Source organism: Miscanthus floridulus, chromosome 2 (genome assembly GCF_019320115.1).
Source record: "Miscanthus floridulus cultivar M001 chromosome 2, ASM1932011v1, whole genome shotgun sequence".
Taxonomy (NCBI): domain Eukaryota; kingdom Viridiplantae; phylum Streptophyta; class Magnoliopsida; order Poales; family Poaceae; genus Miscanthus; species Miscanthus floridulus.
Window position 1 is genome coordinate 175,651,262 of NC_089581.1, and position 70,818 is coordinate 175,722,079.

Genomic DNA, 70,818 nt, shown 5'->3' on the forward strand with positions numbered 1-70,818 from the left:
TGGCATTTATCCCTATGCCGGATGAGGTGACCAGTGCCACCACTAGAGAGAGCAGAATATTGCTTAGAGCAATGGATGCACTTAGCGGCATACCTGACCTTCTTACCATTGACTTTTTTTAAGATCTTCTTAAAATCTAGCCACACTACCGAGGTAGAGGGATGAGAGTGTTTGACGCTGTTCTCGTCCTCTTCACCTTCCTCGTCGTTTGCTGCCCCGCCTTCTTGACCATCATCGACATCAATGGGAGCCTGAGCGCTACGACCGAATAGCTCCTCGGCGTCCTCGCGCAGGTCATCCTCATCGTCATCTCCGGCCAGCCCGCACAACCGCATCTCTTCGTTGGCACCGACCTCAATCATTTCATCGTCAGAGCCGGGCATCGTCACTCGCCGACGCCCCGGTTCCTCAACAGCTACAGAAAAAGAAGCGTCAGTACAGATCTAGGGTTATGGTTAGCAAGGATTAGCAAGTTAGGGTTAGGGTTAGGGTTAGGGTTAGTATTAGGGTTACCTTCGTAGCCGGAGCACCAGAATCGCCGGCAACGTAGACGAAACACAAATCTGACCCCCTGGTTCCTCAACGGATTCAAATCCGAAGCACCAGAGCAGTCGACATCCGGTGAGGTCGACGGAGATGAAGAGGAGAACGACAAGAAGAGGATGAGGCTACATCGACGATGCGAGATCAAGAAGAGGGGGGGGTACTATGCCATGTCGTGTGTTAGTGCCGGCCACCGGTGCCTCAAGAGGCCACCGAAGGGGGAGAAGAAGAGAGGAGTGGAGAGTCGCCGTCGCAGTGGAGAGACGAGAGAGCAAGATAGGAGAGAAAGAGCGGGGATGAAAATGAATTAGGGTTAGGGTCCGGGGGTGAGGCGGTATATATATACCTCTCCCTCCAACGGGCAAATCCGATGGTCGGATGGATCGGGGGAGGAGAATCCGACGGCTCTAAGGGGAGGAGCCATGCCGCAGCCGTGCCGGCCACCGGTGGCTCAAGAGGCCACCGAAGGGGGAGAAGAAGAGAGGAGTGGAGAGTCATCGTCGCAGCGAAGAGACGAGAGAGCGAGACAGGAGAGAGAGAGAGAGAGCAGGGATGAAAATGAATTAGGGTTAGGGTCCGAGGGCGAGGCGGTATATATATACCTCTCCCTCCAACGGGCAAATCCGACGATCAGATGGAGCGGAGGAGGGGGATCCGACGGCTCTGAGGGGAGGAGCCGTGCCTGGGCCGGCACTGTGGGGCGATTTAGCGGCCTAGGCATGACACTATGGCCGGGCCGTGCCAGGCACGGGCACGATGCTAGCCGGACCGGGCCGTATCTGGGCCGTGCTTTTTCGTGCCGTGCCTGGGCCGGCCCATCATGTTAATGCCAAATGGCCAACTATACATGCCGCATTGAATCCGTACGTGTGTTGATCAAGCGTGCTGGTTTGCCTACTCGCGGCCTCGCGCGTATGTCTTTCTTGGGGTTAGACCACCAAACCATTTGCTAGTTTGCTACCATGAAGGATGATCGGCCCTATCTATGTCTTTTGTATTTTCCAACCAGACACACACACTACTGTTCCGTTCAGCAGTAGTCTAGTCCACCACTCTCCTGCGCGATCGATCTATCACCAACATTGCTCAGTCATCCAGTGTTTAATTAGGTGAACAACAGCGAGCTCGAGCCCTGTATATATATAATACGTGCACACATTGCATGCGACGGAATGATTATTCGCTCACCTGTAATAACCTGTCCACGCAACAACGCTAAAAAAAGAATTCGGCGTTGTGGTTGGGCTTATTGGAGCAATAAGCTCGTACCAAACCACAACATAAGGTTGCTGTCAGCGCTTTACTGTGCGTCGCTGCATGCGAATGCGATGCGTGTTTGTTCGTTCCCGTGCGTCGCATACCCTTGTAGTAGTACTCCTGTCACACCACCATTTATCACGTGCATCGCTCCGTGTGCGCATGCATGCATGCATGATTGGCCCGCCCCAACCACTCACGCACACACGGTTCTTCCTTCTCCGTTCCATTGCATTGCGTGCACGGCCCTGCGGCCCTGCCCTGTCCGCGCGCTGCGGGACACGTCTAGGTCCCACCGGATTCAGTCAGCTTGGTCGTATGTTGGTTTTAGTCAGAGTTTATCACCTAATCAGTAGTGTTTTTCTCTCATAATAAATCAGCATCGGCCGGACTTATCAGCCAAGAAATCAACTAACGAACAGGCCGAGTGTCATGGCCAATGCCAGGTAGGAGTAGCTCACCAGTGGAGCTACATGCAGGCCATAGAGGGCCATAACCCCTCTCGCTAATTGAAAACTCCACTAGTATAGTGCTCGTGCTAATGTCACGGCTTCATTTTAGGGATGTACATGAAAACAACCAAACAATGATATTTTTCCATAGTTTATCTTATACAATTGTATATGACTATGTATATGATCCAAAAAACATTCATGCATAACAAGACATAATAAAGTCATATCTCACATACTATAAATAATTTATGAATTGCTTAAGTAATGGCATGGCCATTATCAATCAAAGCACGTGAGTAGAAAGAAAACAAAGACCGAAAATATTGTCACTGCATACAGAATAGCTGGAAGAAGGGTGCTCACATACGTTTCTAAAACCCTTAATCAATTATTGCATCTCCAGTCATTTGAAATGTAAAGAAGTTCCATTTTCTTTCAGCAAGACGGGGAAAAGTTAAAAATAAAACAATCTTCATAAAAACAATCTTTCATATATGCAGCAGAGAAGCTTCATGTTGTACATAGCTTCATGCCATCATTTCACCTCCCTCTTCCGGACAACATTTTGATCTGTGCTACCAAACACTGTGATTGTCAATCAGATAAAAACACTTATGTATGCATAATTAATGATTCAGCTGATGCTATACAAAATCAATTCCATCAAAGAATTTTATCAACTTTACTGCGGTCGGGCTTACAGCATCATATAAAAAAATTAATACTGTTTCTGAGTGACATCCAAGATCAGAACTATTAAATACTCCAGTACAAAGTAACAAATATTCGAAAGGATGCATTTCTTGGAATGGAGAACACTGAAAATAAATAGGCCTCCTCAAATATTTTTTCATTAGTACAAGAGAGATGTCACAATATATTATGTCCTTCCTATTCATCTCAGAAAATATTAATTTGCTCACAGTAGTTTTCAGATTGGCTTGCAAAGAGATATATCTATCACCAAAATGATCAAAGATCTAAAAAAAAGTAACTAAATAAATATCACATATTCACGTTACAACTCAAAACAAAATTGTTTCTAGAAAAAGGAACCCACCTGCGTCAGCTGGCGCAAGGCGTTCCATCAAGCCGCGCCACCGTAGTAGATAGCAGGCTCGTCGTCGTAGTGGAGTGTACATTACGGATCGGAGCGTACGTATACGCTATACTCCTACCGGGCCGGGTGATATCCACCGGGCCGGATTCGGATGCGCTGCTTGCTGCATCAGTGATATCCACCGAGCCGGGTGCTAGCTGATACTGCACAGTAGAGTACTCCGGCGATGTGCACTGTGCCCTCGTAGCAATGGCGATGGCCGCGGCAGGCGGCAGCCATTGACCTCGCAGTGAAGAAGCGAACCTTCGGCGCGGTTTCCGATCCGGGGACGCACGCACGCACGCGTTCATCTCGTCGCCGCGTGAGCGTGAGATTCGAAAGTTTTCGAATGCAAGCGCCCAGGTGTCGGAATCGCCGTCAAAATGAACTACGGGTACGGATGCACACGTGTAGTACTCTCTGCATGGTGCGCCGAAGCCCGCGCTCCAGCTGTGCCATTAAGCGTTAAGATACCCCTTGCCTCCTGCCTGCCTGCATTGCTCGTCTCGATCGTCTTGTCAGCCGTCGTCGTCTCCTCCTGATGTGGTATGGAAAACCGCCTGGATCTCGTCAGGGATTAGTTTATCTTTCCACACTAAACTAACCTCAGTAGGAGTAAGCATGAATAGGACAGCTTGCCAGCTCGGGTTGACAACAAATTCCCAGGATTCTTCTGTCTTTATTAGTCCATCGTCGTCCATGGACTAATTCATTCAAAATTTCGATTTCTGGCGGATGTAATTTGATTTTGAGTTTTGAATGGGCATCACGTTTGCGGCAAAGTGGATTTGCATGCAACCAACAGGCAACAGCACGGCTGCAGGTCGCACCCGGGAGGACAGAGGAACCCCGTGACATCAACGCCGAGCCACAGCCAACTTGCAATCCAATAGGCCGGCCCAACCTGCTGGCGGCCTGTAGTGTACGCTCCCTCCTCGCCGGCGCCACAGGCGGGCTCGCTGCCGCCTGCCGGGCAGGAGGCGAGGCCGTACCTGCCACAGTAACCACGGCCTGTAGCAGCCAGCTGGCCGCGCCGTTACTCCGTCTGCATGCGGTTCAAAAAAAAAGTGCTATTCTAAAAAAAAACTTCTTGGATATCTCAAGTGTCTGATTTTTTTGCTGTTGTTCAAACAACATATAATTTTATCATTTTTTGACTATAGAGAATTTTTTGAATGATCTCTTATAAGTTACCCTTTTAATTATACTAGTTGATTTGTAAGATTGTTGCCTGAAAATTCCTACAAATTCAAGCATATGAAATATAAAAACTCCCTAAAAATTGGCCACATGCACAATTAGTACATGAACTTGACGGTAAGCCTGTTCGGTTGGCTGGTTCGTATCGTTGCTGGTTCGTGAAGAAGTACTGCTGGCTGGTTTATGTGAGAGAAAAATACTGTTCCGGCTGGAAATTTACGATCGTTTACGACAAGCCACAGCCAAACGAACAGGCTGAAGGTACATTTAGCTCTAGTTGCTCATCCCAGTATGGCAAAAGTGGGTGCATATATGGGTCATGAGGATGCTGACACATGGCCGAAAGAAAAAAAAAAACTCGCACTACCCACATTGTGTTTTCTTTGTGCTCTAGCCTCGTCGACGCAAGGGAGACTACGGTTTTGACATGCTACCACAATAGCCATCTTGTGCAGGATATATACGGGTCACTGGTCATCGCCTCTTACAAACTTGTTCCAGGTTAAGCAACTTCTCCTCCTATCGTTAGCATTTAGCCCTAGCTAGATTTACATTTGCTAGATCAAAAAGAATTTGTAAGTACCAATATAATCTGGTACTAACTGAAGACACTCTTAATTTGCTAATTTCTTTATTTGTTGGGCCACTAGTGAATTAGTAACATTCTTGCCAACTACTAAAGATTGTTAATCTTGACATAACCTCAAGACACACTAAGCTATAGTTTGTATTGTAATTGATTGTTTAAAAATTGAACTTGACAGAAACACGAGAGACTAAGCTATAATTTGCATCATAATTATTGTTTCCTCCATCAACTCATCGTCATCTTGGTGCTGCTGTGCGGTTGTCATCATCGCTCGTGTGCCGAAGCCAAAACCCTCTCATTTGTTTTGGGGATTAAATAAATAAACAAAAAATGAATACCCAAACTTCTAATTTCATATTCGCTAATCTGATGGGGGGGGGGGGGGGGGGGGGGCAAATTTCATGGGGCTCATCCCATGGACATTTTCTTTGACAGTAATAGTTGTGTCCTTGTTGCGAATGATGTGCTCCACGCCTGCTGGTCAAAGTACCAGGCCCTTGAGTGCAACAACTTGTAGCAGCTAACTACGTAGCCAAATCAAAGCATACAATCAACGGAGTTCCGCTTGACACCAGATGCCATAAGTTTCTTGCTCAATAGGGCACGACATGGACGGTTGGCTAATGGACAAAAAAATTGAATGATGGAGGAGATAGAAGATAAACCTTGGTACCTCCTTCCAGACCTACAAGGACTTCCTCGGCCATCAAGCTAATACCACATGTCATTGACTCGATCACCGTAGCACTAACTCGAGGGTCGCAGGATGGTCCCTAGAGTCGTCATCCATGATCTCCACTAGCGCAGCTAAAACACAAGATCAAGTTGTAGAAATACATGCCACGAACCATAACCATCCACCAAGAATCACATAACTCAAATATCATACATCACAATTAATTAAAATAGAAATTACTCCCTCTGTTTCAAAATAAATGCTCATATCATATTTCGAGAAGTCAAGTAGTCTGAAATCTAACCAAATATATAATTTTTTTAATGTTTATAATATCATGGTATCATCATTAGATTGCCATATATTTTTCATAGTAAACGTATCAACGGGTATAAATATTTTTTTTAAGTTTAGTCAAACTTAAAAGTAGTTGACTTCTTGAAATACAAGATGGACACTTGGTTTGGGGCTGAGGGAGTACTTTTAAACGTGCTCACGTGTACAACGAAACATATAATTTGTTGCATAGTCAACTCGACAATTTGTAGGGTAGATATTTATTCCACAGTCATGATATGTTCCAATGTTTTGGAATCCAATTCCATACCTTCGCTTGACACGTCTTGGGATCAGACTCTAACTGAGAGCGTTGTAGGAAGTATAAAAAAACACACGCACAACAATAGAGTATAGATAAGAATGTAAATTCAAATTTGAACTACTTGTTCTGCACTCGTATTTGAGAACGTTTGAATTCGTATTTATATCTAACTCAAGATATGGACATCCCACCAAAAAAATCTGGATTATTCCAATTTCGGTGTCGGTGTGGGTGTACCTGCCACAGTAAACTAGAGCCCGACGGGCCTCCTGCTACATGATCGCTCATGTCACATTCTGACTCTCCTCAAAAAAAAAAAAAAGGTCACATTCTGACGGTGGACCGAAGCGTACGCAGCGGCGGAGCTAGAAACTGGATCTGCTTTTGTCTAGCGACGCGGAAACGGCACAGCCGTCCAAAGTGCCTGAAGAAACCGGCTCCGTCGTCGCCCCGACACGTAGTTCTCGCTCGGCAGGCCGGCACACCGCCCGCGCCTTGGCATGACATCAGCGGAGAACCCAAATACGAGGGCGGGTGAGCGGTGGCGGCGCCACGCACGCTAGCACCGACGACGACTCCCGAATCGCGTGCCCAGCCAACAGCAGCGCCTCGATCGTGTCGAACAGGTACGTACGTGACGGTTGCTGTTTCCGCGTACTACTGCTAGAGCGCTAGCTAGTCAATCCATCGAGCCGAGCCGAGGGACCGGATGCCGTTTCGGGCATGGCAACATGGCATTCCGTTCACTACGCCTCGAGTACAGTGCCACGCCCTACGTACTCCAGCTTGAAATCTGCCTGCCGCTGCCACGGCCCACGGGCCACGGCTATTGGCCACCTGCTACACCACGTACACGAACGGAGTGTGCGCGGGGCGTGAGAGGCTTTCCACATGAAAACACAGCGAGGACGTTGCATGCTGGCCGATGATGATGGCGATGAACCTTTGGTACAGATTCGAGCACGTTACATGTTAGGCCGATGTGATGGGGGTCAGATCTTGCAATGCAACGTATCAGTACACTGGTATAGCAGTAGCGATAGGATTGAGGAGTTACTCCTATGTTAGCTGCACTGCTACTGCTAGAATTTATACATCTGGGACACGCCTCGTCCATGCTCTCTGCTCTGCTCTGCTCTCCAGCGATGTGTGCAGAGCCCGGGTACGGGACACGAGTGCGGACCGGTACTGGAGTTACTACAGATGCATGCGTTCAGCGATCTGGTGGCAGAGTATCAGGAGCATCAACTCCGCCGTAACTTGGCCACGGCTACCTAGCTGATCCTGATCCACAAGTACATCTGTTCTGTGCATGCAGTGCAGCAAACTGAGCAAAGGACAGCTTCGTTCCAGAAGCACGGCCTCGTCCATGTATAGTGTGTGTAGCCGTTGACGCTCACGTCCACGTCAGGATGCAATGCATGCACGGTTCAGTTCACGAGTGATCCCACAGGCTCACCACGCCGTCCTCGCTGCCGTCCTCCTCCGGCGACACGGCGCCGTCCGTCGCGGGGCTGACGAGCCTCGGCGGGCTCATCATCAGGCCCTCGGCCATGCCCGCCAGCAGCTCGGGCACGTGGAACACGTCGTCCTCATCCACGATGCGCCTGCTGTCGCCCGCTCGGTGCTCCGGCGCCGGGCCGCGGGCACCGGCACCGGACGACGACGTGCTCGCAGCAGCTTCACCACTCGCCCGCGGCGAGTGGGAGCGGGCGATCACCGCGGCGGCAGCAGCGGCGGCGGCGGCCGCGCGGATGTCGTCGGGGGAGCACGAGGCCGGCGCGGGCCGCGACAGGGCCGCGCCGGGGAAGTTGAGCGCGGCCTCGGCGCCCCGCAGCGCCAATGCGGCGGCGTCGTACGCGGCAGCCGCCATCTCCGCCACCGGGTACGTGCCCAGCCAGATCCTGTTGGACTTGCGCGGCTCCCGGATCTCCGACACCCACTTGCCCCCGCGGTGCCGGATGCCGCGGTACACCGGGTGCCGCGTGTCCGCGCGCACGCGCCTCCCGAGCAGTTGCTGTGCTGTGCCCGCCTCCTGCTCCTGCTCCATCTGGGCCGGACACGCTGTTCTGTTCTTCGCCGGCGAAACCAGGGCTTTCCGGCAGCAAAAACGTGAGCAATGGCAGTTCCGGATGCCACGGCTACGACCACGGCCATTGCGATGCTAGGAGCGCGAGGGCTTAAAAACGACGGAGTAGGTGGTGTGAAAACTTGGGACGACGCGTCTGATTTGCTTGCATCGCTAAGGATTAGCTGGGAAGCACAGGCAGCGACAAAAGACTATGCTTTTGAAGCCTTTCCGGCAGGGGTCGAATGGGAGGCCGCCACGTTAGGTGCTCACCGGTGGTTAAGAATGTCTTAGTGCGCGGATGCCTTTTCACTAACGTTGTTAAGAATATCCAGGTCGCAAGCATATATCCGCCGCCTGGGGTAGAGTAGTTTAGGAGGATGGGTCAGAGGATCATTATTACGTTGACTCGTTCTTCCTGGGACCGAATCGTGATTCTCCACCACACGGGCGGATTACTGAGACCAAGAAATACATTATTATCCTTCTGAGGCACAAAACGTGTCCAAATGGATCCGCAGTGAGATATTTATTTGCACATACGAAGATTTTTTTCAGTGACTGATATAGTGGTGTAGCATGAGGTTATGCACGCAAAGAGCTAACAGGTTTTACAGGGAGCGAATCCACAGCATACCGAGAGGGATAGCTATGGAACACGTTATGCACAGGTACATCATTGCTTCTATTTTCATGTGAGAATAAACAGAAGAAACTAAGCCGCCAGCACATATAAGTAGTCTTCGATTATGGACATAGCTGATGAACGGTACCCGGAGCCAAAAAGATTGTAGTGATTCAGGTAGTGGTAGAGGAGGTAGAGGTCCCTCCTCTTCTCAAACCCTGGTTGTTTCGGCATCACCTGTATTAGAGTAAGAGTAAAAGTACTGTTAATGTCTCCATCAAAATAGTGAAGAATTGAGTAATCCACCGACCACAAGGCTTGGAATTTTAGTAGGACTAGAGAAAGACAAGCACTCAGGAAGCAAAGCTGGAGGTGGTAACTCTATTTTGTGGCAGTGCTCGAAAGATATTGCCTACAAAACAAGTAAGCAATTTCCACGCCAACACTTGGACCGCCTTATTCGATGGTGTAAGGCAATAACTATGTCGTTGACACCATTCTTTACCAAAGGAACCTTCCTGCTAGAGTTTTCAGGTCTGGGACTTTATAGGCCAACAGAAGGTAACTCCACAAAACAAATCTGACCCGTAACCATTAACCTCGGATGGTGGTTTGTTAAGTATGCCTATTATCCGTTTGCACATGAGCCCTTGGCGGTGCTCCAACCAAATCTTCAGCAAAAATCAATGGGTACCTGAAAATAGGCATTATAGAAGTCCCCACCAAATCCAGCACACCAGGACATCCCAAACTCTGCCTCGTTGTGTCCATCTGAAGTTGAAGAACCGGTAATCATGTCTTTGTAAATTGTTTGCTGGTAACTTATGCAATACATTGTGGGAACTTCAGCAACAAAATATTTAAAATAGAATACCTTTGATGAAAATTACTTGAAAGAATCAAGTAAATTCATCCTTTTGCAACCACTACTCATGATCCTGAATTTGAATGCTAAAATCAGTCAATTTTACTTACAGTAGCAAGCAGGATCCAATATTACAGGATCCCCATTGCTATCAGAGCTTATGTTTCCGCTCCAGAGATCACCATGAAGCAAGCAGGGCTCAATAACAGCTCCATCAAAAAGTGGGCGGATATTCTTGATCAATCGCTGACCTGTGTATAGGAATTTATGCAAAAAGGAATAGAAAAAAATCAGTTACTACACTATTAGCAAAACTTAGCTAAGAACAATGGCAGACCATGAGAGAAATGATAAATACCAACTTAATCGTCTTTTTCCAACTGTACCTTTTTCGAGTATGGCGGAATCTCCGTATCGTCTCGATGCCAACTCCAACTGGTAACCCAATCTATGCTTGGAGTAAAACTCAATCCAGTCATCAGTCCAAGTGTTAATTTGTGGAGTGCTGCAATAACAAAACAGGTGGATTAGGGAGACTGACAGAGGAGTTCTCAACTTCCGATACACCTGAATTAAGACCATGTTTCATCAAACGATACTACCTTCCAATAGTATTCTCAACATGGAAACCATATCCCTTATCAGATTTAGCAGCCTTATGCATTTCGGCAAGCTTCCTTCCCAAAACTGACTGACAAAAAGAGTTATGTTAATTATAAAGGAAAGAGAGGTGAATCAAAGTTCAAAAGTATTTGGTATATAGTTACCTGGTCTCCCCTTGAAGGACCAAATTCAATAAACTCCATGATGATGAAAGAACCACCGGTAGGTAATGACCCAACCTATACTAGTGGCAGGCATAAAAAAGGATTAAAGTTGAAGACAACAAGTGATGCAGAGAACTACTGAAACAAGTGAACTAACATCACTACCATCAGCAGACATTGGTACTACTAGATGATTAACAGTCTCTACATCAGTGGGACGAAAGGAAATATGTACGCTAATTAACTCGCAGCATAAATGGCCAGCACTGAACATTTCAGTCACTATACGAGTACTCCCATCATGTATGGGCATCACAGTACCGGTCATGTAACAGTATCACAACAGCAATGTCATTGCATTCCACGTTTGCAGTTGTACATATTCCAGCATCTGCTGCCACTTCTCTCACCTTGTATGGCAAAGGAACACGGATTGACTTTGTGTCATACATTGCCTTCAAACCAAGAGCTTCCCCTTCAAACATTTCTGGACCAATGCGGCTGGAACATAAAATAAGTAGTTAATTCCATCATTGTCAAAACAAAACCGAAAGCATCATTACCTATTGGTATTCACAATCTCATGGCAACAATTATAAGTTCAGAAGATAGATTTTCTTTGAGCGCACCTATTAGTCTTCACAAAGAAGGGCCCCACGTCAGTATCATAGCGCTGAGCAGAGTTAATGCAGCCACCACCAATGGACCTGATCCCTTTTATCTGCGTGGCCTTCCCTTCTGTAAGAATCCATTCCTTGATTGGGTCATCGCCCAACGCCGCCACTGCGAGACGCACGACAAACCAATTACAGGCAAACAATTAAGGTAATCGAAAACTGCAAACTCCATAGTACGACACATGCATTCTGAATATAAGGTGACACGAATTGGGGCTGGAATCTGTTGTGCATAAAAGCTACGCAGCCAACGGTACTAAACGGCCAAACCCAATGTCTCTCAGCACGACCGCCAGCAGCAAATTCACCATTCTAGTTCAACCACAATTCTCGTTGATTCTAATAGAAGTCTAGAATCAATCGAGACAGCACAGCACAGAAACTGAATCGGCGCAGCACATCACAGCGGAGAAATTGGCCTTGTTGGCTTGTTGGTGTTTTCCTCTCCCAACAACCAGCACCGTCAGTCTTATCAGTCTATAAACCGACCAGCGAACGGGTTGATTAAATCGGCGCGAATACCAGGGAGGTTAATCAGTGGTGGCCGAGTGGGGAGGCAAGCTTACTGATGGTGGCTCGGGAGCTTGCTCTTCGGCGGGAGGCCAGGCAGCGGCGACGAGGGAGGAGCGAGGAGGCGGCGGCGGAAGTGGAGGGCGAGCAGGAGGAGAGCAGCGCCAGCGCCACGTTTGCGTCCATCGCGCTCGCCGTAGTCGAGCCGAGACAGGTGTGGCTGTGGCTTGTGTTGTCGGGATGCTGATGGGGCCTACTGGCCTAGCCGCATCTGTCAGGCAGCAGGCCTACTCGGGCCGAACGGGTTTTAGGTTGGGCTCTTTTCAAATTGGGCCGCAACTTTATTACAAGCTCAACTTACGAAGCTGAACGGAATTAGTCTCAGATATTTCTTTTACATCACCGTGCTTGTTCACGGGTTCCGGTTGCCATAATCTGAAGTTGTGAACAATGCTGCATTCTGATTAGGACCTGTTTGGTTTAGGACTTCTAAACTTTAGCTACTAAACTTTAGTTACTTTAGTAACTAAAATATCAAATAAACTGATTAAAGTTGTTTAGTCACATTAGTACCTTAAGAAAGTGCTAAAAGGAACTAAACTGCACAATAGACATGGGCTGCCCCTAATTAATTCCCGTATCCGCCGTACTTGTTCATCCTCGTGGCCGACCTGCTACAACAGCTACTCTCCACTGACACACTTTTGCGCCACCCACTTGCATCTGATTGGCCATGCACTATTCTCCAATATGCTGATGACACGCTCATTGTGGCCTGGGCAGATGTACAAGCTATGGAGCGTCTCAAAGAACTCCGAACGAGCTTCTCCAAAGCTACAGGTCTCAACATCAACTACAACAAAAGCATGTTAGTGCCGATGCATGTCCCTCAAGATGTTGCTACCCAATTTGTGGGCGTCCTTAGCTGTGCACAGGGTGATTTTCCCCAGACGTACCTTGGTCTCCCACTCTCCAATGAGAAGCTGAATCTCCCTGCCTTTGCGCCAATTATTGCGAGGGTTGACAGGTACTTATCTGGATGGTGGTCTAGCCTCCTCAACCACACTGGCCGCCTTTGTCCTAGTCAATTATGTTCTGGACAGTCTTCCGGTGTATGCAATGGGAGCATTGCAACTTCCTCAAGGTGTTGTGGATGCTCTTGATGCTCGTCGACGAGCCTTTCTTTGGGCAGGTGAAGAATCTGTTTCTGGTGCTCAGCGCTTGGTCAGCTGGACTAAAGCTTGCTTGCCAAAGGAGAATGGTGGCTTGGGTGTTCGAGATCTTTCTCTCTAGAATACCCGCTTGCTCATGAAACTGCTCCACAGAGCGCACACTGCGACAGACTCGGCATGGTCTCGCTGGCTTGAAACTGAATTTGGACGTCCTCTTGAAGCACCGGAGTCCACTAGTGCCGGAACACATTGGGCTTCACAATGTCAGCTTCTACCTGACTATCGGCTGCTCACCACGGTAGAGGTGGGTGATGGGCGTTCTACAACATTCTGGCACGATTGCTGGCTGGCAGCTAGACCGCTCATAGATGCCATGCCTGCTCTCTACACCCACGCCCGTCGCCCTGAAGCCTCGGTTCATCATGTGCTTGTCTCTGATCTAAGATTGGCTTTTGTGCCCCGGCTTTCTTCTGTTGCCACTAAGGAGCTCGCCCAACTGACCGTTGTGCTTGCAGAAATTAATCTCACCAATGCTCAGGATGTTCGCCGCTGCCCATGGGAGGACAAAGCACATCATCTCAGCTCGTCCATGATATACAAGTCTATCATTGCAGTAGGTGGCAGCTGTGACTATTATAAGTTCATTTGAGAGAACCGTGCCCCTCCCAAAGTTAAGTTTTTTGGCTGGCTACTCGTCCAAGATAGAATCCAAATATGGGAGAATTTACTCAAGAAGAACTGCATTGACTCAGACCTATGTGAGTTGTACGGTGCTCAGGTTGAAAGCACAGCTCATCTTATTGCCGGTTGCGCCTTTGCAGTTGGCTGTTGGCGCTGGATTGGTGTGCAAATTGATGAAGAAGATGTTGCTACTCTTTGGCGCGTTCAACCACCGTCCACCATCCCTGCTGCCCACTTTAATGCCTTTCTTCTACTTTGTTGTTGGCGTCTCTGGAAGCACAGGCACGATGTTGTGTTCCGTTCCCTGTCTCCTTGCTACACTCGCCTCTTCGCGGGGTGTCGTGAAGATGCTGAGCTTTGGGCATGTAGGTTGCCCCCATCAAATAGACATGTTGCCCATGCTTGGGCTTTGTTGTTCTTCTCCCCACTCCATGCTAATTTCTCCATAAATGACATGTAACAAACTGCTCATGTATGCTTCTTTTATGAAATGAAAAGGTGGGGATGCTCCCTCCCTCCCCCCCCCCCCACCACCACCCCGAACTTCTAAAAAAATCCCGTATCCGCCTACGTGCTCCCTATTCTCCTCTGGGTCGCGCTCTCTCTCTCTCTCGCTCGCTCGCATTTGCCCGCCCCACTGCCGCCACCGCTGCTCGCTACGCCGTGGCCGCCAGCGCCCACGCTCCTCCCATCGTTGGCATCGAGGCCCTCTCTCCTCCCCACCGAGGATCCACCATGGACGGGCACCGGAGCGGCTACAGGGACTACTTTTCCTAGGCTTCTTCTTCTTTGCCGGCTCCCCTCTTCCATTCTTCTGCCGCCGATCCCGAAGACGAGGACTTCGCCATTTTTTCTCAGACGATGTCTTATCCTCCGATGCCCCATCCTCTCTACTCCTAGGGTTGGCATGGAGAACCTCAATCTGAACTCCCGGGGTGGTGGCTACCCCTTCATCGACACCTACTCGAGGCTATTGCAGTCGGAGGGAGGTCACGGCGAGCCACGGCTACCTCCTCTTGCTCCTATGGCCGGTGGCAGCAAATCTGGCCATGGAGATTTTTAGCCTCCTTGTCCGAGCGGTGGGGGAGGCAAATCCGGCCGTGGTGGATCTCTGGCTGCGTGCGGAGGAGGTCACCGCTCCAAGTCCCTCAACACCGGCGCGGGAACCAGCCGTCTGCCATAGGGATCCGCTCCCCACTTCACTCCTACAGGGATGGGAGGCGGAGACCGTGGTTTGATGCCTCTCCGCCCTAGCCATGTATCCAGTTCTGTCGGGAACTTGTTTCCTCCACAGGATCTTGGCACCAACAATCAGTGGGAGCAAGAAGATGACAATGGCGATCGATTGGTAAGTTGCAGTACATTTAGATGTATGTTATGCTCCAAGATGTATGTTTGCTGTGGACATAAGTTCCAGTACATTCTTTGCTCTGATGAGGCATCTATGGTTCCTATAAGCAATAACGTATAGTGACCGATTCAGATGAGGTAGCTTTTCTCTGCATAAGTTAGCAACTACTACATCATATACATGTGTCTTTATAGAAGCTTGTCCTTAATTGGTAGTGTTTCATGGTTTAAACTGCATGGAGTTCTGACTATGTTGTTGCCAGGATACTTCAATTTGTTACATGACATTTGATTGCCCTTGAGCTAAGTCAACTCTATAATATTGTGCTCTATTTATTTGGAGCTTTTTAATTTGTTTGCTCTGTCCATGATTTACTACAGCAGGTAGTTCAATTTTGTGCTCAATTTGTTAGTTAGTTTTAGCTAATTATTTTTCCTACATTAGAACCGATTTGACAAGGCAAATTGGAGTGAAGCAAACACACATGTATTCTGTGAACTATGTGTTGAACAAATTAGGGAAGGTCAATGCCCAAATGGGCAAATAAAAAATACAGCTTACAAGGTGATAGCTCAAAAATATTATGAAAGGACTCACTTGAGGCATGAAATCAAACAATTCAAGAACAGATGGACTCAATGCATGACTATGTGGCAGTGGCATGATTGGACCCTAGGTGAGTCAGGATTAGGCCGAAATGAGAATGGAACAGTTATAGCTGATGATGACTGGTGGACTAAATACACAGCTGTCATCTGATTTTTTTCATTTATTTGTTTCAATTGAAGTGTCAAGGGTGCATTACCTAATATGTGTCTGCATTTCTACATTTTAGAAAAAGTATCAAGAGTGCAAGAAGTTTAGATGGGCTATTCCAACTTACATTGAACTTCTTGCTGAGTTGTTCAAAGGAAATACAGTTGATGGGTGGTCCTCATGCATCCCTGGAGGATCAACTCAAGCTGATACATATGGTGATGAAGAAGATCATAATGGGGATCAAGAAGGCACCCTTAACAGCCCAATGAGTATCACCAGTCGAAAGTGTCAAGGGCGTCGTGCCCTAGGGTAGCTGGCCCTTGACTACGGAGTTCATAGTCTCCTGCCATTGTCGTCTAGGGCTGAGGTTTTTCCCCTCGGGCGGCTAGGCTTGGTTGGAGGAGAGCGAGAGAGAGATTAGATGAATAATAACTTGCTTATCCTCCAATGATGGATTACAAGGACTCTTATAGGCTATAGCCTTGATAGACTCTAACAAATCATTCCTAAATTATAGGATCTCTTTCCTTTATTCTAGCTATTACCTAAACCGACCCCTGGCTGGCACTTGCCAAGGTGACCGCATCGGCGCTGCTGCCCTGGCGCACTGTTGCATGCCTGGCATCCCGGGCCCTTCTATTCCTGGCATATGTGCGTCCCCACATGACAGAAAGAGAGGGAGTAGCACCATAGATATAGCCTCAAGCCTAGCCAAGAAAACCAAAAGTCCAATGATCAAGGCAATGAAGGGGCTGACAGAGGCCATTCAAACTAGGAACAACAATGAGATCAATACCTTGAAGGAAATGCAAGAACAGAAGAAAGAATAGAAGAAGAGGGAGGAGCAAGAAGTTGAGTAGGACATCGACCATTGCATGAATTTAGTATTGGAATGTGGACTAAATGAGGAGATAGAGGAGTTCTATGTGGCCACGAGGATGTTTGCCCAAAAGTACAATGGAACAATATTTAAGAAATTGTCCACAAATGAAGGAAGGTTGGCGTGGTTGAAGAGGTGTTGCCAGGACTGGAGTGCCTGATCTGTTACCTTGCTGTGAGAGCAGATGGACTAGAGTGCCTGGTCTATTATCCGTTAGATAGTTATGTGTTAGAGTGTTATGTCTGGACCATTAGTGATGATGTGAACCATTTTAAATTTGTTATCTCGTGAACCTATCTAAATTTGTGATGATGTGAACCATTTTAAATCTATGATCATGTCTTCCTATTTACCTTGCTGTGATCATATCTACCTGTTTATCATGCTACGATCATGTGTACCTATTTATCTTGTTGTGATCATGTCAAGCATTTATCTATCTGCTAGTTAAAATCCATTTGTTTATTTAGGAGGAGGAGGAGGAGGAGGCATGGATTCAATAGTACATTCTACGGTGTCAAAAGAGGAGGAGACAGGCAGCTACTCTGGATGCCATAATTGGTATGTTCCACTTTGAAACATACATTAACAAGGAAGAGTACAGAGTACCCACTGAATCTAGTTACCAATGGGTCATGAGGTGCCTAGGTAATAGGAAATCATGCTACAACATGTTTAGGATGCATATGAATGTGCTTGATAGGCTACATAATGACCTTGTGGAGTCATATGGATTGAAATCTACAAAAAAATATGTCATCTGAAAGGGTCTAAACAATGCCTAGAGAGGGGTGAATAGGCGTATCTAAAATTTCTACGTAATCTCAAAGTCAAATGCCAGTGACAGTCAGAAGTCCTGACAGTTTGGGCCAGAACTTCCGACACCTAGAAGTTCCGATGCAAACAGCTAGGAGTTTCGACACCTACGAGAATTGCACTACAAGTGCTAAAACAAACTTTGAGTGAAAGATATCTTACAACCCCACTCCCTAGTGGTAAAGCGAAGTGTTGGGGTTGAGTGAAAGATATCTTACAACCTCACTCCCTAGTGGTAAGGTGAAGTGTTGGGGTTGCTTCTTTGACACCGGAAGGTCACCACTTCGTAGATTGAGTCCAAACCCTAAGAGGAGAGTTGGGGAGGAGGACAAACCAACAAGAACAAATATGATAGCACAAATCACAACAACAAGCACGCGAAACACAAGAAATTATCCTGAGGTTCGGCAACCCCATAAAGGAGCTCATACGTCCTCATTGTTGAGGTAACCACAAAAGTCGGAGTCTCTTCTATAACACCCCTGGTGTTAGGCTTGCATGATTGCACTTGCATTCCATGAACATGAGCATCATTCATCCATTTATGAGCTTATTTTACATGAAACATGTTATCGAAACATTACAACATATTATATATTTCATGAGTGTTGTTTTTGTTTATGAAATGATTAGTGTGCAACACTCAAGTGCAACATGTGCAACTTACTTTAGTGGAACCTAGCTAGTTAGTACGATACAACAAGATCATGAAACATGTGAAACAGGGCTATGAAACATAAGTAACATTTCAATTGTTTTCATCATTTCAGTACAGTCAGTGTTTGATTCTTGTGTGACCAATGTGTGGTATGGCTAGATATATTGTTAAACACCTTAGCTAGGCTTATAAAGTCATTAGGAACAATGTACATGTTGACCATTTTGCCTAATTCAGTTTCCAAATCATGGTTTGACTTGTTTTGACCCTAGGACTTTTTGGTTTAACTGTTCAAAAAGTACCACTTAGAATGTTTGCATGTCTGAGCAACCTAAAACAAAGTTGTAGCAAATTATATAAGGAACAAAAATTATTTTGTGACCAAGTCATGAAAATGTGCACAACATGCTCTAAAGGGTTCCACAAGTTAGAAATTAGGTTGGGTTCAACACTTAGAAATTTTCTAAGTACAAAACTCCACTTTTCAGTTTCTTGAACACGACTTTGGCATGATTTTACTCTCTGTCCTTTGCGAATTAGACCTTGATCTTTAAATGAGTTTTGTAGCTGGTATGTAGGAGTATAACTTTTGTTTTAAATTCTTTCGCTAGCAATCAACGGATTATAAGTTTTGGAGTGTTAAAAACGCGCTGTCAGTCGGTCTCGACGTTCTTTGATGGACGGTTCAGGCCGGCCAGCTGGCCGACATCGTCAGGCCGCGACGGCCAAGTGGTGGCCGTATACCGTCGCTGCCCCCACCGGTCAGGCCAATGCCACCACGAAGACGCCACGCGCTCGAGGGATCGCTTATTTGTTTCGCCCGCGTTCCCTCGCTTCACCAGTTCGCTCAGAGACGAGCTCGCGCCTCCGCCATTGCTGTCAGGTGAGTCACCGCTACTTAGCTCGCTCGCCTCCACATCGTTGCTGCCTCTAGGGAGCCACAAGCTCCGCTTTGCTTAGCCGCACCTGCTGCGCCAGCTTCTGCGTCAATTGAGCCCAGGTGAGGACCCCTTTTGTTGATTCTGCGACCTCCGCCATGGCCGGTGCCTCACCGGAGTGCATGCTCACTGTGGCCAAGCACCACCGGAGCCTGCTCACTCCCTTCTCTCCCTTCCATCAGTTTCCCTGTGTACCCTAGATGCTCACGCCAATCTCAGTTCGCACCGCCTTGGCCGGAGATGGCCGACGCGCCGCCGGGCTCCTCCACCGTGCCGCCATGGGCGTCGGCGAGCTACCTCCGATGGCACCACCCTCCCATCACCTACCCCAATCGGTGTGCATTGTTGAGTAGGGCACGCCGGTGACCTCGGCCTCGCCAGAATACTCGTCGCCGGCGAGATAACGCCGAGCCGCGTAGCGCAGAGCCGCCTCCCCTGTTCTGTGTCGCTGTCACGCGGGCCCGTCTGGCATGTGGGGCCCAGCTGCAGCGACCGAGGGAAACCCTGGGTGCACAGCACCAGGTGCACCCAACGTTTGCATTCGCTGGTTTTTCGTTTTAAGGAAAAGGGTTTTTAGAAATAGTTTCAAGAATTGATTCAAATGCTTAGTAAATGGATATCTCAAGTTGTGTTGCTCCAAAATGTATGAAACAAATTTTGTTATGCTTCTTGTGACTATATCTATCTGTTAAAAATACTGCATGTCAAGTTTGGGATACTTTTCTGTGTAGCTCTATTTAAAGTAAATAAGTGCTGATTTCTGAGAAAATGCCTAGTAAATAAAATATACCTCAGAAAAATATGGTTCTAGTTTTGTTAGTTTCCTTGAGTGATTTACTTTCTGTGAAAAATATATTCCATGCATGTATTGTAGAAAAATTAGGAGGTGTAGTTCAAGTGCCTTTAATGGTTGACTTTGTTATTTTTGCTAAAGAGCCAAAGTTGCATAAAACAGGCATGTGATAATTTTTGTACAGTGATTGTATGCTATGAAGAACATAGAAAAAATACCTGATCTGTTGTTTGACACTTTTCATAGTGCAAAGTATTTTCATGCTCATATTTGTGCCATAGCTTGTCATTTTTGTGTAAGCTATTTTACTTATCCAAATGCCATGAAAATTTTATGATAGTCTACTTAGAGTAGTGCTATGCTACTGTAATTTTCTCAGATTTTTATAAGCACTAGAAATACATGTTACTATGTAGCCCTAGTAAAATGAAATAAGATAATCTTCTTTAATGCGAGTTTAGTTGATAATGTTCGCTTTGGTGTATCTTTGAAGCATCTTAATTTGCTGTGGTGATTTGGCATGTTAGTACAGTGGTTGTCATAGTAGATAATCGTACATGTTCTTGGATGATGTTGACTACCTTGTAGAAGAGCTTTGCTACGACCTATACATGCTCCTCTACATTTCATGCATCATAATCATTACATGTCATCTCTCCGATGCACCTCTACATTAGCACTTATGCATCTGCATCATACAGGATCGCAAGAGGAATTACCAGTAGCAGTTCAGGAAGAGCAGACCAGGACCGATCCACAAGAAGTCCAGGCACCGGAGGTGCCAGAGGAAGAGGAGCAAGAAGAGGACTTGCCGGAGTGCGTGGATCACCAACCTAGTTTGTTTGAACGAGGCAAGCCCCAGAGTATTCTAAGTCTCCTACTTTATGAAAGTAATTCTTTCTATATATATGAGTTTATAGATTGTTGCATTAAGTTGTAGGAGTTGATTGAAACCGTTGATGCATTCCTTACTATCCTTGCCCACCTTATTACCCTTTCCCTATTATGTCAGGATCGAATAACTGCTTAGCCTTGCTTAGACCGGTAGCGATCGGTGATACCCGATCACCTACATTATAGGTGGTTACTGGAGGAAATTGGCTATGGAAAGAATGATATCCTGGAATTAACCATATGTGATGGGAAACTAGAGACTGGATGGAAAAAGTTGGAGGCAACCAGACAGGGTTCTGGGGTGCTGTTAGTTTCCGTCTGTGTCGATTAAGGACCGATCGTTGCTCGTCCCTCTTGTCATGTTGAACGCATGCCTCATATTTAGCTGGCCGAATAAAGTACCTTTCAACCGCGAAGCTAGTGGCACATTTCAGGCCAGGATCTACATGAGTGCGCGTATTGGTGCTGATGGGGGTATGACAGGGGCACGAAGAGTGAGCCCAAGGGCAGGTGCGACCTGATTCCTGGCAGTCGGGCGGTCCCTGGGTACTGCGGCTCTAGATTGTCCCGCGGCTACCTAGAAAGTGTCATTGGTGATCTGTAGCTCACTTGATCGGTGGGTGTGGTTTGTGTGAGGAATAAATCACCAGCTGGTTAGGAATCGATTCGAATCGCCATCGCTCCTGGATAGTGAGCACTTGACTCGAGCTACGACATCGTAGTAATTATTATGGAACAATGATGGTTATCTAGATGGTATGGACATGCTAAAGTTAAATTGGTAACTGGATGTTAATGGTTAATCATATGATTGCTATAGTATAGGTGCTTACCTAGATGAATAGGTTATAATAAAGAGGATGCAAAGTATTTAAAATGATGTTTCAGGATAGCTTATGCTTTTCGCAAATAAGTCAGCTAGTCCACTAAAGAAAGCCTTGCATAATCCTTGGTGTCGCTTTATTGTGGTTTAAGACGGGTAAGTCTAGCTGAGTACCTTCTCATACTCAGGGCGTTGTTCCCATTGTTGTTGCAGATGGTCAAATGTACTATGGCTATTGCATTAACTGCCTGTATCCGGCGATGGGTGACAACTAGGACCAAGGGCAATTGGTCACTCCGTATTTCTCATCTGATGCTTTTGTTGGAGATGACTACCTACTGGCACTGTATCTGAACTAAAAGTGTGTGTGTGGCTTTAAAAACTATTTACTTCCGCTATTTCAGTTGAACTCAGTTTGTAATAACTTTATGTTCTAAACTCTGATGTATCCACTGTCGTTGTGAACTTTATGTAACGTGTGACGGTATTTGCTAAACTCGTACGATCTTGGTTTGTGTGTCGATTGGTTTGAAATCCTTTGTGGTTTCACAGACTACCGGGTTATACAGGTTTAAGTTTGCCAAATTATCTGCTTCGGTGGAAGATTTTTTTACTTAATCTCGTATAATTGGTCGGTTCTGTTACATCTTCCACCTCCTTGCCTCTCTCAAAGCAACCACAAAGGTCACTCGAGCTTTCCACTAAGAAATCAAGGGTAATACAAACTTCTAAGGCTTTTCCACAAGATGGAAGCCCTTGGGCGACGCCTAGCCGGCTAGGGTTCTAAGAACCTAAGATTAATAGACGCAAATCCAACCGGTTTGATAAAGAAATCAAGTGCTCAAGCTTGTCAAAGTGATTCTCTCACTCAATCCACTCTCTTTTCACTCAAGACCCTAGGGGAATCGAAGATTGGACCAAAGGGAAGAGGAGAGGGGTGCCTTGAATGCTTGGGAGCTATTTTGGATGAAGGTTGGTGAGTAATGAATGAGTGGTTCACGGTTAGAAGAGAGGAGACAACTATTTATACTCAAAGGCAAATCCAACCGTTCAAATCTGAGTCAGAAGTTCCAACACAGATCGCCAGAACCTCCGGCTCAACGCAAAAACACTATTCACACAAACAGTCCATTGGGCTTGCTCGCATATCGTCGGAACACCCAGTGGTCGCCGGGACTTCCGTCTTCCGTTGGCACTCCCGACAGACATGACGAGCCAGGCGACTAAGTCCCAAGGCGTCGGGACTTTCGGCGGGAGCCGGGACTTCCGACGGGCGAAGATGCGCAGGCGGCTAAGTCGGGAAGTGTTAGGACTTCCGGAGGGAGCCGAAGGTTCTAGCACCCGGAACTCTCGACTCCCATCGGGACTTCCGAAGGGCGAAGATGCTTAAGTGGGCTGTGGCTAGGTCAGCAAGCGCTGGGACTTTCGGCACCAAACGTCAGGACTTCCGACAGCCGGAACTCCTGGCTCACGGCGGGACTTCCGGCTACCAAAAGTCCACAAACTATGTCCAAGTGTTCGTGAGGTGATTTTGTCTCTCTTTGGATTTTATTTTTATGCTTGAGCACTCTATCTTCCTCAGACCACCTAAACTTGTATCCCTCTTTATAGTACGACATACCTATACCCAAAACAAAATAAAAAGACTTTGAGAGCGCTTTGGGTTCGTTCGCTTTTTGCACTTGAAGAATTGAGGGATACCATTTCATCTTAGATCAACTCTTTTATATCTTTCAAGGGACTAAAGCTGTAATATATCTCATTAAGGTCTCATTAGTCTCTAATTTGGATGTCATCAATACACCAAAACCCACATAAGGGGCAAATGCACTTTCATCATCAGTAGAGACTTTAGGGCTGTTTTGTGGATGTGTGGTGCACTTTAAGGAATGAGACAAGCCGAAGATCATTTTTTAGGTCAACAAAAACATGTAGTAGGAAGTTTGATAAAGTACCGCGTTGTCTGGACAAGCCTGCAGCTGATATTATTAGGCCAAGGGACCCTGAATTTAGGACTATGCATTCTAGGTTACAATCTCCTAGGTTTACTCCATACTTTGATAATTGCATAGGAGCAATAGATGATACACATGTACCTGTTGTAGTGCCATAAAAAATGGTAGTACAACATACTGGTAGACATGGCTGCACCACTCAGAATGTGTTGGCCATATGTGACTTCGATATGAGGTTTACCTTTGTTGTTGTAGGATGGCCTGGCTCCGTTCATGATACGAGGGTGTTCAAGGATGCACAAGACAAGTATGGCGACAAGTTTCCACATCCACCTCAAGGTATTGGTTTGTTCTATGATTATACATACACATAGTTGTAATCGTTTCAATTTCAATGACAAACTAAATTGAATGTGTAGGTAAGTTTTACCTTGTGAACTCGGGGTACCCAAACCGATTGGGTTATCTTGCACCGTATAGGGGTATGAAGTATCATCTCCAGGAGTATCGAGAAGGGCCAATGCCAAGAGGTAAAAAGGAGCTTTTCAATTTTGCATATTCTTCACTTTGTAATGTCATCGAACGGTCTTTTCGAGTTTTGAAGATAAAGTGGAGGATCTTGCTAAATTTACCGAGCTATCCGATGGCAAAGCAAAGCCAAATAATTATCGCATGCATGGAAATTCATAATTTTATTAGAGATAGTGCTTTGGCGGATGACAAATTTGATAGGTGTGATCAGGACAAAAATTATGTGCCAGAGGTCGAAGGAGTTGCATCGTCTTCTCATGCAAATGGAGCTCACCGAAATGGAGTACCTGTCAAGTGGACGAAGATCAAAATATGAATCAATTTCGGGATTGGATAGCCAATGATGTGCTTAGTATGTATTAGCTCATGATTTGTAATAAACAAATTTGTGTAATTTGAGGTGTGAACATTATTCGGATTATACCCGTCAAGTGAACATTATTCGGATTATATGAATCATTTGAACTTGTGCACAGCCGACCATCTTTGACGGCCAAAAAGCTAATCGGCCATTTGAACCAGTGGCAGCAGCAGCGCTTCAAGCCAAGGGCAAATCAGTCTTTGTTCAAGTACTTTATTGGTGTTCAGTCATTTTTAGTCATGGGAACCAAAAGAGCGACTAAAGTTTAGTCACTTGTTTTAGTAGCTAAAGTTTGGTGAAGGAAACAAACATGGCTTTACTAAATCCGTTTTATTTAGCCTGTTCCATTCGAAGAACTTGATGGTCGAGCAGTGCCGGATTTGCCTAATCAATTTTTGAATAACCATTGTTGACATTTCCATTATCACGTGAGCTTATTGCCAGTTTGCCGGAACTCAAATCGAAGTTCTAAGCCAATCCTCAGTCCGTAGCATAGGGACCCAAGCATAACACAACACATTGAATTATTCAACGAACAACATAATACATCAGATGAAATGTTTGTTTCACTGATCAGACCACATCCATTATTCATAGATCTTTTTGGTTGCAGCGACACTTAACAAAACGACAATGCATGGCACCACCAAGATCTAAACTTTACCGGCTCCGGCGTCCTTCTCTTCTTCCGCAGCCGCCGCCGCAGCATCAGCGGCGGTGTCGGCTTCAGGATCGTCAGCAGGCGCATCAGCGGCATCTGCATCTTGATGCTCTTCCTCTTCCACTAAATCCTTGCCAGTGGGCACCCTGACGTCCTTGTAGCTGCAGACGTAGGGCGCGTCGCGGCCGTGGTACGTGCCGGTCCACGCCCCGTCGGCGATGTAGCTGGCGTCCCACACGGAGGCGTACAGGTACATGGGCTTCTCCGGCCACGGCTCCCCCTCGCGCCGCTCCTCGCGGCGGACGAGCTCGCCGTCGACGCGCCACTCGATGCGCGCCGCCTCCTTGCCTCTCTCAAAGCAACCACAAAGGTCACTCGAGCTTTCCACTAAGAAATCAAGGGTAATACAAACTTCTAAGGCTTTTCCACAAGATGGAAGCCCTTGGGCGACGCCTAGCCGGCTAGGGTTCTAAGAACCTAAGATTAATAGACGCAAATCCAACCGGTTTGATAAAGAAATCAAGTGCTCAAGCTTGTCAAAGTGATTCTCTCACTCAATCCACTCTCTTTTCACTCAAGACCCTAGGGGAATCGAAGATTGGACCAAAGGGAAGAGGAGAGGGGTGCCTTGAATGCTTGGGAGCTATTTTGGATGAAGGTTGGTGAGTAATGAATGAGTGGTTCACGGTTAGAAGAGAGGAGACAACTATTTATACTCAAAGGCAAATCCAACCGTTCAAATCTGAGTCAGAAGTTCCAACACAGATCGCCAGAACCTCCGGCTCAACGCAAAAACACTATTCACACAAACAGTCCATTGGGCTTGCTCGCATATCGTCGGAACACCCAGTGGTCGCCGGGACTTCCGTCTTCCGTTGGCACTCCCGACAGACATGACGAGCCAGGCGACTAAGTCCCAAGGCGTCGGGACTTTCGGCGGGAGCCGGGACTTCCGACGGGCGAAGATGCGCAGGCGGCTAAGTCGGGAAGTGTTAGGACTTCCGGAGGGAGCCGAAGGTTCTAGCACCCGGAACTCTCGACTCCCATCGGGACTTCCGAAGGGCGAAGATGCTTAAGTGGGCTGTGGCTAGGTCAGCAAGCGCTGGGACTTTCGGCACCAAACGTCAGGACTTCCGACAGCCGGAACTCCTGGCTCACGGCGGGACTTCCGGCTACCAAAAGTCCACAAACTATGTCCAAGTGTTCGTGAGGTGATTTTGTCTCTCTTTGGATTTTATTTTTATGCTTGAGCACTCTATCTTCCTCAGACCACCTAAACTTGTATCCCTCTTTATAGTACGACATACCTATACCCAAAACAAAATAAAAAGACTTTGAGAGCGCTTTGGGTTCGTTCGCTTTTTGCACTTGAAGAATTGAGGGATACCATTTCATCTTAGATCAACTCTTTTATATCTTTCAAGGGACTAAAGCTGTAATATATCTCATTAAGGTCTCATTAGTCTCTAATTTGGATGTCATCAATACACCAAAACCCACATAAGGGGCAAATGCACTTTCATCATCAGTAGAGACTTTAGGGCTGTTTTGTGGATGTGTGGTGCACTTTAAGGAATGAGACAAGCCGAAGATCATTTTTTAGGTCAACAAAAACATGTAGTAGGAAGTTTGATAAAGTACCGCGTTGTCTGGACAAGCCTGCAGCTGATATTATTAGGCCAAGGGACCCTGAATTTAGGACTATGCATTCTAGGTTACAATCTCCTAGGTTTACTCCATACTTTGATAATTGCATAGGAGCAATAGATGATACACATGTACCTGTTGTAGTGCCATAAAAAATGGTAGTACAACATACTGGTAGACATGGCTGCACCACTCAGAATGTGTTGGCCATATGTGACTTCGATATGAGGTTTACCTTTGTTGTTGTAGGATGGCCTGGCTCCGTTCATGATACGAGGGTGTTCAAGGATGCACAAGACAAGTATGGCGACAAGTTTCCACATCCACCTCAAGGTATTGGTTTGTTCTATGATTATACATACACATAGTTGTAATCGTTTCAATTTCAATGACAAACTAAATTGAATGTGTAGGTAAGTTTTACCTTGTGAACTCGGGGTACCCAAACCGATTGGGTTATCTTGCACCGTATAGGGGTATGAAGTATCATCTCCAGGAGTATCGAGAAGGGCCAATGCCAAGAGGTAAAAAGGAGCTTTTCAATTTTGCATATTCTTCACTTTGTAATGTCATCGAACGGTCTTTTCGAGTTTTGAAGATAAAGTGGAGGATCTTGCTAAATTTACCGAGCTATCCGATGGCAAAGCAAAGCCAAATAATTATCGCATGCATGGAAATTCATAATTTTATTAGAGATAGTGCTTTGGCGGATGACAAATTTGATAGGTGTGATCAGGACAAAAATTATGTGCCAGAGGTCGAAGGAGTTGCATCGTCTTCTCATGCAAATGGAGCTCACCGAAATGGAGTACCTGTCAAGTGGACGAAGATCAAAATATGAATCAATTTCGGGATTGGATAGCCAATGATGTGCTTAGTATGTATTAGCTCATGATTTGTAATAAACAAATTTGTGTAATTTGAGGTGTGAACATTATTCGGATTATACCCGTCAAGTGAACATTATTCGGATTATATGAATCATTTGAACTTGTGCACAGCCGACCATCTTTGACGGCCAAAAAGCTAATCGGCCATTTGAACCAGTGGCAGCAGCAGCGCTTCAAGCCAAGGGCAAATCAGTCTTTGTTCAAGTACTTTATTGGTGTTCAGTCATTTTTAGTCATGGGAACCAAAAGAGCGACTAAAGTTTAGTCACTTGTTTTAGTAGCTAAAGTTTGGTGAAGGAAACAAACATGGCTTTACTAAATCCGTTTTATTTAGCCTGTTCCATTCGAAGAACTTGATGGTCGAGCAGTGCCGGATTTGCCTAATCAATTTTTGAATAACCATTGTTGACATTTCCATTATCACGTGAGCTTATTGCCAGTTTGCCGGAACTCAAATCGAAGTTCTAAGCCAATCCTCAGTCCGTAGCATAGGGACCCAAGCATAACACAACACATTGAATTATTCAACGAACAACATAATACATCAGATGAAATGTTTGTTTCACTGATCAGACCACATCCATTATTCATAGATCTTTTTGGTTGCAGCGACACTTAACAAAACGACAATGCATGGCACCACCAAGATCTAAACTTTACCGGCTCCGGCGTCCTTCTCTTCTTCCGCAGCCGCCGCCGCAGCATCAGCGGCGGTGTCGGCTTCAGGATCGTCAGCAGGCGCATCAGCGGCATCTGCATCTTGATGCTCTTCCTCTTCCACTAAATCCTTGCCAGTGGGCACCCTGACGTCCTTGTAGCTGCAGACGTAGGGCGCGTCGCGGCCGTGGTACGTGCCGGTCCACGCCCCGTCGGCGATGTAGCTGGCGTCCCACACGGAGGCGTACAGGTACATGGGCTTCTCCGGCCACGGCTCCCCCTCGCGCCGCTCCTCGCGGCGGACGAGCTCGCCGTCGACGCGCCACTCGATGCGCGCCGCGTCCCAGGCGATGGCGTAGTGGTGGAAGCCGTCGGAGGAGTCGAAGGGGAGCACGTGGATCTGCTCCCGCCCGCCGTCGCCGTTGACGTGGTAGTTGGTCTGGACGGCGCGCTTGTCGTGGCCGAGGAACTCGAAGTCGATCTCGTCCTGGTCTTTGGAGCCCTCCAGGGAGGACAGGTAGATGTTGTAGTTGAGGCCCGACGTGTCCCCGGCCGGCGCACGGATCGTGGTGGCCACGGCGCTGCCGGGGCGGAACCGGCGTTTGGAGCGCCAGCGCGCGCCGCCGCGGGCATCGTAGGTGACGTGGATCTCGCCCACGTGGCGCTCCTCGAGGCACGCCTCCGGGCAGTAGTCCACGGCGATCTCCTGCAGCGGCTCAGTGCTGTCGGGGTGGAGCGGGTGCGGCTCCTCTTCCAGTGAATGCTCGGCAGTGGGCACCCTGACGTCCTTGTAGCTGCAGACGTAGGGCGCGTCGCGGCCGTGGTACGTACCGGTCCACGCCCCGGCGGCAATGTGGCTGGCGTCCCACACGGAGGCGTACAGGTACATGGGCTTCTCCGGCCACGGCTCCCCCTCCCGCCGCTGCTCGCGGCGGACGAGCTCGCCGTCGACGCGCCACTCGATGGCGGCCGCGTCCCAGGCGATGGCGTAGTGGTGGAATCCGTCGGAAGAATCGAAGGGGAGCGCGTGGATCTGCTCCCGTCCGCCGTCGCCGCCGACGTGGTAGTTGGTCTGGACGGCGCGCTTGTCGTGGCCGAGGAACTCGAAGTCGATCTCGTCCTGGTCTTTGGAGCCCTCCAGGGAGGACAGGTAGATGTTGTAGTTGAGGCCCGACGTGTCCCCCACCGGCGCGCGGATCGTGGTGGCCACGGCGCTGCCAGGGAGGAACCGGCGGCTGGAGCGCCAGCGCGCGCCGCCGCGGTGGTCGTAGGTGACGTGGATCTCCCCCGCGTGGCGCTCGTGGAGACACGCCTCCGGGCAGTAGTCCACGGCGATCCGGTGCAGCGGCTCAGTGCCGTCGGGATGGAGCGGGTGCGGCTCCCAGCTGTAGACCTCGGATTCCGACGCCATGGTAGTGGCCGCTGAGCGCTGGGCAGAGAGGTGGTGACTGGTCAATGGTCACAGTGGACTCGTGCTGGTTGGGGGTTGGGGCGGAACCGAAGAAAACGGAGCTCAGTCTTATTGGGCCGGGTCCGCGACAGCCGCCGCGTTAGGCGCGCAGGGCACGTGGGCCTCCAACGCTTGCTCTCCCTGGCGTTGGTTCTTCTGTGATCCTGATTCCTGAAGCAGAAGCAGCTTGCTATTTTTTTAACCCATTTTAAATTTAAAAATACTTTATTATAACTTTTTCAGATCTAACCATTTTTAAATCAAGCTGGATAGGCTATTTTAAAACATTAATTAATTTTAAAAACGTAATAAAAATAAAAAAGCTTATAAATCGCACATGGGCGACCAAAAGAGTAAAAAAAGGATATATTGTTTTTAAAATATTAATTTAAAAAGGTTTACAAAAATCCAGCTTCCTGCTCGCCTTGAGCCGGGAGGAGAAATAGCAAAGCAACTGGACTCTTTGCACGTTCTACTCCAGTCTGCCGTGCCATTGGCAACCGCAGACAGGGAACGCAGTTGCATGTGTGATCGGAATAATACACGGTATCATTCAGATTATCAGACATTTGCAGACAGGGAGTATCACGCATGGCATTGATTTTCAACCATACTTATTTAACCCCACAAAACCCATTAGCTCCTGCAATAGAAGCCGTGTCCACGTCACCCGAAGTTCCTGCAGCCGTCCGATCTTGCCGTTCGACGGCCTAGATCTCTTGAAGCAGATTCCGCTGGGGGCGGCTTCTCCTGCTTCTCAGGCTTCTACTCTGCTTTTCCGACTTCTCGTTGGAATCCAGCCAAGTAAATATATTGCTCAACTTCCGCTTCTCCTCCAGCAAAAAAAAAAAGCCCGCTTCTCTCCCCGTCATCTCTCACTCTCGATCTCTCCCGAGGCGACGGCGACCACGGCGACGGCGCGCCGACGGCCCCCTCCCCCTCTGTTCCCCATGCTGGTGAGTCCCCATGGCCTCTACTCTTCCCCTCCCTCTCTCCCCATCTCTCCTGACGCGGGCGCGTGCAGGGCGGCGGTGCGGTGGCCGCCTTCGGCGCGGCGGTGGCCATCCTTCTCCTCCTCCACGCCCCCTCGCGCCACACGGGCGGGCCGGCTGCGACCCCCACCGGTGGTGGCCGACGGCATGCACCCCTGCCGCTGTCTCCTTCCGTCGGTCCTCTTCTGCTACTGTGATCCGTGAAACCCTAGCGACCTTCTCCGATTTTAGTTTCAATTTCTACTCTAGGGTTTCTATGTCCATGGCAGATTGGTGTGTGTTAGATTCAGCCTGACATGGGTTCCCAGCACATCAGTTTGGTGGCCTCGAGTGCACTGACCCCCACTGCTTGGATGAATAGCATAGACAACTAATTTGCAGGTACTTGCGTTCTCCTCTTCTTGACGTTCATAAACAGATCAATTTGAATCAGTAATGTTTCATATTTTCATTATGTAATTGTGCACTTAACGTCCAGTGCTGCGTCCAGGAAAAAAGAAGATCAAGTAATACCTCTGTAACTGTAGTGTATGGTTTGCATGAGAAGGCTCGATTATGGGAGAAAACAACTGAAGTAATTCCCTTTTTTTCATAATGGAAACATTAAAAACAAATGATAACATTTTCTAGTTGTGTTTCAACAGCTTGTAGGCTGTGTTTTAGCTTCTCAGCTTCCCTAAAGCAATACGCTAGATATTCGTTTGGTATGTTATTCCTATCAGATTGTTCAAGCATCTTTGTTGAGCATGAACATTATTTAATTTAGAGTTGCTTTATAGAGGCCTAAAAGCCATTCGTTTCTAGTATATTAATTTGCGCAGACATTATGGTCTGTTCAATAAAAGGTGATGGATTGGGAGATATTTGCTTAATAAAAATAGTTAGCCTTTGCTATCTTTTGTTTGTTAATAACAACTTCTGAATTTTATCTTTGGGAACTGCATTTATCATATTCTAGGTGCTAATGCAAGCTCTTAACTACATAGCGGAATTTTCATGCAGGCTATCGCTTCTTCCTGAACCGGCAAAGGTAAAAATTCCTTTGCTATCTTTTGTTTGTTAATAGCAACTTCTGAATTTTATCTTTGGGAACTGCATTTATCATATTCTCAAGGTGCTAATGCAAGCTCTTAACTACAGAGTGGAATTTTCATGCAGGCTATCGCTGCTTCCTGAACCGCCAAAGGTAAAAATCCCTCTTTGGGCTGTTTTCCCTTGTTAGACAGTGCATTTCAGTTTGCTCCTATTTAATCTGATAGATTGTATGTACAGGTCCCAATTCCCAAATGTTTGTTACAGTACCTTATTTAGTCCATACTATTAGATTGTATGTACAGGTCCTAATTCCCAAATATTTGTTAGAGTGGCTTATTTAGTTCATGCTGAAATTGGCTCTTCCTTATTGCAAGACTACTTTTACTTGATAGAAACCATAGCTATGGCAGTTGTGTTGAAAAACCATTGTAAAATTCTGGCATATTTCATTGTTTAATGTCCAAAGTACTGTCTAAAAATCCATCTTACTCAAGTAAAGTATGAAGTCTATTGTAACATTGACACTAAATAAATTACATATAAGAAAAGTACAACTGTATTGTGGCAACCACTATTTAGGGGCAATTGTAGATGAGCACATTCAAATTATTAAGTTTTATTGATCTCTACTCCCATAAATAAGCACATACATGGTTAGTAGACTATTATTTTATAACCGCAAATGAAGGAAGCTTTTGGTGGCAGATTTTCGTTTCCAGGTGTGTGCCCGTAGGGATAAACAAGCTAAGATTGAAACAACAAAGTGGTGGAAACTGAAAGGGTAGACGTCAGAGGCATTCAAGGAAAGGGTTATCAAAGAGGGCGCTTGGAAGAAAGAAGAGGACATAAACAACATGTGGGAGAAGATGACAACCAACATTTGGAAGGTGGCCTCAGAGGTGTGTGGAGTAACCAAAGGAAGTGGAGACGAGGCTAAAGATACTTGGTGGTGGAACAAGGAAGTCCAAAGGGCTATTAAGGAGAAGAAAGAATGCTATAGATGCTTGTACCATGACAGGAGTGTGGACAACATAGAGAAGTACAATGTGGCAAAGAAGACTGCAAAGCGAGCTGTAAGTGTTGCAAAAGGTAGAGCGTACAAGGATCTTTACCAACATTTGAGTACGAAGAAAGGAGAGAAGTACATTTATAAGATGGCTTGGGTTCATGAGAGAAAGACAAGGGACTTCAACTAAGTTAAGTGCATTAAGGATGAAAGGGAGCATCTCTTGGTGAAAAAGGATGAGATCTGACATCGATGGTAAGAGTATTTTGACAAATTGTTCAATGGCGAGAATACGGACACAACCTTTCAGTTGGATGACTCTTTTGATGACATCAATAGGCGCTTTGTGCGGAGAATCCATGAATCTGAGGTCAGAGAGGCGTTGAAAAGAATGAAAGGAGGTAAGACGATGGGACCGGATGGTATCCCAATCGAGGTGTGGAGATGTCTCAGGGACATAGCTATAGTATGGCTAACCAAGATGTTTAACCATATTTTTCGATCGAACAAGATGCCTGACGAGTGGAGGAGAAGTATATTGGTACCGATCTACAAGAATAAAAGGGATATTCAAAGTTGTACTAATTACGGGGAACTAAGTTGATGAGTCATACTATGAAGCAATGGGAGAGTTATCGAGCATCGCTTGAGAGCAATAACGCAGGTCTCTATGAACCAATTTGGTTTCATGCCCGGAAGGTCAACCATAGAAGCCTTTTTCTTAATAAGACAAGTTATGGAGTGGTATAGGGAGAAGAAGAAGGACCTACACATGATTTTTATTGACTTGGAGAAGTCTTATGATAAAATATCAAGGAATGTTATGTGGTGGGCTTTGGATAAAAATAAAGTCCCAACGATGTACGTCGGGCTCATTAAGGACATATACAACAATGTTGTGACTAGTGTTCGAACAAGTGATGGAGACACGGATGACTTCCCGATTAGGATAGGACTACATCAAGGGTTAGCTTTGAGCCCTTATCTGTTTGCCTTAGTAATGGATGAGGTCACAAGGGACATACAAGGGGACATCCCTTGGTGTATGTTTTTCATGAATGATATAGTGCTAGTTGATGAAAGCCGGACATGAGTGAATCAGAAACTGGAGTTATGGTGGGAGACTTTAGAGTCCAAAGGTTTTAGACTCAGTAGAACTAAAACTGAGTATATGATATGTGACTTCGGCACTACTACTCGGGAGGAGGAAGATATTAGTTTGGAAGATCAAGTAGTGCCTATGAAGGATATCTTTTGATATTTAGGATCAATGCTATAGAGAGACGGGGATATTGATAAAGGTGTTAGCCATAGAATCAAAGCAGGGTGGATGAAGTGGCGCCAAGCATCTGGTGTCCTATGTGACAAAAAGGTACCACATACGCTAAAATGCAAGTTTTATAGGACGACAATTAGACCTGCTATGTTGTATGGTGCAGAATATTGGCCTACGAAAAGATGACATGTTCAACAGATAAATGTCGTGGAAATGCGTATGTTGCATTGAATTTGCGGTCATACAAGAATGGATCTGAGTTCGGAACGATGATATACGTGATAGATTAGGGGTAGCACCAATTGAAGAAAAGCTTGTCCAATACCGGTTGAGATGGTTTGGACATGTCCAACGGAGACCTCTAGAGGCACCGGTGCGTAGTGGAATCCTAAGCCAAGATAGTAACGTGAAGAGAGGCAGAGGAAGACCGAAGTTGACTTGGGTAGAGGCAATAAAAGGAGACTTGAAAGGATAGAATATACCCAAAGACTTAGCCTTAGATAGTAGTGCTTGGAAAACAACTATTCACATGCCTGAACCTTGATTGCTTCTGCTGGGTTTCAACTCTAGACTACCACAACTTGTTTGGGACTTAAAGGCTTTGTTGTTGTTGTTATTGTTGTAAATGAAGGAAGCTTCATTATAATAAAAAAATAACTAACTTTTCAAACATCATGGGGCAGATGGAGAAGAGTTTTGCAGCTTAGATTGTGCCTATGTCTTCAAGTTAGTTTAATCAATGTTCCATCTATTTATCCTACTGTTTATTTGAGAATCAAATATATACATGGTCAGCAGCACAGTAGGAAGAATGCTGCTAAGCCTTTCCAAGCTAGGTGAGTGACTAGCTTCCCACATCCAAATGTTCAGTTGACCAAATATTAACTGATTTGTTGCTGCTTATTGACATGGCATATTTACATATAATGTAGATATAGATGTGCTTGCCGTATTGTTAGTCCTGATGACTATAATTACAAATATTTGTTTACTCTACACATGGATGTACTGTATATTAGTTCCTTCTTTTATAAAATGAAATTGCAGTATAGCACCCATTCAATATTATAATGACCTTCAAAGAAAAGATGGCTGACAGGTTCATACTTTTTTGTTTTTCCCCTGTTTCCTTTATGGAATTTTCTTTTTCCTTTAAATGTGTTATTTTTAGACCTTACCACCTGAAGCATTTATTTTTGGAGTGCCCGGCACAAACTTCATTTACTGAACCACCCAAACCTTAAATGGCATCCTCGGGGACATTTGATAATCGCTGTATCAGAGGATTGTAATGTATGGATGTGGAATGCTGACCATAATGCCATTCTAAATACCTTTGCTGGACAAAGTAACACAGTGACATGTGGTCATTTTACTCCAGATGATACCATCACGATTCCTTGATTGCTATTATGCATCTGCCTATTTATAAAGTTGTGGTTTGGTCGCCTATGTAGGTGTACCTATGAATGCTCTGTTCCTTGTGAAGGTAACTTATATGTACTGGAAAAGTGATATTATATAGCTCAATGTGCTGAACCATGCATATCAGTTGATGAAGGTGGGGATCACATTTTTATCTCTGACAGTAACCAGCATAGGATCATCATTAGCAATAGCCATGGGATAATTCTAGATTATGCAAGCATAGCTTCCTGTTACATTGAGTTATGATTTTATTTATATGACCACAAGGTTTATATCCATGCAGAATGATGAATTGCCATTTTTCCTCCACTTTGCAGATTGGATCTTCCACGAACTTTGAGGATTGAGAGTTTGAGTCAGCCAAATTCTTGCACCCTCCTTCAGCATTTTAGCATGCTGCCGAAGGCTGTCTATTTATTGTGGATTCAGAGGTATTATCCTTAGTAGATTGCCTTCTCCTGTTATTCTTTTTTACTGTTTAGATCTCCATTATATTTTCTGATCCAATTATGATATGTCTATATTTTCTAGGTTGGGCTCTCTTGCTAATCTAGGGGCAACATTTTCTCAATCATGTAGAGAACACCTTCCATGTTCAGTTCATCGTTTTGGTGAGTTATCCTCTTCCTCTGCCTTTCTTACATGTTATTCTGGGAATGACAATGATTTCTGCTAGACACAACACTGATCATGTTTCTTGATCATTGATATGTTCACATCCCTCTTCTTTCTCAGTCCTCCCTATTTTTCAAGACATTTGTAAATTTTAGGTTATACAGAAGTGTTTCCTGTCTAAAATGATGCAACGTATTTCACAGATTAGACAATGTGCATTTGTTGTCCGAAACGAAGACAGTGACAAAATTTACAGGCAGTTAGTTCTTTGGTCTATCGTGTGTCCTAAAAAAAGAACATAGTAAAATCAAAAGAGATCTATTGCTCCATGATATTTTCCGATCCAATTATGATATATATGTTTGTATTTTCTAGGTTGGGCTCCCCTGCTTATCTAGGGGCAACACTTTCTCAATCCTATAGAGAACACCTTCCAAGTTCAGTTCATCGTTTTGGTGAGTTATCATCTTCCTCTGCCTTTCTTACATGTTATCATGGAAATAGCAATGATTTCTGCTAGACACAGCAGTGCCTCTACATTGTTCCAGTTAACCGGTCACCACATGTCAAAATCTTGCTGCCTTTTTCAACTTCAGGCATGTATGAACCCCATTATGGATTCAGTGCTACACATCTCTGCAGACTGTACAACATAATAAGTGTTGTCCACTTGCATTTTTTTCAACATAGGTACTTCCTCTCAAATCACTAATTTAGTCTCCAGTTATGCTTTGTTTTACTATATTTTATTGAAATACAAGCTACATGGAATCACAGCTAAACCTGCATCTCAGCAAAGCAAAAAATCGCGCTCCACTCTCTTGTTCTAATATTTGTTGGCCGTAGGTTCCATAGCGTGCTATGTTAGGAAATCTAACATTCAACATATGAATTTTGTGTCAGCTTTTTAGGTTTGCCTTCCTAGGTCACAAGATCAGGAATACAGTCAAGATATCCAACGCTTCTGGCTGCACTGTAGCAGCATGAAAAAAGGATAGCCTTCAGATTATTTTCTGCACATTGTTTCTATCTATGCCTTTGACTGACGATGACATAATATTATTATATGCTATATAAAATTTCTATTTCAAAGATATCTTTTCCAGGTGCTCCAAAAAAAAACACTGGCCACGTATTGGTTGCTGTGTGATAATGGGCATGTATTAGCTGCTGCTGTGATAGTTCCCCAAAAGATACAGGCCTCCTAATTGTTGAGAAAAAGTTAAGTACACACATCTATCTTCGTGTGACAAGTTAATTAAAACTATGGCTGCTCAATAGTTAATGCTCTTGTGTTCGAACCGGCATATTTGTGGGGTTTTGAATCATATATATATGCTGGTGAATATAGCAAGTTCTACTTTTTTGTTACTGCCCCTGCATAGGATATGTGTACCTGCACAGGATATTCTTTCCTAATTTTTTAAAATAAATAGTTATACACCTACATAGGATATGTGCACCTGCTTCTAACCTAAGTGATTTTTTTCTGGTTTGTTATGTACTTAATCTATTCTGATTGGTTAGGGACTTTGATTCATATTACATTGCTGCAATACATGATTCAGAAGGTACATCCTGATCAATGTCTACTTGCTACTGTTGCCTTGGTGATTCTTATGCAAAGCCTGCAGTCATGAACAAAATGAGAGTGGTAAATGTTTTTGTGATTATTTCGCGTCACAGTTATGGTTTAAGCTACGCAGCACTTCTAATTGGCCATCTCATCTTTTTTCAGGTGTCCAAGAAATAAAAAGCACAGATGCGAGCTCTGCTGAAAACAGACTCATCTGACCATATAATTCGTGTTACAAATGTACTTGCATTTAGTTTACTTTTGTTGTGCTTCCTACAACCTTAGAAAATGGCCAGTCTCGGCTCTCTTCCAAGTTTCACTCTATACTTCGTTATCTGCAGTCCAGAGTTAGGCAAAAGAAAGGCTTAGGTTCCTATATTTATCTCAAATCATTTTTTTCATTCACTCAGATTATAAATATCCATAAGTACTTCATGCTATATCTCAAACCAATTCAGTCTCCGCATTTGTAACTGCACGCGCACGCAGGTAACGGTTCAAGTGTTGAAGTTTACAGGGCTATCTGTTTACACGAGGAAAAACAAACAAAGCTGCCACAGGGACTATCAATCTCCCACAGAAGAGAGACTACACATAGGCCTCTAGCAGCACACTCCCATTCACCTCCCTGTGCTCCAAGTTCTTCAGCGGAAACGATTGGCTGCCACCAAATGCCAGGTTGCTGAGCCCTTCGCTCACGAGCCAAAAAGGCAGGACCTCCACGACGACCTTCTGCACCAGCTTGTCCTCCTGGAAGTCGTTCAGAAGCAACGCAAAGTTTTCTCCAGCCTCTCTAAAATCCACCAGCACGTTGCAAAGCCCTCGCTGTGCAAGAAGTTGGAGAATAGACTCCAAGTCTATCTGACGAAGGACAGCAACTTCAACTCCTGCTGGCTCCACGGTGACAGGACTATCAGCAAGGACTATCACCTTTGATGCATTCTCTTCGCTGAGAGATGGGATGTGTAGTCGGGAATTTTCACCCTGTGAAACGATGATATAGAGAGGTTGGTTTGCACCGGCTTCGCGCGATAGAGGTAAGCTCGACATCTTGGCCAGTTCACTTGAAATTATGACTCCATCATTTTCTTTCATCAACTGCGAGTAGTACCCACCTGACTGATCAGCTCCCTTCCCAATATGGTTTGTGACGATTCCATTCACTGAGAGTGTAGCTCTGTTATTCATATAATAACAAATAAATATCATCACAAACATTGCACATGATATTCAAATGGTCCATAGAGAACATTTTTATATGCAGACAACAATGAACATTACTACTCAAATAGATGAAGCAATGGGCTTTCAACAGTCCTCCAGACCACAATTAGTTATAGGATCTATCGTCCAACTCACATTTCAAACTCTAGATATGCACTGCACACTGTCTATTTAATATTTACTAGCAGGTCCTTCAGAGCAAATGTGAACACTGATTTAGCAGAGTTGGAAGATTAGGAAGTTACTTGGAGTTGGATATTTACCTCAAAGTTGCAAAAGCCTTCCCGGTGAGCATACGATGGATGTAAGCCTCATTTAGTTTGCGGCATAACGCTTCCTCCACACCCACCCTCACATTTATTCCAGCACCTTGGAGCTTTTCAATCCCTTTGGATGCGACAATAGGATTTGGGTCAGTCATCCCCACAACAACTTCCTTTACTTTTGCATTGATGAGTGCTTCAGTACAAGGAGGGGTTCTCCCATAGTGGTTGCAGGGCTCCAAGCTAACATAAGCCGTTGCATTTTCAGCTAAATTACCTGCATCTCTCAGTGCAAATACCTACACATGATTTTAACACAATACAAGGTTATGATGTTACGTAATGATACTTTGTCATTGTATAAGCTCTTAAGCCAATATAATATTAAATACTTATAGTGTAGCAATGCAGGATTAAATATTGAGATGCGATGTAAACTGTTTATAGGAGAGAATCTTCAAGGAGAGTCGACTAGCAAGATTCAGCATCCACTGTCCCTCCCAAACCAAATTATTACACATTCTTCTAGAACCTTTCTCACAAAAAAAAAGATGTTGTCACTATCCTCCTCTTACAGAGCTTGACATTTTTGTTCGTTAGAGGTTAATGTAATGTTGATGGTTGTTTTTATACACCATGATGTTCACAGCTTTAACATAAAGCTTATTGTTTTACAGCATCATAAAGAAAGGAGATGAGTGCTGGGATACCCACAAAGTTTTACAAGCGACACCCACAGAGTTTGACAAAGAGATGAGCAGGACAAGACTAGTCGCTTCACCTAGAACATTGATGGCTAACCAATGGATGACGTGCTGTTTTACAAGCTTTACTTCTTGTTGCGATAGACAAAAGTTTCCGTTAATCTTAAGCACAAACTATATTGTTCTGTTCAAACCAAAAAATAGCGTTTGCTTTCCAAAATTGCATAGAGTTGAGGTTTCATGAGTAACGTGTTTGGTGTCGAATGTCTCGCTAGCTAAAAAGTTATAACAGCTCGAATAGTACAAGTGATTTTTGCTACAAAGGACAATTGACATACTCTGATGATGATGCCTAACAGCATGGCCAGATTCCGTTGCACTTTATGACGATCACCAAACAACATTTTCCCTTCCCTTTGTCAGAATAAGCATCCAAAGAAAATATTGAAAAGCGAGAATGGAAGACATGCTACCTCGGCATGAGGTTGGCCGGCTTTGGGGTGGAATCCTTCTCCGACGACGCGGCCGTCGCGGACGATGACGCAACCCACCATAGGGTTGGGGCTGGTGTAGCCGGCCGCCTTGCGCGCCAGCTCCACGCACCGCCGCATGTAGTGGGCGTCCAAGTCCCCCGCCGCCTGCGCCTGGCAGCGCACGGCGCGCCCGCCAAGGGCCCCGGCCCCGGCCGCGAGGCGGGCGCGGGTAGGGGAGGCGAGCGTGGCGGCGCGGACCGGGCGCTGGGTGAGGTGCGGGCGCGAGACGAGCGAGGACGCCATGGGCGCCAGGACGTGGGCGGCGAGCGGTGGCGACTGGCGAGCCAGAGGGAGAGCCCAATCCGAGGGCGGCCGCGTGTGCGCGCGGAGGGTTTGGTTGGGTTTGGGACGGTTGGTTGGTTGTAGGTCGGAGGGCGCGCACGTGCGCGCGTGACGCGCCTAGCTCCGTCACCCACCCCCACGCCGCCACTCGGCCCCTCCGCCGCCGCTGCCGTCACCTCCCCGTGCGAGCCGCGCCTAGCTCCCGTCACCTCCTCGTAGGCTGCTGCCGGCTTCCGCGGCTCCTCCCCTCCGTCCCCAACCGCCGCGCCGGCCTAGGGACGCCTCTCTCTCTCCCGGCCCCCGCCTTCGGCCTTCTTGTTCGACACCGTAATTGGTCTGGCTCGCCGCGTGCGCCGCCGGCCGTCCACCGTATCCTATCCCGCCCGTCCACCGTTCGCTCACCCAATGCGGCTGCCCCGTTGGCCGGTGTCGGTCCATTACATTACATCACTTGTTCGATTCCGGCCCAGACAGTACACGTCACTAAAGCGAGCCCGGAGCCCAACAAGTTTCGTCGTTGAACTCCCTTGCTTCGTGTGGCCACACGCGTCCACCCACAGCCAAGGTGAGTGTGTGTCGCCTAGCTCCTAGCGGACGTACCTGTCATCTCATCTCAATCCACACAAATCGAATGGCGCAGTGAAGTAGCCGAGGAAGCTACTCCAGGACTTTTTGCCTGGAACGGCTCGGCTAACACCAGGTAGCGGTAGCCGTCCCTCCTCTATCCAGTATCCACCTGCCCCTTCACTTGGTATCTCCCAGCTCATCTCCCCGGTTTCATCTCTCCTGCAAGAGGTAATTGCACTTTCCTGCATACGTTTTGGTTCGGTTTCAGTCGTGTTGCAGAGTTTCGTTTTCGTTAGTCCAATCCAGTGGCTACTTCAGAAGTGATGCAACGCTAGTACTAGTTCCTAGTTCCTACTGATGCGATGAACTGCTCCTTCGGATGCTTGGGTTCATGGTTGTCTGCACATTGTCGCACCTGCTCTGCTTGCTTTCGTCTCAGTTTATTCGTTCAGAAACTTCACCTCGTAACCGAAATAAGCGTCACGCCGTCACGCGTTGAAGATTAGTGTCTTGTATATGATGATATGCTATCCCTATAATTTTGACAGGAATATGAGCTCGTTAGATGCCACACGAGCTGAGCTTGGCCTCGTTGTTCTGTACCTGAACAAAGCCGAGGCTCGGGACAAGATCTGCAGGGCGATCCAGTACGGCTCCAAGTTCATAAGCAACGGGCAGCCTGGCACTGCGCAGGAGGTCGATAGATCGACCACCTTAGCTCGCAAAGTTTTCCGGCTCCTCAAGGTCAGTCAGATATGATTATCTTCTCTCCGTATCTGCTAAGTGTTCTCGGTGTACCATCATGCAGCTGATGGTTGACTAAGATAATTGCTTGATGTTGCATGTCCAGTGGGTCAATGATCTGCATGCTCTTATCAGCCCGCCGGCTAAAGGGACTCCTCTCACCCTCGTCCTGCTTGGCAAGGTAATTCTGAATCTTTTATTCAAGCATTACTACTGTTCATGAAGAATTCCTCCGTTTTGGAATGACAGAGTTCAAATTAACCTGCTGGTTCTTCGATAATTTCAGTCCAAAAATGCGCTGCTTTCGACGTTCTTGTTCCTGGATCAATTTGTGTGGTTAGGACGAACAGGGATAGTCAAGGTTTGTCCTGATGGAACGATTTGGTTGCTTGCCTTCATCAACTGCATAGTGTATGCATTTTTCCTTTTGACAGATTTGTTCTTGCTTCCGTTGGTAGAACAAGGAGGCGACGGACCGCGTTGGCAGGATATCCCTGTACTGCTGGATGGCTTCTTCTGTCTGTGCAGGTCTAGTTGAGGTATATTATATTTACATAGTTTCTTCGCATGCTTATGCTTCAAGTTTTCTACACCTAGTGATGTACTGATTGTGTGTCTGCAACTTTTCAGCTTGGAGAGCTTAAAAGGCTATCGAGATCAATGAGGAAGCTTGCTAGAGAGCTGAGGGACACAGATAAATATGAGGTGCGTATATACTTTCGTATCTGCCACTGACTGATCATACATGACTACATGAGGGCATGGAGTGTATATGCAGTTAACTTTTCCACCTATATTTAAAGTGTTTATCATGTTGCCATTTTGCAGAATGAACAGTACCAGAACAAAATGAAGCAGTCAGATGAACGGCTCCTGGCCCTGGTCAAGGCGGCCATGGACGTGGTCGTGGCCATCGGGCTTCTTCAGTTGGCACCCAAGAAGGTCACTCCAAGAGTGACAGGAGCCTTTGGGTTCATCACCTCGCTCATCTCCTGCTATCAGGTACTTCTGCCTCTGTGTTGTTGACTTTTTGTGCATGTGTTGTTCAGGAATGGAAGTGCAATGCTCATGTTCCGTGTGCTCTATCTACATTCTACAGCAACTTCCTTCCCGCGCTCCGGTTGCCAAAGTCGAAGTTTGAGGAGTGTCGCCGTCCTAGTAGTACAAAGGAGTCAACGCTGGAATTATTGATCTCTACTACTTCAACAATGGATCGTACTACAGTTTTATATGCGAGTATATAATACCATGTATTGGCAGTGCCCCTGCCTTGTTTTAAAAAAAAAGAAGACAACATAGAACAGCAGCCATTGCACGTATGGGCTTATCGATCACTTTAGTTTATCTAGTTTAATTCAGGATTTTTCAACCCAGCCCCCGCGTCGTCCTCTACGGGGCGGCTCGGGCGGCGCCGCTCCGCCCACCGTAGAGACCTCCCGTTGCGCCGCCACTGCCCAGCCACCGCCAGAGCTGAACTCCGGCTTATCGGAGGAAGGCAAGGATGGCGGCGGCTAGGTCATCTCCTCTTCTTCCCCACTTCTCTCTCTTCTGGTGGCCGCCTGCACTGAGCGGCGGCTGTCGGCGGTTCCCGGCCAGGGGTGTGCGGATCCGGTGTCCTCTCGGCCGGATCCGTCGCCCCCGCGCCTAGATCTGGGTCCTGGGTCGGCTCGCGCCCGGAAATGGCTGGGACTGATGCGACGGTGGTAGGGGCTGCTGCCAAGGTGGCCGGCTGCGGCTGGACCGGGTCCTGGGTCGGCTCGCGCCCGGTGTGGACCTCCTGATGGTGGTGGCTTGGTGGTGATGCGGGTGTGGCCGGCGGCGTGTGCTGCGTGGCCAGCGGCGCTAGTGGATGGGCCGCGGCTGCGCATGTGCTGTGCGGTGGCGCGCGGGATACCGTGTGTGCTGTGCGGCGGCGCGGGCTGCCGTGCGTCTCGCCATGCGTGGAGGCGGCGGCGCCTGCTGGGGTCACTGGGTCTGGCGCCACGGCCACATCCGGTGCCCCCGGGGCAGGGGGCGGCGCCCGTGGTGGGGCATGCGCCCGACGGTGGCTGGCGGAGGTCGGCTGCGTCGACGGCGGATGCTTGAGCCGACGACGTTAGCTGGCGGCGGCTTCGGCGTGCGGCAGGGTGGCGCGCGTGGCAGGGTAAGTCCAGTTCTGCAGGTTGCCCGTTCAGAGGGGGTGGCGGCCGACGCAGCTGTGCGGCTGCTATGAGCAGTCGGCGCGTCGATGCCCCTCTGGAGAAGCTTCTGCGGGATGACAGTGACGACGACGATGGAGACAGGCTACGGTCCAGCATCTTGGCTCGACGTATGTGCTAGGGGCACCTCGGGCAAAAGCCTTGGCGACGACGACGCCTGTGGGCGCCGTTTTCCTTGTTGGGGGCGTCGTGTTCTTGTACCCCCAGCCATGTCTTCCACGGGTGAAAACCCGGTCCATTCCTGGACAAGCGACGGCGACGCATTCGGCGCCGTACCCTTCCTGAAGGCGTCACTGTGGAAATTCATCTCGGCCGTGATGTCTCCTTCGGCGGATGTCCTCCGCCTCTCGGTGCCCGGTTGATGCGAGACGGCTAGTGCTGCATCGTGAAGTCGGAGCTGCTGCATCAGGGGATGTAGCTCGGCAATGATGACGCGTGTCGTACCCTCCTTCTCCGACGGCTGGGTTTTCAGCTTTAGAGGCTCGGCAATCGCCGCGGGCAGGGCGTGGGGTCATGGCAGGAAGTCGGAGCTGCTCTTCGCGGAGCCGTTGAGCTCGGCAACGATGACCTGTTGCAGCCTCCTGCTTCGGGCCTGTAAGTCTGATATCTTAGGATGGGTCGTCGGTGTTTAGTTATGCCATGGGAAGTCGGAGCTGCTAGCTGCTTTGCAACTATGCTCGGCAACGATGACTCATGGTAGTGTGTACTCTGCCGCGTTGCGTGGGTGGGTAACCTTTCGTGGTGTTTGGCGCCAAGCTTGGCTACCTTTGCTTGTATAGAAACTTCATTCGTCTTAATTGAAAGACAGAGCTCCTGCCATTGTTTAAAAAAAAAAATCACTTTAGTTATCTTCTCTTTTTGTCTAGCAAAGGACGTGAAATGTTCACATGCTTGTTTTTGTATGCTCGTATGTGTCTTTGTATGCTCCGTATTGTGGATAATTCTCGGGGGTTTTTTTTGACAAAAAAATGGCACGGATTTCTCCAGCTGTGGTTTGTGATTAGCTACATAGTGGACGACAGTGACTACTACTTAGAGCAACTCAGCAGTAGCCTAAAAAATAGTTATTTGGGTGCTCTACCCACTTTTTTTTGGGATGGGGGCCTGTTTTTTTTTTTACTGCACTCCAGCAGTGGCCCTCGAAATAGAGACCCCAAATTGATTTAAACTGCTAATGGCACGTGGGACCTTGTTGTCATAGGCGATCGTCGCGGGGAGAGCCGAAGATGGTAGCCGTGGCGTCGAGGGGAAGTGGTGGGAGCGCCGTCGCAGATCACGGGAAGTTGTCGGAGCGCCGTCGCGGGGATTCACGGGGAGGATAGGGAGTCGCAGTCGCTGCTCTGCAATCCGCGCGACTGGGGCAGCGCCGGGAGGGAGCTCGCGCGCCCCGCATGTGTCTCCACCTCCGTGTCCGCGCCAAGCAGGTGGCCAGCAAGCAGTGCGCCATGGGTGTCCGCACCGAGCAGGTCGCGGGGAGCCGAGCGCGATCGGATCTCACCGACACCCACTCCGCTCCTCCAGTGGCCGCGCGGGCCTGCGCCGCCGCATCCGTCAGATCCGCCGGCGCCGGAAGGGACGCGGCTGGCACATCCATCCGGGAGGGGTTCGCAGGAGAAGAGCGTGGCGGTCGGGGCGACGAGGCAGACAGTCGAGGCCACTCCTGCGCGGTGGAGGGAGGCAGAGCAGTGCGCCTGTGCGGCGGAGGGCACGTTTCCGTGCGAGCGCGGGGCAACCAACGAAGCCAACAGCAGGATGGGGGCCCAGACATGAGCCAAACAGGAATGGGTCTGAGTAAAGGATTTAGGTGCCCTGACAAATTTCGGAGTTTAAGTAGAGGCCTGGACCATGATTTTTTTTTTTTTTGTCAGGGCACCCATATTTAGCTATGAGGATTTAAGTATGGGTCATGCTGGAGTTGCTCTTAGGACCTGTTTGAATCCATTGACACTAAAAACTAGCAGCTAAAATTAGTACTAGTAGATCCAAACAGACCTGCTAATAAACATGTTAATTATTAGCTGGAGGGCTGCTAACTATTAGTTCCATTAGCAGATTTAGAGTTGCTAATAGCTATTAATAGTTTATATGTACTTTCAATTCACTATCTAACCACATATTAGTTGATGGATCTGAACAACTCTGTTAAAAATTAGCTACCTCAAAAATTACCAGCTATTGGCTAGCTAATTTTTAGAGCTAATGGATCCAAACAAGCCGGGCATCTTTGCAAAAGCTTGGTAATGAAACCCAGCCACACATCTCGAGAATGTGATATGTGATTTGTAACCTATGGCAATAGGAAAGATGTGCCAACTCTGAGGAGTATATAAACTGACATATTAGTTGTGCTTATGATCAAAAGCGACTTAGACCCTTCTTGATTAGATGGGTTCCTTTGACGAGGAATATATGGTTTAGATGGGAATTCAGATTGGATTTGAGGGTTGATTTTCAATGGTTCTCTGAGGATATGGGGGGGTAATTCATCTAGTAAATACAAATAGGTGCTAAGGATTAAGGTAAGCTTTGGACATGACATATATATTTTAATTATAAATGCATTAACACAATACATTATAAACAATGCAAAATATATAAACATGGAAGAGAAGAACGAATGAAGAAATAAAACACATATAATCGTACACGTAGAACATCTATCTAACTGATAAACTATGACGGAGATCATGAGCTAGACACACAATATGCGCACAAATCTGCAATTGAGACAAATGTAGGGTTAAAAAGAGGAAAGGTTTAAATAAACTGGGATTTCATATGAAATGAATCAACAACTACGTGAAAACAATGAATAAGCTTTAACAACATGACACAACTAGATCAGTCGCCGTACCACGAAATATAATACATTATTGCAGTTGGGGTAAACATTTCCGCATCGATTGGATTGACTAAGAAGAAGGAATTAGAATTCCCAGTACAACAAGCAAATCCAATATAGCCGCAATACAGTGGTAAGCATGGAGTTAGAGCAACTCCACCAAATTGAACATTCTCTTTTCCTAAAATATCAATAAATGAGATTGAGAAAACAAAATTAAAGAAAAAAAGGGATGCTTGTTGCAGCAGATTGAGAAAAACTCCACCCCTTTCCTATGCTGGTATATGGGACCCATGTGTAAGTCACTCAATAAAAATTTCATCTCCTTGTCTCCTCTCGAATCTCCTCGACACCCAAGAATAGGTGCAGAGCGTGCCCGGCACAGGTGCGGCCATCCACCCCGACGTGGAGTTCTTCGTGTGTGGGCCGACACAAAGCTCGTTCGCGGGTGGCCGCCTGAAGCGGATGCGGAGCACACAACACAGAGCTCGTCGGCGCAGGGAGCGGTGCGGCCCATGGCCAGCGAGCGGCCTGTCTGGAGCTTGCCAGCGTGTGGCTGGCACGAAGGTCGTCGCGTTGGAAGGCAACGCGGGGTGTGGTGGTAGTAAAGAAAGCGGGTCGAGAAAAACTACTATTGATTCCCTTCGTTTTTTAGGGAGAGAGTGAGGATTTTGAGGAATTGAAAAAAATAGGGGAAAAAAACTTTCTTAGTGCATATTTTTTAACCTCAATCTTCTTTATTGCTTATTATAGGGAAATTAGATTGAATGATTGATTTTAGTCATTCCGGTGAAATTGCGGTTAGAGGTGGAAACAGGTGGCAGTAATGCAATTATCTTCCCGGCCTTCGCCCCGTTCGCTTGGCTTATAAGCCGTATTTTTTTCAGCCAACGAATAGTATTTTTCTCTCATAATAAATCAGCCAACAGTACTTTCAATCATGGCTTATCAGCCAAACGAACTCGGCACTTGCCTTTTGTTCTCCCGTCTTTGGCCCTGTTTTCACGCATAGTAGCGTGTTTCTCCCGTGCCCCGTGCGCTCTATCTCTACTCGCGACATGGGAGGCCGTCGCCGCCGCCCTATGCCAGGTGACCAGGTATCAAAGTTCGCGACCTTGGCGGCGGCCTTGGTCTTGCAGCCTGTTCGGGAGGCCGTATCGTATCGTGGATTATTTACTGCTGGCTGGTTTGGTGTGAGAGAAAAACACTGTTCCCGGCTGGAAATTTACGATCGTTTACGAGCAAGCGAACAGGCTGCGTTGCTGACATTCGGCCTTCTTTGGTGAGCCTTGTTGTGAACACATGGTTTCTTGGGGTGCCCTGTCAAAACCAAAGAGGAGGCTTCTGACCGCCTCCTTCATGTATTCCTGCAGACTAAAGTGGACACAGACACCATGTGTTCGCTGGAAAAAAAAAAAGGTAATGTATGATACATGTTCTGATTTCTTGCGGATTATGGAGTGTATTTGAGAAATATTTCACTATTTCCTTGCATTTCAGCATGAATTGGAACATGAGCTTCGATTATTAAGCATCAGTGAATCATCAAGCATCAACAATCAGCAAGAATCCTTCACCACCTGGAACATTACTAAGTTCTAAAACACTGTAACCAAATACGAGTACTCTGAACTTTTAAGTTTTGATAGCTTCCATGCAAAATATTTTTGGGCTATGTCTTTTAGATGATAGAATTGCGTTCCTCCATGACACCATCAACGTAGCACCATTCTCTGACATCCTCGGATTAGTGCTCGTGTAGCTGCTCAGAGGAATGCTGATTGCAGGAGAGTAAGCACTTAACTAGCATAATTGAATTTCTGCAAGACCATTGTTGGTTACTTTTTATACTGTCATTTTTCTTATTCTCATCGCCGATTTATATTTATTATGAAACACTTTACATGAGGTATTAGGTTCATGCAAAAATTTTAATACATATACTAAACATTTGTGATTTAGTTTTCTCCTTTTCTATAAACATGTGGCACAAAGAATTCTTTTTTCGGCAAACCAAAACTACATATCATCTATCCAGCATTTAGAGGGGCCCCAAAAATAATCAGAACACATATCTAGGTACGCATAGAGGAATTCTGATTTGCAGTGGTTTCCTGTCGTATCTGTTCTTTGTAATTTTGTTTTGGGAACTGTGACATCAAAGAAGAATACATCGTTTCACTAAAGATGATATGTAGGATCATATGCTGTAACTACAAATTAGTTTGAGTGGTTATTTTGGAATATAGAAGGGCAATTGACTATACCTTTTCGGAGACAAGTTATCAGCACTAGAGGTTGACCTCCAGATCAGGTCTTATTTTTTCATAATCTCTTAACAGGGATCATCTACAACACCTGTAACATGCCGGGTTTTTGGTGCAACCCAAAAATATGAACTTTTTAAAAAATTTCCTGCAATGTGTGTTGCATGTTGTAACACCATCGGTGTTACACTGTACAGTTTTTTTTGCTAAAACACTTCATGAGCATCATACTTATGTGTACATGTATGAATTATAGAGAGTAAAGCGATATACATAACTTGAAACGTTCGTCGGAAACACGAAATGAATGTTACATTTCATGTCGCGTTGTATCACTTAGTATTCTAAACGAATTTTTATTGAACGAAAATGCTATAGAACGCATATGCGAAACTTTGATAAAGTTCGCAGTACAAACTTCGTAGGTGACAGTGAAATACTCACGGTCGAGAACGGGAGTCACTAGCTAGCTTAATTGGTAGCCTGGAAATCGAAGTTGACGCAAAACCGATCGAAACTTAGTCACTTTTCTTAAGTCTGAAAATGGGTCGACGAAGCTGAGTTCGACAATTTTTATAGGAGGATCGGGTTAGGTAGTGGCATTGTTTAAGGGTTTGTTTTAGTAGCTTGATCAACCATCTCAAGCGTAAAATAGTTGGTTTACCAACTGGATCATCGAGTTGGGTTTTTGGGCAGCTTTAAAAGGCGTGCAAGTCACTTTTCCCGGCCAAATTGCAGCGTCTAGGCGCAATCACCGCGCTGGCACTCGTCGTCGCCGCGCCTACTGCCCAACGCGTGCGCCACGCGCGGGCCACCGTGCTGGCCAGCCCTACCGCTGGCCCCGCACTGCAGGCCGCGTCGTCATTGCTGCGCCCTGGCACGCCACGCATGCACACGCACGCGCACAGCCGCGCGGACCCGCACCGTCGTCGCCGCAGGTGTGCTGCTCTGGCCAGCCAGCTGTAGCCGCTTCGCCATGTCGCTAACCCCACGCGTCGCGCCACTGCGTTGCTGTCGCGAAGTCACCGCGTGCGCCCAGCTACCGCCGTCGCGTTCGCCCGCCGCCTCGCGCTCGCCTGTGCGGTGCCGTGAGTGGTTGGCCAAACTTGGCCTTGCCCGCACGTCGCCTTGTCGCGCATGGCCTTGCCCCGTCTGTATTGCCAGCGCATCCGCCTCGATGCGACGCTTGCGCTGACCAGCGCCATGCCACCACGGCGCAGGACGGAGCCACCATCGTCGGTTTTGATTTATGGCCGTGCGGCCCACCGTCTTGAGCGTGTTTGGCCGATTCCCCGTCGTCCTGTAGTCGTACTTGTTCATACACTGATTGACAGCCGCATCATGCCACAGCAGCAACGAGCCAAGCCTCACCTGTCCTCCCCTGTCTCCACTGTCGCCATGGCCGACAGACCCGCTCCCTTCAATTCACCGTGGTGGAGGCACCCCAATCCAATTAACCCCGTCCTTGGCTCCGCTGAGTATCCAGCCACCCACTCGACCCCACCTTGCAGCGAGCCTCGCCGTGCCATGCTTGAATTTGGAGCTGCCATTCCGTCGGGTCAATAAGACCGGATTGGCATGCGCCGACGACAAGCCACCTACCCAGTGCAGCTCGTGTCAGTTCCTTGCACCGCTAGCATGGACTCCACCTACTAATCACCCTACGCACCCTTGCTGAATCGCTACCACCGCCTAGCCTTCCCTGATGCGGCCTTGCCACCGCCATGCGCCATCACACCGTCCGTGCGCACGTGGCCAGCTCGGCTCGGGCCATCTCTGATCGAACCACCACCTCGATTGGTTCTGTGGTGAGTTCCTTGAGCTCACTAGCTAGCCCTATTTCTCCGACATTGTTCTAACTCATCGGAACGCCACCGCCGTGGTTGTAGGATCTCTGCCACCGTGGTCTGGCCTAGCTACAGCATCCCAGCTCATGCTTCCTTTGCCTAGCGTTTCACGTTCACTCCCAGGTAGGTATCGGCTCCGTAGTTAGGGCAGGGAAGGGCTGATGTGGCCGGCGTAACCGCCGGTGCCAGCGCTGCCGAGCCAGCGCACACCCGGGTGCCCGAGGGGTATCGCCGTTGCGAAGATAGCTTATTCCAGGGACTATTTTGTGTAATTGTAGACTAGCAGAATAGTGCTCTTAGTACTCGCATGATTACCGGAAAGGTCGAGGGAATTTTCGTAAGATGGCCGGCGCACGCGGGTTCTTCCTATCACGGGCCATTGTTGCACGGACTGGGCCGTGCCCCCGCATGGGCCGCGCGGTGCAACACGCGCGCATGCGTGTTGCGCCGGATTGGGTTGAGTCGCTCGCTCGCGGGCCGCGCGGTACAATTTAGTTTTTCAATTTCCAGTGAATTAGTGAAGACTTATTCAATTTAGTTTTGAGCTGAACTTTGATAAATTATAGTAAATTTTGTAGATGTCCAAAAATAGTGAAACTAAGTTTGTTAGGTTCACAAAAATGCCATCTATCTGTTAGTATAGTTAGATTAGAATTAGCTGTGATAATGGTAGGTTTATAAATTTAAATTAGAGAGTTTAGTATTATGTAAATTAATATTTGTAGGAATTTTTATGGCAAATAGATGATAGATTTAGCCATGAAATCTTTATAGTAAGACTATTAGACTATTATGTACTCATTGTAATTTTTGTAGCACTAGAGTAGATTGATAAATAGAATAGCCAGTACCCCTCGTTTTATCATAAATAAATTAGTATTAGGAGTAAGAATGCGTTAGTTGCTAGGATAATATATGATATGCTTCATGCTTGTTAATGGTAACAGTAGGTAACTTAGCACCTTAGTCGGTAGGACTCACTTAGTAGCTTGATTGATGTATTTTATTTTAAGAGTTGCTGTTGTTGTATTACTAAGTGTTGCATCATCATTTCATACATGTAGATCACGAGTTGGTAGAGTTCGTGCCTGTGGACGAACAGGATTACGAAGAGGTCATTGAGGAGTACGAGGAGGAGATCCTCATATAGGAGGGAGCCCTAGAGCCATTTGGTGCTGACTTTGTTGATCCACCGCCTGCCCAAGGCAAGCCCAAGTGCATAACCCATATTTTTACTGATAACTGAATATATATATATGATGTGCACTTATGTTTCAGGTATTTTATGGAAACCACATGCATAAATATATCTACCTATAAGTCCTAGTACAGGTCGAGTAGCTGCTACGCTTAGAATTTCGGTAGCATGAGTAACCTGTTGTTACTTATAATAGGTGATAATTATGATCACTCAGGATAAAATGGTGGAACGGAAAAGTGGTGATCGGGCAGGGATGTGGTTTGGGTACTGATGGGTGTAAGGGGTTGTGTCCTATGGCCAACAAGACATGGCTTGGTTACACTTTTTTCCCTGTCTGTGTTGGTTAAGGACTGGTCATTGCAATGGACGCTAGACAAGTCATAGATTTATTATCCCAAGCACATACTTGGGTATGGGCGCATGGAAGACTATTTGGAGGCGGGGATGGTGGAGGTCCTTGCACCGCACTAAGTCTGAGACTTAGAAGCGGTGGCTCAGAGTCCAAGTTTGGATGGGGACCTAGACCCCTTGATAGGAGGATGATGGGTTGGTCCTGCTTGTGCCTAGGGTACAAGCAGGGTGTGTGTTTTGGGGTACCCAGCTGTGGACATTGATTCATGAATCGCCGCCAAGTCGATATGGCTTGTCTTAACTCTAGCATCATAGTAAGAACTGAAAGATGGAAGGTGATGAAATGGAACTGATTGCTCAACTCTTGCTTAAAAGTAGAATATGTGTTTACATAGAATGGATAGATAATAAATTAATACGACTATTAATAATAACATCAATAAGGACTCACTATTAGTATTACTTTCTGCAAAAAGGAAATCAACAAACCATAAAGCTTATCATATTCCTTTGAGTTAGGAAACTATTCCCACTAGTCGGATAAGTCTTGCGAGTACATTGTGTACTCAGGGTTTATTTACCTCTATTGTAGGTAATGCTTGAGGAGTACCATTGTGTGAAGGATTCTTTTGGTAGGCACAGACGGATCGTTGTTCCTTATCGCTAGATGTTTATTTTATTTCGCTATTTAATATTCCGCACGCTGACTTTTGCAAATGTAATAATGTACTCTTTTACAAACTCTATGTCGCACCCGGTTTTAAAGACAAAACCAGATGCACACTATATGTGAGCCCAGAAAGTCAAATCTCACATATAGCCACAAATAAGGGTAATATCAATAGACAATGCTTATATACATAACGTATTAGTATAAAGAATATAACCTTAGAGTATAGACAACGGAAGATAACTCCGATCTTTAGGCAAGACTCCAAATCCACAGGGATGACTGACTGGTTGACAACAAGCCTAACTCCTCAAGACTAGCAATCTAGTACCCATCTGGGATTTTCATTGGATGTAAAGCAAGTGTAAGCTCACCATGCTTAACAAGTATATCAAAGAGATCTATGAGGCTCAAAAGGCTTGACACTATTTGACTATAGTTCACAATTTTAGTTGATCAAGTTTTAGCATCCTGTATCACTACTTTAGTGAACAATCCCAATTCCCAAGTAATATTAAAGTATAGTCAAGTTTATCTCAATTCCCAACCATCCACCATCCACAGTAACCACTAATTTTGAAGGATCTAGACCACTCGTATCCGTGAGCACGGCTGTTATAACAGGTCAAATATTTCTATAGAAATTGTACATCTTTACCCATCGAGCCGTGATTCCCAATGCCGGGGTTTGCAAAGCCCACTACACCTCTACCTAGGAAGTGTGGTAGGGTTTCACTATGTAACCCTTAGCTAGTTGCACTAACAAGTCATAGCTACTAAGGAGTGGCATGCGTGGGCAACATAGCACGGTACACATATCCTAGCAGAAAAAGGAAAGATACCCTCTTACCCTTACTAGAAGCTACAGACAAGCTAGTACAATCTTGTTAATAGGTTAAAGTCAGAGCCATATGACACTCAGGGTTGTATGGAACCTCCTGGGTTACCGCTTTTGGATTAAGTCCTTATGGAGAGGCACTAGAGTACTCAACCCCATACTCTAGTCTCCTATCTGTTGCTAAAAAGCTTCATATTATCATATTGCATAATGCCTTTAGTCATATTTAACTATTATTCTATGTTCAGCGCTGCAGCATCTATCCATAATGTATACCCAAACCCTAGGTAACAAGGATATATGGTACAAGTATTGATCTAGGTAAAGTCCTTAAGGGTATATTAAATTAGACACATGCATGAATATGAAGTGTAATAATTCATAGGTACAAGGGGCCTTTAGTACACTTGCCTTAAACACCAATCATTTGGTAAGCTTTAATCTTCAACGTCCTTCTTCTTCTTCTGGATCACCACATATATCTCACCAACGGAACGTAATCGTAGAACACCACTGTCGATACGGGACCCACAGGATACCCTGCAAGGGAGAGAGAAGATCTAGTTCAACTAGGATTCTTCCCATGTAAATCTTAGTAGTAGAACTATCAAGTAATCCTACTAGGAAATCTCATTGTAAACCGACTAGGACTCTGGCCTCCTGACTATATAAAGGAGGGCAATGCTCCTATCAAAAGAGAGAACAGAGCAGATCATAATCAATCCAACGCAAAGGCTAAGGCTGACTGGACGTAAGGTTATTACTCGATCTACGATCGAGGGCCTGAACCAGGATAAATCGGCTGTCTCTTGCGTAAACCATCGAGTTCGGCATACGCCAAAGCCTGAACATACTGCCCCGGGTACCCCCGTGGTAGGCTATCGGTGGTAAAACATCGACAGCTGGCGCGCCAAGTAGGGGCTTTCGGTGACTTTGCTTTCGAGAGCTCGATGGACCTCGACAACATAATTTTCCCGACGGGATCAACTTTCATCTTCGGCTCATGGATCTGCGAGGCAGACAACAATGGCAAGCTTCAAAGCCATCTCCTTGAAGATCCAGATCATCTAAAAGAAGTTCCTATTTCAACAACTGCAACGGATCAGCTCACCAGAAGATTCGCGCAGCTCATAGTATCCGAGTCAAATCGGATTTCACGACCACTCGTATCCGATCCGAATTCAAGCTCCAAGGCAAAGTTTTATCCGAGTGCTTTCAAGAAACCGAGTTCTTTTTTGGCAAGATTCCAGAGCACAACCCAAAACAACTCGAATTACCCCCAGAATTCTCTCAAGAAGTCAAGTTCTTTTCCATTTGGGCTCGACAACATGACAAAATCCTATCAGGGACAGGTCGAAAGATTTTTCAATCCAAGATTTGGGATACCACTAACAAGAGCTCAGGAGGGTCTCGTGCTAACGATAACATCGCAGGACTGTATCATCCACTGGCCGGATTCTGTTCCTGAGGGTAGCGGAACTCAACTAGTCGGCACAACAACAACAGCTATTTTACCTTACCAAGAAGGAGACTCGATCTACGACACCGAGGCATCCACTAAAGTTATCAGCGACTCCGACAGCATGAAAACTAATGCCAATAACAGAACGACTCATGCACGAGAAGTGCTCATGGTTCGACGACCGCGGTCACCATTAAATCCCCCGGAAGCACCCGATGTCAGATCATCAGATGAATCAGAATCCAACATATCACCCTTTGCCCAGGGCTACGACAGAGAAATAGATAGTCAGAAACAAGCTAGAGAAAGAAAAAACAAGTTGAAGCAAGGGCGCCAACACCGTGCTAGGCAGCGCAGGGAAGCTTGGATTAGATACGAGTTAGAATTGGTTGAGTACGACAAAAGAAAATCACAACGAGAAGTCGAAGGAAGACGCATGGCGAATACGCCTTACGATAAGATTCGAGAAGCATTAGAAGAACTCAGAGCAACTTTGCATCCTGGTGAGAAGTATGAATAGCTCCAGGACTTGCTCCGATCGACAATCCCGAGAACGCATGAAGAGAAAGCTCGATCAAGACTACCCGCCAGATCAACAACCCACCGGCAAGAAGATCAAAATCAAAGGAAATCCGCTTTCAAAAGACTTAGGCCGAGTGGAAGCCATGACGGAGGAAGTAGGAAGGAACATAATCAAGGCCACCGATTTAAACAACTAAGGAAGACTAGGAGCAGGGTACCTACCCAGACAACCTCGCAAGATTGTTCCCATCAGAACAACAGTTGGCCAGAGGAAGGCGCTGAATCTAAATTCAAAGAAACCAAGGCACACGACAGGTTCCCCTGCTTCGTGAACATGCTCGCATTGGTGCGATTACCTCATAAATTCAAACCGTCTAATCACTCCAAGTATGATGGCAAAATTGAACCAAAGCAATGGCTCAAAATATATTCACAATCAATTGAACTAGCCGGAGGAGACAACGATATCAAAACCCTTTTCTTCCCCATGGCACTGGAGGCCATGCCCCTCCAATGGTTCGATAAACTAAATCCAGGATCTATCAGAAATTGGGAGGATTTGCAAAGAGCTTTTTGTGAGAATTTCGCAGGAATCATTACACACCCAATCACTCATGCAGAACTAAAAGGACTCAAGCAAAAGGGAGGTGAAAGTCTTAGAAACTACTATCGACGATTCGGCGAACTATGAGCTCAAGTGCATGACATAACCAAATGAGAAATAATTGAAGCTTTCTCTCACGGAATCATGGCTAGATGGCAATTTCAAGACTTCTGCAAAGAAAATCCGAGAAACAATGAAGAATTCAGACGTACAGTAGAAAAGATGATTACTACAGAAGAAAAAACATGAGAGAGGTTCCTGGACAGAAGCAACCAAGACAACCCGGACAAGCAAAATCACCGAAATAGCAGACATCAAGAAAGAAAACATAGACCAGACAATACTGTGGCAATGGCTGACAAATCAAAGAAGTTTCCCAAACCCAGAAGATATGATGACATTGAAAACATACGTTGCCCATTGCACCCTAGTGGGAGGCACACCATCGGAAATTGCTACACTTTCAATGATCGATACACAAGAAAAGATAGTAAGGAAAACACCAAAGAGGACAATTAGAAAAGAGAAGAAGACAACCACGAGGACAAAGGATTCCAAAAACCTAGGGGAATGGTAGCAGTGATTTTCTCAGGGGCTCCGGATTGCAGAAGCAAACATCAAGAAAAACTAGCACTGTGGACCATTATGACAGCAGAACCGGCTACACCAAGATACCTCAATTGGTCATAGTATCCTATCCAATTTACCAGAGAAGACCAATGGACTAGCGTGGGAAACGCAGGCCATTATCCACTGGTTCTAGATCCGACTATTGCTGGTATAACCGTCACCAAAGTACTAATCGATGGAGGAGCTAGACTTAACATCATCTTTTCAGAAACTCTAAGGAAAATGGGACTACAACTCGCCGGGATGATTATGCCAACAAGCACACCTTTTTACGGAATAGTACCCGGCAAAGCAGCCATGCCACTCGAACAAATTACTTTACCTATTACCTTTGGAACTCCTTCAAACTACCGAACAGAGTTTATCAAATTTGAAGTCGCCGACTTCGATTCATCGTATCATGCAATCCTCGGACGTCCAGCACTGGCCAAATTCATGGCAATACAACATTATCCGTACTTACTGCTTAAGATGCCAGGACCCAACGGTATCCTTTCTCTTCGAAGCGATTTAAAGCGCGCTTTTGACTGCGATGTTCAGGCGATCCAAATTGCAGCTAAAGTGTAAGCCGATAATGGAAGAAAAGAAATAGCCGCAATCGCTACAGAAACAAGCCAAGAAGAATTAGAAATACCAGCTAAAAAGCCCATCATCATCGCACCACCAAAAGAAGCCGACGTCAAGCAAATCGACTTAGGCACAGGCGATACCTCCAAGACAGCAACTATCAGTGCTCACCTCTCGGCAAAATAGGAACTCGCGCTCACCAACTTTCTTCGGGACAACAAAGATATCTTCGCTTAGAAGCCAGCCGACATGCTAGGAGTCCCAAGGGAGTTGGCTGAGCACATAATTGATGTTAACAAAAGCTCCAAACCTGTAAAACAACGGCTACGATGATTCTCACCCGACAAGAAGGCAGCAATTAAAAAGGAAATAACAAAACTGATGGCAGCCGGATTCATCAAGGAGATCCTTCATCCAGATTGGCTAGCAAACCCGGTCCTTGTATAGAAGAAAAACACGGACGAGTGGCGTATGTGCGTCGATTACACAGATCTCAACAAACATTCCCCAAAAGATCCGTTTGGGCTACCACGCATTGACCAGATAGTTGACTCGACAGTAGAATCTGCGCTATTATCTTTTCTCGATTGCTATTCAGGATATCACCAGATCGCACTAAAAGAAGAAGACCAGAGCAAGACATCTTTCATCACCCCGTTTGGTGCCTACTGCTACAAGACCATGTCATTTGGACTAAAGAACGTTGGCGCCACGTACCAAAGAGCTATCTAGACTTGCCTTGGGAATCAAATCGGTGAAAATGTGGAGGCATACGTGGACGATGTGGTGGTGAAAACAAAGAACCCAGACACTCTAATTGAAGATTTAAAGCAAACCTTCGAAAACTTGAAGAAATGGAGATGGAAATTGAACCCAAATAAATGTGTATTTGGACTTCCCTCAGGACAACTACTCGGATTTTTGGTCAGTCAGCGCGGGATCGAAGCCAGCACCAAGCAAATTCGAGCTATAATAGAAATGGGCCCACCTAGAAGTGTCAAAGATGTGCAGAAACTAACAGGATGCATGGCGGCCCTCAACCGTTTCATATCAAGACTCGGCGAAAAGGGGTTACCTTTCTTTAAACTACTAAAGAAGACAGACAAGTTTGAGTGGACAATAGAGGCCGACGAAGCTTTCAAAAAACTTAAAGAATACCTCACTTCATCGCCTATCCTGACACCTCCAAAGAAAGATGAAGATATGATGCTATATATTGTGGCAACTCCTACCGTAATCAGCACAACAATAGTCATAGAAAGAGAAGAACAAGGGCGCGTGTATAAAGTGCAATGTCCCGTATACTACATCAGCGAAGTACTGTCAGAATCCAAAATCCGGTACCCGCATGTACAAAAACTACTCTACGCTCTACTCATTACCTCACGGAAGCTTCGCCACTATTTCGAAAGCCACAAGATTACCGTGGTGATAGATTTTCCACTCGGAGACATCCTACACAATAAAGATGCCACGGGGCGCATATCCAAGTGGGCAGTTGAAATTGGAGCTCTTGACATCAATTTCACCCCACAGAAAGCAATCAAATCTCAAGCCCTCGCCGATTTCGTGGCCGAATGGACAGAGATTCAATAGCCTTTATCAGATACAATCCTTGACCACTGGAAGATGTACTTTGATGGATCACTCAAACTAGGCGGGGCCGGTGTAGGCGTTCTCCTCATTTCTCCAGAAGGAAAACAACTCAAGTACGTCCTTCAGATATTATGGCAAGCTACAAATAACGAAGCAGAATATGAAGCCCTCACCCACGGGCTACGAGTGGCGATTACCCTCAGAATAAAAAGATTACTCATATACGGTGATTCAGCAGTGGTCATCAACCAAGTCAACAAAGATTGGGATTGCACCAAAGAAAACATGGGTGCTTATTGTGCTGAAATACGGAAACTTGAAAAACATTTCCAAGGATTAGAAATTTTACACGTCCTACGCGATTCCAACATTGCAGCAGATGTCCTTGCCAAGCTCGGATCAGACAGAGCAAAAGTTCCACCCGGCGTATTCATAGAAGAGCTATCAGTTCCCTCTATCAAACAACCCGGTGAAACAACACATGAAATTCAGGCTAAAGGCGTTTAGATCTTGATAATCAACACTTCATGGACCCAAGTTTTCATTGACTATATCAAAGAAAATAAACTGCCAGCAGATAAAGCAGAGGCCACACAAGTTGTTCGCAGAAGCAAAAACTACGTTCTAGTAGGGGATAAACTCTAGAGAAGAGCAGCATCATCAGGAGTACTACTAAAATGTGTCTCATTTGAAGAAGGCAAAGAAATCCTAGATGAAATACACTCAGGTTGCTGTGGAAATCATGCTGCTTCAAGGACACTGGTTGGCAAAGCATTTCGCACCAGATTCTACTGGCCAACCGCTTTGAAAGACGCAGAAGAGCTTGTCAAAAAATGCAAAGATTGCCAAATGTTTGCAAGACAAGCCCACGTACCAGCTCACAATCTTATCTGCATCCCACCCGCTTGGCCTTTTTCCTGCTGGGGGCTAGATCAAGTAGGACCCCTGAAAAAAGCAAAAGGCGGCTTCGAGTACATCTTCGTAGCAATCGACAAATTCACCAAGTGGATTGAATACAAACCACTCGCGAAGTACAGCGCAACCAAAGCAGTCGAGTTCATCCAAGACATTATGCACCGCTTTGGCATGCCCAATCGAATCATCACAGATCTAGGCTCCCCTTTCACAGCTATAGAATTCAAGGGCTGGGCACAAGACTGTGGTTTCAGTATAGACTATGCGTCTGTTGCACATCCAGAGGCCAACGGACAAGTAGAAAGGGCTAATGGACTCATACTAGCCAGATTAAAGCCAAGATTATACGAAGAACTAGTGGACTATGGGTCCAAATGGATTGAAGAATTACCAAAAGTAGTATGGGGACTATGAACTCAAATAAGCAGAGCAACATGCCACTCACCTTTCTTCCTAGTTTACGGGTCAGAGGCCGTACTGCCCGCCGACTTGATCTGGACATCCCCAAAGATAGAGCAATACGATGAAGGAGAAGCGGAACACATAAGAAGATTAGAACTCGACAGCTCAGAAGAAATCAGAGTAAACGCTACCCTCCAATCAGCCAGATACCTACAAGGTTTAAGACGGCATTACAACAAGAGTACCCAACCTCGATCACTACAAGTCGGAGACTTAGTACTAAGAAGGATACAGAAGACTGACGGACGACATAAGCTACTCAGTCCATGGGAAGGTCCCTTCATTGTCACAAAAGTCACCGGACCAGGCACATACAAGTTAATAACCGAAGATGGAAAAGAAGTCAGCAATACATGGCACATCAGCCAGCTAAGAAGATTCTACGCATAGAAACCACTCAAGAAAAAACAGATATGCAAGCCACAAGGGACCAACGTTCACAATCGACGAAAGGCAATACTCTTCAACAACATATGTAGTAGTTTATACTCATGATCAATAAAGATGGCATTCATCCACAGCATGTCTTGTCATGACCTTCAACGAGTTGTTTTCACGAAACAAAAAGCAAAATGGCTGAAAACATGCCTGAGCATCCCGGCCAAGAGCAAAATAGCTGAAAAAAACGCTTGAGCCCGCTGATGAGGGTAGCTAAAAGCTAACACCCGAAACAAAAAAGCAAAATGGCTGAAAACATGCCTGAGCATCCCGGCCGAGAGCAAAATAGCTGAAAAAACGCTTGAGCCCACCGATGAGGGTAGCTAAAAGCTAACACCCGAAACAAAAAAGCAAAATAGCTGAAAACATGCCTGAGCATCCCGGCCGAGAGCAAAATAGCTAAAAAACGCTTGAGCCCACCGATGAGGGTAGCTAAAAGCTAACACCCGAAACAAAAAAACAAAATGGCTGAAAACATGCCTGAGCAACCCGGCCAAGAGCAAAATAGCTAAAAAAACGCTTGAGCCCGCTGATGAGGGTAGCTAAAAGCTAACACCCGAAACAAAAAAGCAAAATGGCTGAAAACATGCCTGAGCATCCCGGCCGAGAGCAAAATAGCTAAAAAAATGCTTGAGCTCGTCGATGAGGGTAGCTAAAAGCTAACACCCGAAACAAAAAAGCAAAATGGCTAAAAACATGCCTGAGCATCCCGGCCGAGAGCAAAATAGCTGAAAAAACGCTTGAGCTCGCCGATGAGGGTAGCTAAAAGCTAACACCCGAAACAAAAAGCAAAATGGCTGAGTCGACCGAAATTTAACTTCAAAAGACCCTCCAGCACTTCATTCCGAAAAGCAAGAGGCTCGGGGGCTACATCCAGATAGGAATACTTTTTCCTCAGAAAAGCACAAGCGCCATTCAAGAAAGCACTCAGATGCCGAAGTTTGTCAAGGCAACATTCTATACCGAGTCGTTTTACATAGCGCAGGCGAAAGGTTGTTAACGCAAAGATCTACATCTAACAAGTCATAGCATGGACAAAGCACTCGACGGATCACAAAGGAGGAATAAAAGAAAAGTACTCGACAAATCGCGGGGTCTCGTCAGAATAACGCACAGAGTTGTTTTGCGGAGCAGAGACGGGAACAAGACAAATTACTCAGCAAGTCAAGTAACTTCAACCGCACCCAGGCAAAGAATACATCAACAAAAATAAAGAATCTTCATTTAAAAAGGAGTGTAATATTACAAGGGGATGCTCAATCGAGTCAGGCGTTGTCATCAGAAAGGGAAATGTCAATATTTAGACTGTCTACAACCCTATTGGCTAGACCTTCGACCTCAGACTCCATCCTCTCAATGGCGTCAAGATATTCTTGGCTTTCAGCTTCTTCTGCTATCTTGGAGAGAGGCGCCTCTGGAGCAAGGACCCGGACCTGGGCCAGCACATTCTTGGTACATACTTAGGCACACCTCTTCGCGAACTCTTGGAAATGAGTCGGAATCCGGGGAATGAACTACGCCCAAGATTGCCCGTCATCCGCTAGAGTCCAGAGGACATCGGCTACTAAACGAAAAGATTTCCACAAAACATTCCAATTCTCAGTAGCCGTTGCCAGCTTCCCGGACAAGCCTTCAATAGTTTTTGGGCTTGCACAAGATCTCTGTCAGCTCCGCGCCTAATCAACTTAGCAAGGGTGAGTTCTTCCTCAGCATGAGTAATTACCTCCTCAGCTCTATTATGACTAGAACGGACAAGGGCCCTCATTTCATCAATACTCTCCGAGAGCTTCTGCTTCTCAACTCGGAGAGCTAGACAGGACACCCAAGAACAAGTCAGCGGAAAAAGAAGTCAAAATACAAGAAGAAACAGGTAGAACCTGTGGCACCTTTGCATTCATTCTTCGCAGACTCCACCGCAGCATCTCTCTGTTTCTCCGTCTCCACTACTCGGGCGCGAAGGGCTTTCTCCTCCTTTTGGTGCATTTGATGCTCCGTCTCCAACTTAGCCCGGAGGAGGTCAAGATCGGCTTTTAGAGCGTCCACCTCCGAAGACAACTTCCTCTCATTTTCAGATGAGAAAAAGAAGCCAGAATGATCACGAGAGAAAGACTGAGCAAAAAGAGGCAAAGAGAAACAAGGCGTAAGGATAGAAGAAAAACAAGCATGCAAAAGAGGAGTGGCAGTAAAACCTACCTAGAGTTTTCACCAAAAGAAGTCGCGAGGGTCGACAAGCTCCCCCAGGCTGCGATCAGCTCCGATAACCGATGAGTGGCATCAAACTGTTGCACCACGTCATCGGAAAAGGAGGGGCCACCGGAAGCAAGAGAAGGGGAAGGAGAGGCCAACTGGGGCGAAGAAGGAACGACCAAAGCAACCTCCAGGGAAGCCAGAGCCAAACCCTCAGAAGGACCCGGCGCGATGGCCACAGTTACCTCCGGAGCGACCAAGTCCGCAACTCCGCCAGGTAGCTCTGAAGCCCCCGCGACGACTTCATCAACAGAATGTTGTGAGTCTCGAGGCTCAGAACTCATTAGCACAGCGGGAGGCAGAGAAGAAGTCGATGAAGAAATTAGAGAAGACGAAACACTGAAAAGTGATAAAAGGAAGCACCAATAAAAACCAGAGGAAGGAAGATAAAAGCCAAAAAGATAAAGCTAGAATCTACTCACCCGACTACTTTTTTCTTCGCAAAGCCAAGAGAAAGCCTCGCAGGGGGAACCATGACGGCGAAGACGTCCCCGCCACCCGGTGACGGGAGCGGGATAGCCGACAATGGAGCTGCAGAAGAAGCCAGGGCTGGAGCCGTGGAAGAACTCCACACCGGAGGAGCGGTACAGCTCGGGACAGAGGCAACCAAAGAACTCAACACCGGAGCTTCAAAAGAAGTCGGCGTGGGAGCCTTGGAAGAACTCACACCCGACCTCCGATTACTTCAAAAAGTTCAAGACTAAAATTCAAAACAAAGAGGAGAAATTCAATGCAATAAGAATATGAAAAACAACTCACTGCCGCATGATGAGGGGGACTTCATCATCCTCTTCTTCCTCAGCCAACGAAACTAGAGCACCTGCTGAAAAGGAGATGAAAAGTACTCGGTTCAAGAGAGAAACATGAAAATAAAAGAACAAAGAGTATTAAATGTGCTCATCTAAGAGCATGCTAGCAACAACTGGAGTACCTAAGGGAGTACTTGGTTTGCGAGGCTTCTTGGAGACAGGCAAGCCAGATGAAGACCCGTCCATTCGCCCCCTCTTTGGGACACTGCGAGGACCGCGAGGGACTAGACGAGGAACATATTCTTCATATACATCAACAAATCTGAAAGAAACCCTAGGAAGGGCTGTAAAGGTTTGAGACTTACTAATTACAGAAGTACCAGCTAGATGATCCCCAGTCTTCGCCATGGTAGGGAGAACATCAAGGGGGGTCGGATCGACAAAGTTCCGCCCAAGCTCCTGCGAAAAAAGATAAAACACCGAGACAAGGAAAAGCTAAGCAAGAACGGATGCAGCAAGAGTACATAAAGAACTCAAATAAAAAGATAGACAACTCACAGCTGGGGGCGGGTTGATGGCCGAGAACTCAGAGACGGCAGGAGGAATGATGCTCACTCCTTTCAGCATCTTCTGGAGGCGCTCGAGTACCTCCTCACCGGTCAGCTCAAGAGCTAGGACCATGCGTGAAGGATCCTCGGCCCCAGAATACTCAAAGCCGAGATGCTCCCACTCTTTCAAAGGCTGAACCCGGCGATGAAGGAAGCTTGAAACAATACCAAAGCCGGTCAAACCCTGCTGTTTCAGCATGCTAATCCTATCAAGGAGTGGCTGGATCGCTTGAATCTCAGCAGGTGACTCAAGCTTCTTGTCACATCGGTCATTCACCACAGGACCAGATCCGGAGTGAACGACAAGAGAAGGGATCAAATTGGCAGCGTAGAACCACTCGACACGCCAACCTTTGATAGAATCGACCAGGTCATAATCAAAAAACTTAATTTTGAGACCCTGGCGAAACTGAATCCCGCAACCGCCAAGGGCGCTGGTTTCTTCACGGCGGGGTTGAGGTTTCAGACGAAAGAAAAAGCGAAAAAGAGATAGAGAAGGAGGGATCCCAAGGAAGGCTTCACAAAGGTGAACAAAAATAGAAAGATGGAGAATGACATTGGGGTTAGATGGTTCAGACTAACCCCGAAATAACCAAGAAACTGATGAAGGAAGGCGGAAGCAGGAAGACAAAGTCCAGCGTGGACAAAGGAAACAAAAAGGACAATCTCACCAGGACCCGGAGCCGGAACCCAATGCTCGCCCGAAACTCTCCATTCAGCGATGACTTTGCTTTGGATCAAGCCATCGCTAACGAGCTCGCGCAGCTGGTCTTTGCTTGTTGTTGGAGCCGGCCAAACCTTCTGAGCTGCCCTCATGGCCATGAACTCTTGGTTTTCAATCAAAGACAGGGATGACTCCTCGTCCACGAAGGTCGCCTAAGACTTGCTTGCAGTTTTCTTCTTTCCCATGAACTGTCAGAAGCAAAAATGGCACTAAGGAAGATGAAGCTAGAATGATGGTGCTCGGGTGATGGCGACAATGATGGCGGCGGATTTTTGAGAGCTAGGGTTTAAAGGCAAGAGCTGGGCGACAAGGGAAAGGAAGATAAAAGGTCTTTAAATAGATTTTTTAGTGATACAAACAGCCCACAAAGCCCGTTAAAACACAATGTGGGAACGCAACGGTTCATTTACCGACGCAGCTAAAACAACGGAGGGCACGAATCCTCACAACGGTACAAACCAACGGGCAGATTTTAGACTTATCCATCCAACGCCACGGTAGGGTTATCAGATTGATACAAGAACAACCCGTCAAACCAAGAAGAAAGAAAGAAGAAAGAAAGGGCTACCTCACGAGGAACAAAAGAACCCGGTTATGTAAGAAAGAACTCGGTAGTCTCACGAACGACAGGGATCACAACAGAAAAGTCAAAGACAACTCAGAAGACAAGATTCGTTACATTACAAGCGACTTCAAAAATAGAAGATTACAAATCTTACAAGAACCAACGAACTCGGCACCATGAAAAGCAAGGTAGCAAAGAGGAACACGAACATGACTAGGCTCTGGAACGACTACGTGTCCTAAATTGCTACTTGGAAGGACAAACCGCCATCAGTTACACTATTTTCTTCAAAGGACGGACGCAGTGCATCCAAGGCGGAAATCGACAGCATGGCAGGGCAACATGGAGCATAGAAGGCCGGCAGGCATCTGTCTACCCAAGACCGATGTGATGCTGGATATGGTGTTGATCTGCACCGGACGGTCTTAAGACAGGCGATGAGGATCAATCCAGAACTGCCGGATGAAGGAACGAAGCCCACATCACAAGACTTCCTCCAACTACCACCACGTACATCCTGGCACAATGCTATCGCGGGATTAGCCTACCTCTAATCCCTATCACAAGACTTCCTCCAGCTACGACAAGACACACAGGAACTACAAAACATGCTCGGGGGCTGCTCTACTTCACAAACTACCATGTTCATGACCACCAAGGTTTCAACAGAATATCCAATGAATGAAAACAAGCACTCCGGGACAGTATTTATAGACCAAAGGATCGGTGCACATGGACTAGGAGTACCAACGAAATAAGCCTAACAAAGGATACAGTGAAAAGATAGGACTCAATAATAGATGACTTAGGCGAGAGAAAGCAGTACTCGAAGATGGGCATATTCGGAAGAATATACCAGCACAGTACAACCCTTGAACAAAAGGCATTTACACTCAACCACCACCATACAACTACATCTGGCAACAGCAGACCATCAAAGAATACGCCAGGACCTCGCATCCGATTTCTTCCTGAACAAAACAACATGGATATATGCTCGGAGGCTCGACCAGCACCATAGCCTAATCAACACTAAGCTAGGGAACCCAGTTTTCATTTCAACTACTTCCGGAGGCTCGGAACCAAAGACAAAGGACCAAGAATACAAGAAACTCAAGACTACAACGATGACGATACATCAAGACTCTTCATCCGACTTCTTTTCTAAAGAGAAGAACTTGGAGAAAGCGCGGAGCTGCGGGATAAACCCAAAAGCATGAGGCTCGTACACTCAGTGAGTGCAATTTCACCAAAAAGGAACCCGAACATAAGCTCGGAGGCTGCATGCCGCAAAACTACTCGGATGATGGTTTAATCCAAGAATAAAAGGCCGCTTCGGAAGGATGCCGCGAGACTACTCAGACGATGGTTTAATCCAAGTCTTGGGGACTACTTCAGAACACAAATTTTCAAATAACATAAAGGATCAAGACCCTTCAACTTTTTGTTCCAAATAGCAAGAGGCTCGGGGGCTACACTCAGTGAGTGCGCTTTTTCTTCGAAAAAGCGCACGTCACCAAAAGACTTCCTCAACACAGACCATTTCAAGACATTACGACAAAAAGAACCCGGAACGAGCCATATTCGAGTTCTTTTTGATAAAACTTCAACGAACAATCGGAACAACTTCAAGACAAGATCCTCTAGCTCCTTGTTCCAAATAGCAAGAAGCTCAGGGGCTACAACCAGATGGATGTATTTTTTCTTCAGAAAAGCACTCACCACTCAAAGATCCTAAGAAGCGCTACAAGGTTTCACTCCAGAAAGCACTCGGATGACATCTTATTCCTACTCAACAAGACTTGAAGGGGCAGAGCGAGACTTTCAGAGCTCAACCATGAAGTGCTCGGGGGCTTGTCGATATGGGACCCACAGGATACCCCGCAAGGGAGAGAGAAGATCTAGTTCAACTAGGATTCTTCCCATGTAAATCTTAGTAGTAGAACTATCAAGTAATCCTACTAGAAAATCTCATTGTAAACCGACTAGGACTCTGGCCTCCTGACTATATAAAGGAGGGCAATGCTCCTGTCAAAAGAGAGAATAGAGCAGATCATAATCAATCCAACGCAAAGGCTAAGGCCGACTGGATGTAAGATTATTACTCGATCTACGATCGATGGCCTGAACCAGGATAAATCGGCTGTCTCTTGCGTAAACCATCGAGTTCGGCATACGCCGAAGCCTGAACATACTGCCCCGGGTACCCCCGTGGCAGGCTATCGGTGGTAAAACATCGACAACCACACAACATCCATACACATACATGCATAGCATACAATTGCATCTATATCAGAATAATACACCAATCATAGAAAAATAAGTAAAAGAGTTTGAAATACGATTCTACGCATCGCTACGCACACACAGTCGCGAGAGGCACACTAATCGGAGCTACTGTTGAAAAGATACATCTACTAGAAGATTTTGCTTATAAAATGGAAAACCATAAGCTTTAAAACAATATACTAAAAGAGTAGAATCGTCGCTACAATCACGGGAACGCAAGAATCACCGATAACGGAACTATCATTAAAAAGAAACAACTATCGGAATTTTATATTACAAAAGAGAGAAAAAGCCTATATGCTTGATTTATTTTAATTGAGCAAAACTATGTGAAGCATATTAATTCAGATTACATAAAATTACATTTTATTTTAAAAGCCGAGTTGAACTAGTCATATTTTATACATAAACATGCACGCATCATTTAATCAAATTAACTTTAACTTTGCAAGAGAAAAATGCATGTGAAAGCATCTTAACTCACTTTATATAAATCATGTTAAAACTAAGCAAATTATAATTAATACATACATATTTAAGTTGACATTAATTAATAAGTAATTATAAAAGGTAGATACAGTCCTAGATTGTTGTTATTTAGAAACAAGTTTATGTAATCATTAATTAAATTAATATTTAAATTATAATATTATGAACATGGGACGTGATAAACGTTGCTACTTATGTGTACCTTACATTGGCACGATTTAACACGACAAGAACGAAGTTAACCTTATGTAGTTGCTTTTAATTTAAAGCTATTGAATAAATATAAATTAAATTAATACCTTATATTAAAATTTAGAAACATTTGTTATATTGGATGACGCTGCTAACACGTATCACACACTACGATGAAACTCACGCAATCGAATGAAAATCAAATACCTAAATCAACATTAATTAAACAATGATTAATTAATTATGGACACAATTAATATTTTAATAAAATAAATTCATAAACATGTGATATAAAAACTAATAACTCTACCGCGTAGATCTTAACGACACGAAACTAACGCAACTGGAATGAACTAAAACTGAATTAAAACGAAGAAACGACCAAGATTTAACGAACCAGTGGCATTCTTGTAAATACGGTCATCTTCAACCTTGAGCTTCTGTACGTACACGGTCATGGTTGTCTGTTGCTGCCGTGTAGGGAAGGGAAGGCCCTAGCCAAGTGGTGCTCGGCTGGCCAGACAGCGGCGACACAGGGCCGCATGACGTAGGGGCCTAGGGCAACGCGGGGCGGGGCGGGGCCCACTCGGCCGGTGGCCGTCGGCCACTGCAGGAACGGTACCTGCTTCCTGCATGTGGGAGCACACAACCAGAGGGGCTGGGGCCAAGGCATGATCTAGCGGTGGCGCGTAGAGCTAGGGCATAGGCGCATGGGCCACGGGCCAAGGGCAGCGGCGTGCACTGGTGGAGGCCGGAGAGGACGAAGAACACGACCGCCCATGGAGTTCCTCTCTGGAGTAGAGAAAGAAGGGTTAGGGAAACGATGAATAGATCAGGGATTTGCAAAAGTAAAGGTGTGCCGACATAGAGGACGATGAGATCTACCTCGTGGTGGTGGTGGTGGTCGACGCTAAAACGTGATGGTTTGGCCAGAAAAGCTCGCCGGAAGTTCGCTGGAAACCTAGCTGTGCCGAACTTCGACATCCGATCTGTGGGGCTACGAGTGGCGGCTCAAAAAACGGGCTATACTTCTACAATCCTCGCGTCGAGGGCTACACTGGCATATATATATATACACACACGCAGGGTTTGAAGATTTTGGAAATATGAGATATTTTAGGAAATAATTGATTTTCGGAATTAAAATAATTACAAAAAAATCAGGAATTACTATTTAGGCTTCGAAAAATATCTCTGAGCTCCGAATAATACTAGAAAAATTCCTAGAGATAGATGGAAGAATAAGGAACACAGCCCAGGTGGTTTAGCTCCCAGAAAAGACTTTTGGATTGATCGAGGAAAAAGACAAAGCTCCAAGAAATAGGAATTTAATCCCAAAAAAGGTCAGAAAGATTTCCAGAAAGAGAGGCATCGTTCTAACGCGTCTTAAAACCTTTTTCAAGCCTTTGGATTTTAAAAACAAAGCATCTTATCTAACTTTTATTTTTGCA

General features: G+C 46.2%; 5 protein-coding genes and 2 long non-coding RNA genes across 7 annotated transcripts; 3 read left to right on the forward strand and 4 right to left on the reverse strand.

Annotated features, from left to right (window-relative positions):
- Positions 1-7,530: 7,530 nt before the first annotated feature.
- LOC136540778 (ethylene-responsive transcription factor ERF027-like) lies at positions 7,531-8,470 on the reverse strand. The gene has a single exon (XM_066532800.1). The coding sequence runs from the start codon at positions 8,468-8,470 to the stop codon at positions 7,856-7,858; it is 615 nt and encodes a 204-aa protein (XP_066388897.1). The 3' UTR covers positions 7,531-7,855.
- Positions 8,471-8,974: 504 nt separating this feature from the next.
- LOC136540779 (protein-ribulosamine 3-kinase, chloroplastic-like) lies at positions 8,975-12,156 on the reverse strand. Its single transcript, XM_066532801.1, has 9 exons — positions 11,989-12,156; positions 11,375-11,528; positions 11,156-11,246; positions 10,746-10,820; positions 10,581-10,669; positions 10,365-10,483; positions 10,089-10,229; positions 9,808-9,884; positions 8,975-9,350 (listed from the first exon to the last, which is right to left on the reverse strand). Exons 1-9 carry the CDS (start codon positions 12,116-12,118, stop codon positions 9,204-9,206), a joined length of 1,023 nt encoding a protein of 340 aa, XP_066388898.1. The 5' UTR covers positions 12,119-12,156; the 3' UTR covers positions 8,975-9,203.
- A 16,089-nt stretch (positions 12,157-28,245) lies between these two features.
- LOC136535802 (uncharacterized) lies at positions 28,246-29,878 on the reverse strand. The gene has a single exon (XM_066528209.1). It carries the CDS (start codon positions 29,808-29,810, stop codon positions 28,392-28,394), a length of 1,419 nt encoding a protein of 472 aa, XP_066384306.1. The 5' UTR covers positions 29,811-29,878; the 3' UTR covers positions 28,246-28,391.
- An 823-nt stretch (positions 29,879-30,701) lies between these two features.
- Positions 30,702-31,634, forward strand: LOC136540780 (uncharacterized). The gene is made up of 3 exons (XR_010780021.1): positions 30,702-30,805; positions 30,874-31,222; positions 31,320-31,634. It is a non-coding gene; the product is annotated as an uncharacterized lncRNA (long non-coding RNA).
- A 250-nt stretch (positions 31,635-31,884) lies between these two features.
- LOC136540781 (uncharacterized) lies at positions 31,885-36,199 on the forward strand. The gene is made up of 3 exons (XR_010780022.1): positions 31,885-32,027; positions 35,904-36,017; positions 36,118-36,199. It is a non-coding gene; the product is annotated as an uncharacterized lncRNA (long non-coding RNA).
- A 1,996-nt stretch (positions 36,200-38,195) lies between these two features.
- On the reverse strand, positions 38,196-40,894 carry LOC136535803 (riboflavin biosynthesis protein PYRD, chloroplastic-like). The gene is made up of 3 exons (XM_066528210.1): positions 40,442-40,894; positions 39,265-39,563; positions 38,196-38,954 (listed from the first exon to the last, which is right to left on the reverse strand). The coding sequence occupies exons 1-3, from the start codon at positions 40,742-40,744 to the stop codon at positions 38,366-38,368; spliced, it is 1,191 nt and encodes a 396-aa protein (XP_066384307.1). The 5' UTR covers positions 40,745-40,894; the 3' UTR covers positions 38,196-38,365.
- A 527-nt stretch (positions 40,895-41,421) lies between these two features.
- Positions 41,422-43,433, forward strand: LOC136535804 (peroxisomal membrane protein 11-1). Its single transcript, XM_066528211.1, has 8 exons — positions 41,422-41,578; positions 41,899-42,094; positions 42,201-42,275; positions 42,381-42,455; positions 42,553-42,633; positions 42,725-42,799; positions 42,923-43,096; positions 43,194-43,433. Exons 2-8 carry the CDS (start codon positions 41,903-41,905, stop codon positions 43,233-43,235), a joined length of 714 nt encoding a protein of 237 aa, XP_066384308.1. The 5' UTR covers positions 41,422-41,578; positions 41,899-41,902; the 3' UTR covers positions 43,236-43,433.
- The last annotated feature ends 27,385 nt before the right edge of the window (positions 43,434-70,818 follow it).

Coding starts and splice junctions, on each gene's coding strand:
- LOC136540778 (XM_066532800.1), bottom strand. CDS start 8,470: ATGGAGCAGGAGCAGGAGGCGGGCACAGCACAGCAACTGCTCGGGAGG.
- LOC136540779 (XM_066532801.1), bottom strand. CDS start 12,118: ATGGACGCAAACGTGGCGCTGGCGCTGCTCTCCTCCTGCTCGCCCTCC. Junction 11,247..11,374: donor TTCTTTGTGAAGACTAATAG/GTGCGCTCAAAG, acceptor TTTATGTTCCAG/CCGCATTGGTCCAGAAATGT. Junction 10,230..10,364: donor TTCCGCCATACTCGAAAAAG/GTACAGTTGGAA, acceptor TCCTATACACAG/GTCAGCGATTGATCAAGAAT.
- LOC136535802 (XM_066528209.1), bottom strand. CDS start 29,810: ATGGCGTCGGAATCCGAGGTCTACAGCTGGGAGCCGCACCCGCTCCAT.
- LOC136535803 (XM_066528210.1), bottom strand. CDS start 40,744: ATGGCGTCCTCGCTCGTCTCGCGCCCGCACCTCACCCAGCGCCCGGTC. Junction 39,564..40,441: donor CCGGCCAACCTCATGCCGAG/GTAGCATGTCTT, acceptor AATCATGTGTAG/GTATTTGCACTGAGAGATGC. Junction 38,955..39,264: donor AAGGCTTTTGCAACTTTGAG/GTAAATATCCAA, acceptor TATGAATAACAG/AGCTACACTCTCAGTGAATG.
- LOC136535804 (XM_066528211.1), top strand. CDS start 41,903: ATGAGCTCGTTAGATGCCACACGAGCTGAGCTTGGCCTCGTTGTTCTG. Junction 42,276..42,380: donor CCCTCGTCCTGCTTGGCAAG/GTAATTCTGAAT, acceptor CGATAATTTCAG/TCCAAAAATGCGCTGCTTTC. Junction 43,097..43,193: donor CGCTCATCTCCTGCTATCAG/GTACTTCTGCCT, acceptor TACATTCTACAG/CAACTTCCTTCCCGCGCTCC.